The sequence below is a fragment of the Emys orbicularis genome, chromosome 4, assembly GCF_028017835.1.
Source record: "Emys orbicularis isolate rEmyOrb1 chromosome 4, rEmyOrb1.hap1, whole genome shotgun sequence".
In the NCBI taxonomy this organism is placed as follows: domain Eukaryota; kingdom Metazoa; phylum Chordata; order Testudines; family Emydidae; genus Emys; species Emys orbicularis.
In genome coordinates, this window is record NC_088686.1 from 120,508,230 (window position 1) to 120,569,177 (window position 60,948).

Here is a 60,948-nt window from a genome sequence, read left to right on the forward strand (position 1 = left end):
ATACATGAAAGGATGGGGGTTGCTTTGCCAAGTGTGAGGTCAGTCTAACAAGATAAATCAATTAACAGCAGGATACCAAGGGAGGGAAAATAACTTTTGAAGTGGTAAGAGAGTGGCCCATTACAGACAGTTGACAAGAAGGTGTGAGTAACAGTAGGGAGAAATTAGTATTGGGGAAATTAAGTTTAGGTTTTGTAATGACCCAACCACTCCCAGTCTTTATTCAGGCCTAATCTGATGGTGTCCAGTTTGCAAATTAATTCCAGTTCTGCAGCTTCACGTTGGAGTCTGTTTTTGAAGTTTTTTTGTTGAAGAATTGCCACTTTTAGGTCTGTTATTGAGTGACTAGAGAGATTGAAGTGTTCTATTGGTTTTTGAATGTTATGAATTCCTGATGTCAGAGTTGTGTCCATTTATTCTTTTGCATAGAGACTGTCCAGTTTGGCCAATGTACATGGCAGAGGGGCATTGCTGGCACATGATGGCATAGCTCACATTGGTAGATGTGCAGGTGAACGAGCCCCGGATGGTGTGGCTGATGTGGTTAGATCCCTATGATGGTGTCCCGCGAATAGATATGTGGACAGAGTTGGCACCGGGGTTTGCAGCAGGGTTTGGTTCCTGGGTTAGTGTTTTTGTTGTGTGGTGTGTGGTTGCTGGTGAGTATTTGGTTCAGGTTGGGGGGGCTGTCTATAGGCGAGGACTGGTAGATTTTGCAGTCTCTTGTCAATTTTGTAATCTAGATTAGTTGCATACTGAGCCACAAGCTAGACTCCTGTTGTGAAGGGACTGTACACAATACAGACAAGGACCAGACGGGGAGATAAGTGTCTGTAACCCCTTCCCGAAAGGAACCTGTCTGAGATATGTCTCCTCCTGATTACCTGCCATGGCTCCCAAGGCTTTAAGAACATAATTTTAAGTATAGAGACATAATTCCTTAAATACTATCCATGCATACATTTCAAAATGATTGTGATGACCAGCGGGCTACTGGCTGTTGCTGGAGACTGTCTTCTGGAGTCCTAACGTGCATAGAACTGACCCAGGAGAGCCCTGTAAAACCCCCTGCACCTGCTATGCCAGTTGGCATCAAGAGGTCACTGGGTCACAGCAGCCCCACAGCACTTACTAATGTGCTCCCACATTTCCCCACATCAGCTCTGTGCCTCCCCATCAGTCTTGTGCTCCTCTAGCTGCCCAATCTTCCCCAGCTCCCCCTCACTTCTGAGCCCCTCCCCCAGCCCCACATTTGCCCCTCTGCTCCTTATGCAGAGGTTCTTCACCCCCCCCCTCAAGCTTCCCCTGCCCCAAGCGCCGCCCCCGCAGCTCCCATTGGCCGGGAACCACAGCCAATGGGAGCTGCAGGGGCGGTGCCTGCAGACAGGGCAGCATGCAGAGCCACTTGGTTGTGCCTCCGCATAGGAGTCGGAGGGGGGCATGCCACCGCTTCTGGGAGCTGCTTGAGGTAAGTGCCGCCTGGAGCCTGCACCCCTGACCCACTCCCCGGCCCCAACCCCCTGCTCCAGCCCTGATCCTCCTCCTGCCCTCAAAACCCCTCAGTGCCAGCACGGAGCAGCCTCCTAAACCCCAAACCCGTCATTCCCAGCCCCACCCCAGAGTCCTCACCCCCCCTACTCCCCAACCCCCTGCTCCAGCCCAGAGCCCCCTCCCACACCCTGAACCTCTCATTTCTGGCCCCATCCTGGAACTTGCACCCCCAGCTGGAGCCCTCACCCCCTCCCACACCCCAGCCCCCTGCCCCAGCCTGGTGAAAATGAGCGAGTGAGTGAGGGTGGGGAGAGCAAGCAACAGAGGGAGGGGGGATGGAGTGAGCAGGGGCGGGGCCTTGGAGGGGGTGGGGCAGGAGGTGGGGCAAGGTTGTTCGGTTTTGTGCGAGTAGAAAGTTGGCAACCCTAGGGTGGGAGGGAGATGGGGAGAAGCGGAGGCAGGAACCCATCCCCGTTCACAGGAGAGGATAGGGGGAGCCTTCCCCAAGGGGTGGGGCAGTAGGGAAGGCAGCCAATCGGAGGCTGATTTCCCTTTAGACTGATGGGCTGTGCCCCAGATCTGTAAGAGGCTCTGAAACTGTGGGAGTGTTGGCAGGTCTGATGGCAACCGCACCCCGTGTTATTGCAGCCCTGGGTGTCCCTCCCAGCTCTGCCAGTGCCCCCAGCCCCCCTGGCTAGTCCATCCCTGGGCCTCTCCTGTGTAAATATGGCCGGTACCATGGCATTGTACCAGCTGACGAGGTGGTTAGCGTTAATTGGTGCATATGCAGGGACTGTGCCTCAGCTCTGTGCTTCTCCTTAATGCCCACCCACAGACCCTTCGAGATCATTATCCTGATGACCATCTTTGCCAACTGTGTGGCGTTGGCCGTCTACCTGCCCATGCCGAACGATGATACCAACGCTTCCAACTCCAGCCTGGTAAGAGACAGCCTCGTCCTCGTGTTGTACAAACCCGCCCGGCGCCGCCTCGCTCACGGCAAAGCCCCCGAGGCAAACCTTTTTCTTTCACTTGTGTTCCAAACTAACCTTTTAAAAATAGCCGGGGCATCAAGTCGAGGCAGCATGAAGGGGCTGAGCCCCTCGCCCACGAATGTTAGCGCCTGCCTGGCACTGAAATTTCACCCTCCAAGCCACCAGCACGTGAGCTGCATGATCTCCAGTTATGTAGTCGTGAAATTTGCACCTGAGTCTCTGAGTCCATAAGCAGGAAGGGAAGCTGGGACCCACAACACCAAGATACAGGCCTCTGCTCCCTGTTGCGTTGGGATGGGAGTGGCTGGCCCCACAAGTAAGAAGCTGTTTAGGGGGCTGAAATAATTAGGGGGCTGGGGCACATGACTTACGAGGAGAGGCTGAGGGAACTGGGCTTATTTAGTCTGCAGAAGAGAAGAGTGAGGGGGGATTTGATAGCAGCCTTCAACTACCTGAAGAGGGGTTCCAAAGAGGATGGAGCTCGGCTGTTCTTGGTGGTGGCAAATGACAAAACAAGGAACAATGGTCTCACATTGCAGTGGGGGAGGTCTAGGTTGGATATTAGGAAACACTGTTTCACTAGGAGGGTGGTGAAGCACTGGAACGGGTTACCTAGGGAGGTGGTGGAATCTCCATCCTTGGAGATTTTTAAGGCCAGGCTTGACAAAGCCCTGGCTGGGATGATTTAGTTGGGGTTGGTCCTGCTTTGAGCAGCGGGTTGGACTAGATGACCTCCTGAGGTCTCTTCCAACCCAAATCTTCTATGATTCTATGTTAATAAAACATTTCTGTTGACTGTTAACAGCACTAAACCACTCCGTTATCCCCTTTGACCCGAGCAGCTACTCAAATTCTGGGGCCCTGCGGGTTGTCCAGCTGAGAACAGAAATTGACGATGGAATCTGAGATTATCTTCAATCGATGCAGTCTTGTGTGTTTGTCCCTTCCTTGTAAAGTCCTGCGTCCCTGAACACAGGAGGCACCAAAGTGGCCTCACTCATAGCACCCATTCAGCCAGCGCCCCACAAGCCCTCTCTAGGCTTTTTCCAGGGGGTTGGGGTGCAGGGGGTGGTGAGGGCTCTGGGGTGGGGCTGGGAATGAGGGGTTTGGGGTTTGCCGGCTCTTTGCTCAGCATCCCTCTCTTTCTTGTCTCTCATTCTGCTCCTCTCTGTCTCTTCCCCCCCACCCCGACAAACAGCCCCCAGTACAACCCTCTGCCCCCGTGGTGCTAATTTATGGGAGGGGGGGGCTACCCCTTAGGTGGGGGCTTGTGAGTAATTCATTTTAAATGAAGGCTGGTGGTGAAGCTTGTAACCAGTCTGTGTGGGCCAGAGGCTCATGTCAAGTTCCTGGTCACGACTCCTATTCTAGCAACCATCTTGTAAGGCTTTCATCTGAACCATTTCCCATATTCGCTTTAGCTCTAGAGCCTTTTCTAGGGGAAAACACTGCTTGACGGTCTTTTAGATCAGTGGTTCCGCAACTTTTTCCATCCTGCCCCCCCTTACCCATAGTGGAACCTGTCCACATCCCGCCCCTGAGAACTGGAGCTGAGGCCGGGGCCGGAGCTGGGGCTGCAGCCGGGAGCAGAGCCATGGCTGGGGTCGGGAGCGGGGCCATGGCTGGGGCCCGACCTTCAGCTGGGGCTGGGATTGGAGCCAAAGTGGAGCTGGGGGCAGAGCGGGGCGGGGTGGCATTCCCCCCCCCCTGCGCTCTGCCCCCCCCAAATGTTCCTCTGTGCCCCCCTCAGTTTGGCCACTTAAGAACTGCATAGTTGTCCCTCTGTTTCACACCGTGAGCGCTTAGAATTTCATAGTGACGGCGGGCTCCTAATTCAGATCATCTTGCTTCAGAAAGCCCAGGCCCCTACTTTCAGAGCAAAACGAAAATCTCCATTAGCTGTAAGCAGAGTAGGGGCTTGGGCACACAGTTGAGCAGTTGTGATTGCATCCAGTAGAGGGCAGTGGTCTCTCTCTCTCTCTCTCACACACACACACACACACACTTGCTGCACCTGCTGTGTGGATACAAAAGAGCGAAATCCCCGGAGATCTCAATCCAGCCGCTAGAGTCCCATGAACCTTGAAACAAGAAAAGGAATCCACACGCTCCTCTGCCTGCTCAGACCTCCCCGGAGATGATAGAGTGTCAGAGCCAGGGGCATGTGCAGGGGCTGCTATTGTTGCTTTTAAAGTGAATAAATAACTGGTAGCTGACAGTCCTGCAGCCTACCTCGGGGATCTGAGCGGGCAGCTAAGTTATGGCTGGGGGTCCCGTGTAGGTCCCAGAGTTAAGGCCCCGCTGACAGGGTTACAGAGGCCAGCCCTGACGGAGAAAAGCGGCAAGGTTTATGACTGGGAGCTAAGGAGTCCATAAAGGGAAAGGCTCCTTGTCGGAAGTGGCACCTCCACTCGCTCAGCTCCCAGGGAGAGTTATTGCTGCTTTGCAGCCTGTCTCAGGAGCCCTGGGATTCATCAAGCAAGGCCCCGTCCCTTGTTTATGGGAGGAGAGGAGCAGTGGATGAGGGGGCCAGAGCTCTGGGGAAAGCTGAGTGTACAAGCCAGGAACTGGTCCTCAGCTCTTTCCTATGTGTTCCCCTGTACGCATTCCTCGCCGAGATCCCCCGTGATCTGCGTAGGGAGCCGTTCGAACAGGCAGCCTTCCAGCCGGGGTCTCCTAGCATCGAGAGGCTGTCTGGGTTGGAAATACTCCCCCTGGGTTCCTGCCTCCTGGGCACCGTTGGAAAAACGTCCGCCAGGTGCTCTGGACCTAATGCCTTGTGCGTCCGTTCCTGCACTGGGAGCAGGGGATCAAAACCTGCTGTGTTCTCAGGCGCCACCCCGGCCCGCAGTGGAACTTAGAGCAATCTCAGGGCTCTGTGGACTTGCATTCTGCTCCTAGTGCCTCCCTCTGGGCCCAGGGAAGCAGAGAATAGCTGTAGTGCAGTGCTTTCGGGTCACTCCCCGACATGCTCCACATCCCCCCCATGCCGGGCCCTGGGGAGCTGGGAGCAGAGCCTGTATAGTGAGCCAGCTCTGCCCTGGCTGGCGAGGGAGTCCCCGTTCCCATCACCCACGGCCCCTTGGCAATGCCAGACCAGGAGCTGCAGTCCGTGCCCCGGAGAGCTGACAGTTTAAGCTGTTAGGTTTGTTCGCAGGCATCCTGGCAAAAGAGAGTGTTGCGGAGGGACATGAAGGAGAAGAGGGAGCTTTGCGGGTGTTTACAGGGAGCTCCGCCCCAGCGGGAGAGGAAAGCACAAAGGGGCTTGTTAGAAAACGTAACAGGAGGGCGATGGAGGCTGCCGTCATGTAGCGTGACCAGATGTCCCGATTTTATAGGGACAGTCCCGATTTTTGGGGTCTTTTCTTATATATGTAAGCGGGGAAATGGTCCCGCTATTGTGGGGAACTTTCCTGGCTTCTGCACTACCCCGGTGAAGTGGGCTAGCGAAAGGATCTGAGTCCTCGCTCCCACTTCCTTTACCCAGAGGCCTCCCTGCCCTTGAGGACTCCCCTTCCACTCTCCTGTCTGGCAGAGTCCTCGTAAACCCCGACAAGGCTGGGCCCAGGATTCCTGGGGGGGGCTCGATCCCCAACCCTGCTGTGGTCACCCAGGCCAGGGGCTAGGGTGTCCCCACTCCAGGGTACTCTCTCTGCTCTGGGCACCTCCCTGACCCACTGATCATTTCATACAATTTAAAGCAAATACAAGTTGTTTAATTAACAGTTAATTTTAAAAAAGAATAAGGAAAAATGGGAAAGGTTAAAGGAAACACATCACCCTGCTCTGTGGCAGGGAACATCACAAACAGTGTCTCTGGAACGTCAGGGCAGGTCACAGTCTGTTCCTTGTAGGTCCCAGGTCTCCTTCTCAGGCCCGGGCTGTGCTGCAGGGATGCTGCGGGTCGGACATTTGCTCTGGCGGTGGCCACACGCTCTCAGGTTCTAGGTGGCAGGACCCTTTTTCCCAGCGTTGCCCCCGCCCTGACAGGGTTACGATCCCCCTTCAGGGGAGGGATAGCTCAGTGGTTTGAGCATTGGCCTGCTAAAGACAGAGTTGTGAGTTCAATCCTTGAGGGGGCCATTTAGGGATCTGGGGCAAAAATCTGTTTGGGGATTGGTTCTGCTTTGAGCAGGGGGTTGGACTAGATGACCTCCTGAGGTCCCTTCCAACCCTCCTATTCTATGACCCAGAACCCATTGCAAGTCTGGCCTGCAGAGCCTCTTGGCTGAGGTGTCTCCCTGCACTGGGCCTGCTCACCGCACCCAGCTCCACGCTGCTGCAGCGCTGCTGCTGCTCTGCCTTCAGCTCCCTGGGCTGCTTCTCTGGCCTCTCTGGCTCTGGTTGCTACAGCTCTGTCCCCAGGACAGGTCTGCTCTGCAGGCTGCTTCTGTGACTCTGCTCCCAGCTCTGACCTGCTTTCTGGCCCCTCTGGCTTTTGGGCTGCAGCTCTGCTTCCAGCAGCTTAGCTTGGGCCCCTGCTTTCTCCTTAGCTCGGCCCCACTCTGTCTGACTCAGGCAATTCCAGTTCACACGGAGGACGGGACCCCTCCTGACTCTCTGATTAGCCTGCCCGCCCTGTCAATCAGGCTGATCTGGAGCATTGGCCTCTCCCCATTGTTCCTGGGGACTGTCAGTCTCAGGCCTGGTCTACACTAGGCGTTTATGTCGAATTTAGCGCCGTTACATCGAATTAACCCTGCACCCGTCCACACCACGAAGCTATTTAGTTCAACATAGAGCTCTCTTAAATTCGACTTCTGTACTCCTCCCCAACGAGAGGAGTAGCGCTAAATTCGAAATGGCCATATCGAATTAGGCTAGGTGTGGATGGAAATCGACGCTAATAGCTCCGGGAGCTATCCCACAGTGCACCACTCTGTTGACGCTCTGGACAGCAGTCCGAGCTCGGATGCTCTGACCAGCCACACAGGAAAAGCCCCGGGAAAATTTGAATTCCTTTTCCTGTCTGGGCAGTTTGAATCTCATTTCCTGTTTGGACAGCGTGGCGAGCTCAGCAGCACTGGCAACGATGCAGAGCTCTCCAGCAGAGATGGCCGTGCAATCCCAGAATAGAAAGAGGGCCCCAGCATGGACTGATCGGGAAGTCTTGGATCTCATTGCTGTGTGGGGCGATGAGTCCGTGCTTTCCGAGCTGCGCTCCAAAAGAAGGAATGCAAAGATCTACGAGAAGATCTCTAAAGCCATGGCAGAGAGAGGATACAGCCGGGATGCAACGCAGTGCCGCGTGAAAATCAAGGAGCTGAGACAAGGCTACCAAAAAACCAAAGAGGCAAACGGACGCTCCGGATCCCAGCCCCACACATCCCGTTTCTACGAGGCACTGCATTCCATCCTAGGTGCGGCCGCCACCACTACCCCACCACTGACCGTGGACTCTGAGGATGGGATATTGTCCGCGGCCGGTTCCTCGTCGGAAATGTTAGCGGACGGGGAAGATGAGGAAGGAGATGAGGAGGACGAGGCAGTCGACAGCGCTTGCACCGCTGATTTCCCCGACAGCCAGGAGCTCTTCATCACCCTTACCGAGATCCCCTACCAACCGTCCCCATCCGTTACCCCGGACACCGAATCAGGGGAAGGATCAAGCAGTAAGTGCATTAAACATCTAAACATTTATTTTTAACATAACTGGAATATTTATAATATTAACAATGGGTTTTTCATTAAATCATTTAAACAGATAAACTTTTATTTTTAACACAACAGGAATATTTATAATATCAACAATTGGTTGTTCATGATTTCTTTGCCTTAGGCGCTTAACTACTTAGTCCCAACTATTTTAAAAAAATCTAATAATGTCCGGATTTTCATGATTAGGCTGCCCAAGACGCTCCACTCTGTAGTCCCTGCCAGTACAGCTAGACCAAAATACGGTCTATATGTCCGGGAATTGACACGAAATCCTCATGGGAGATCTCCGCATAGCTCTCCTGGAGGTAATGCTCAAGCCTGTGCATCAGGTTCCTTGGCAAGGCGATCTTATTAGGTCCACCATGGTACGACACGTTTCCACGCCATGACTCTATCAAGTACTCTGGGATCATAGCACGGCAGAGCATGGCGGCATACGGCCTTGGTTTCTGCATGCTCTCCCGAAGCATCCGTTCCCTGTCGCTCTCCGAGATCCTCATCAGCGTGATGTCGCTCATGACGCCCTGCTTTGAATTAGGGAGGGGAATGTTAGTATTGGGACTGCTTTACAGCCACGCGGTGGAGGCGGCAGAGGGGCAGCATACAGGGATCTTTCCCTGAGACAGCCGCGAGGTGGTGGGACAGGGGCAGAGCTCATGCTTCCCTGATTGCTGCCAACAGAGACTGGCATTGCTTTCAATGCGAAAGGAGCCCAGTGCTACTATTAAAGTTTTAAGCAGCCACAAGTCTACGGCTTACCATGTTTGCCTGCTACAAAAGTTCAGGTGTCCTGCCCCGCTTCTCAGATCGCAACTGCAAGACCCCAGGCACTGAAGGCGAGGGCCGAAAATTCGACCTTGTCCTGAGTGCGCATGTGAGAGGTGCAGTGCATGGTCTTGTTCACAGAGAAAGACTATGTTCTTTGTTCACAACTTCATTTATCTGTCTCAGGAATTCACTCCCTTTTTCCCATTCCTACAGACACATCTGCGACTGTCTCCCAACCCAGCCTGGCATCACACTCCCAGAGGCTAGCGCAGATTAGGAGGAGGAAGAAGAAGACGCGTGAGGACATGTTCTCAGAACTAATGGACTGCTCAAGAGCCCAGGCAGCCCAGCAGACACAGTGGAGGGAGAACATGTCCCAAATGCACCGAGCAATCACAGAACGGGAGGAGAGGTGGCGTCAGGAAGACCAGCAGGCGACTCAAACGCTGCTTGGACTAATGAGGGAGCAAACGGACACGCTCCGGCGCCTTGTGGATGTTCTGCAAGACCGGAGGCAGGAGGACAGAGCCCCGCTGCAGTCTATCTCTAACCGCCCTCCCCCGCCACAAAGTCCCACACCCCCCTCACCCAAAGTCCAAAGAAGGAGGGGCGGCAAGGGCCGTTAAAACTTTCAGTCAACCCCTGCAGACTGCTCTAGCACTAGAAGGCTCTCGTTCCCCAAAGTTTGAAAAGTCCTTTCCTACCCACCTCACACAAGCCCCCGTCCAAGTTTCACCCCCCCCCCCCCGTTTCATGTGTGGTTCATAATAAAATATTCGTTTCTGTTAATTACTGTTTCCATGATTTTCTTTTAGAGGAGACTCTGTCTGAAGGGGGGGAGGGGGTTGGTAATTGGACAGGACAGTCACCTTTAGCAGGGTACAGAGGCGGGGGCAGGTCCAGCATCAGGACACATACACAGTGCAGTCACCAGTTACCCTGGTCAGTCTGGGAGGTGGTTTTCATGTTCTGGGGGGGCGGGGGGGTTTGATCTGTGACTTTGTGGCGGGGGAGGGCAGTTAGAGATCTTATGCCGCGGTCCTTATCCTGGATCACAGAGCCACGCAGCAGGGGATCTGTAACCCTCCTCCCCCTGCCAGAAAGTCACTTGGCCGACACATACACGCAGTCCCGCCCAGGAGTGCTGGCAGGCTCCGTTGAAACAACCAGTCCACCACTGCGGAGCCTGTCATTCCCGGAGTTTAGAAGCATCATTTGCATCAGAACACTAAACCCGCCCCCCACCACAGTCTGCGTCCCCGGTTTAAAACATTCCCGCGAAAACAGTAATAAAGACAACGGTGTTCATTAACAAAACGGAACAGATTTTATTTTTTGGGAAGGTGGTGAAGGGGGTATGTAACTTGGAAGGATAGTCAACAGTCACTGGGTAAAGAAACGGGGGCAGGTTCAGCTTCTGTGTCCACAAACTTAACAGTCACTGGTTACCCTGCTCAGTCTGGAAACTAGCTTTCAAAGCCTCCCGGATGCACAGCGCGTCCCGCTGGGATCTTCTAATCGCCCGGCTGTCTGGCTGGGCGTAATCAGCAGCCAGGCTATTTGCCTCAACCTCCCACCCCGCCATAAAGGTCTCCCCCTTGCTCTCACACAGATTGTGGAGCACACAGCAAGCTGCTATCACAATGGGGATATTGGTTTCGCTGAGATCACAGCGAGTCAGTAAGCTTCTCCATCTCCCCTTGAGACGGCCAAAAGCACACTCCACCACCATTCTGCACTTGCTCAAACGGTAGTTGAACAGTTCTTTTTCTGAGTCCAGGGCGCCAGTATAGGGCTTCATGAGCCAGGGCATTAGCGGGTATGCAGGGTCCCCGAGGATCACTGTAGGCATCTCCACATCCCCAAGACTTATTTTGTGGTCCGGGAAGTAAATACCTTCCTGCAGCCGTCTAAACAGACCAGAGTTCCTGAACACGCGAGCGTCATGAACCTTGCCCGGCCACCCGACGTTGATGTTTGTAAAACGTCCCCTGTGGTCCACCAGTGCTTGCAGCACCATTGAAAAGTAGCCCTTTCTGTTAATGTACTGGCTGGCCTGGTGGTCCGGTCCCAGGATAGGGATGTGAGTCCCATCTATAGCCCCACCGCAGTTTGGGAATCCCATCGCGGCGAAGCCATCTATGATGACCTCCACGTTTCCCAGGGTCACTACCTTTGAGAGCAGTACCTTGACGATTGCCTTGGCTACTTGCATGACAACAACCCCCACGGTAGACTTGCCCACACCAAAGTGGTTCGCGACTGACCGGTAGCTGTCCGGCGTTGCAAGCTTCCAGAGGGCTATGGCCACTCGCTTCTGGACAGTCAGGGCTGCTCGCATCCGGGTGTCCTTGCGCTTCAGGGCAGGGGACAGCAACTCACAAAGTTCGAGGAAAGTCCCCTTCCGCATGCGAAAGTTTCGCAGCCACTGGGATTCATCCCAGACCTGAAGCACTATGCGGTCCCACCAGTCCGTGCTTGTTTCCAGGGCCCAGAATTGCCGTTCCACAATATCCACAAGACCCATTGCCACCGTGATGTCCTGGGCGCAGGGTCTCGTGGTTTCTGACAGCTCTGTGCTACTCTCCGACCTCAGGCCCTCACGGTGGTGCCGTAGCCTCCTCTCCTGATTTCTCTGCATCTGCCTCTGGTAAAGGTGGATGAGAAGCTGCGAGGCGTTGAGAACGGCCACAACTGCAGCGATGGTCGCAGCGGGATCCATGCTCGCACTGCTGTGGCGTCCGCGCTGTCACTGATCAGAAAAGTGCGCGAACTGATTTCCCGCCGGCGCTTTCAGGGAGGGCGGGAGTGACGGACGGATGACGACAGGTACCCAAAAGCACCCTCGACACATTTTTTTACCCAGAAGGCATTTGGGGCTCGACCCAGAATTCCAATGGGCAGCGGGGACTGCGGGAACTGTGGGATAGCTGCCCACAGTGCACCGCTTCCAATGTCGACGCTTGCCCCGTTAGTGTGGACTCACAAAGTCTCACAAAGTCGAATTACTGTCCTTAGTGTGGACACACACGTTCGACTTTGTAATATCGATTCCACATATTCGATTTAAGTGAAATCGAACTACTCTCGTAGTGTAGACATACCCTAATTCACAAGTAGTGTAAAGCCCCTGTGACCTTAGCTAGTTGGTGTAAATTAGAGCAGCCCATTAGCTGCTCTAAATTATGCCAATCATCTGGGGCTGGTGCATGAGAAGCAGGGAGGTATAACTTGCTCCCTGACAGCACCTCTCCTTTTCTGTGCCAAATGCAACCTAATGCAGGAGAGCATCTGGAGCCAGCCATCAAAGGAGGTTTTTCCAGCATACAGCTGAATTGACAAGAAACTGGCACAGTGACACTGCTACTATTATCTTGTTTTATTATTATTTGTATTACAGTAGCACCTGGAGCTCACAACTGAGATTGGACCCCATTGTGCTAGGCATAGTGCATACAGAGACTAAGAGACAGTCCAAGCTCTGAAGAGCTTATAACCTAAATAGACAAAGGGTGGGAGAGGCACTGAGGGGTAAAGTGACTTGCCCAAGGTCACATAGCAGTCTGTGGCAGACACAGGACAAGAATCCAGGTCTCCTAACACAGTCCAGTGTTATTGTTTTAAGAATCAAGTGTATCCAGTTGTTTCACTCCTTCTAATTTCATATACTGACTCTTAGATTAGCATCATTTAGCTAATCAGCCTTAAAATATTCACCCTGACAAAGTGAGGTATTGAAGCCAATGGACATTGCAGGTGCTCAGGAGGGGGCATATTGTAAGTGTGATTGAAATCATTGAGTATTTCTGGCTAAAAACTGGTGGTACAGTATGGCCCTGATCTTGACACATTTCCTTTGTTGGGGGTTTGCCCGACTAAGGACCTTGCAATTTGACCCTTAATTTAGAATGTGTTACTCTATAAATGAGTTATCATAATTTGTCTTGTCACAAAAGCAATTCAGAAGAAATGAATCTGGAGGTAGGGTGACCAGATGCCTTGGAATTCAGGGCTTTGTCTTATAGGAGCGCCTATTACCCCACTCCCCCTGTCCCGATTTTTCACACTTGCTATCTGCTATCTGTTCCAACTAATGCTGCCATTGTTTATATCATTCTTTTAAAAGAGTAAATAAAGCTGTAGTCTTTGCTCCCAAGATAAGTGTGGTGCTGATTTGAATTTAGATTGGGAAAATGTGGGAGCCTGGTCTGCTGATGGGCATTTTCAGAACCATTTAACTGTGGGATCGTTTTTGCTGAATAATCAGGCTTCTTAAAAGAGGGAATTCTATGCTCATGATATCTTGTATTCATACAGCACCTTCACCCTGAAGGCTTCTGTGTTTATAGTGATCCCTCACCCTCCATTCAAATGCAACAACATTTGGGATGAAAGGTAGTCACTGTTTAATGAGTGCACAGCAACTACATAATGCTTAGGACAGGAAGTGACAATTAACTTAAATTGAACTGAAATGGCAGGAGAATTTAGGCAGGCAGAATGTAATTACTGAGGGTGGAATTTAGCCAAAACTCCGGTGATTGTGAGAAATGCCATGTCCACAAGAAGGTCTCATCTGAAAGACAAAGCATCTGCACAGTGCACTCAATGCTATGCCAGTGCACTGGATCACTCAGAAAAGTGTCATCTGATAACTCCCCAACACCACTTCTGGCAGTTCCTTGTTTTTCTCAGTAGGGGTCTCCCATCCAACTACAAGTTGAACCTCTCTAGTCCAGCACGCTCAGGATCAGAGAATTTCCGAACCACGGGAGGTCAATATTGTAGCAAGCGGGTCTCTTTTTATTTTTATCTCGCCGAGGCAAATAAATGGAACAACACTTGCAACGCCGCCTAGCCAAGGCTTACTGGCTCTCTTCATAGCAAAGTGTTAGTTTGTTACACAATTTTACTGTATTGGCACAAGGAAATAAGTAGATAAAGCATAAAAAACATAAAATAAAATCATGCCAGACCACGGATATTGCCGGACCACAGAGTGCCAGACCTGAGAGGTTCAACCTGTACTGACCTGTCTTGAACCTTGTGAGATCTAATAGAATCACAACACAGGCTGTTATGGCTATAGATTGTATATAGACCATTACAGCCCCAAATAACATGTTTTTCATATACTTTAGTAAAAATAGTCCTTGCTGCTTTTCTTCATTCCAAAGGACATTTGCATTCAGGCAATGGCTTTCTTCTTCGTTTCCTTTCTTCACTCTCTGTTCAGCCCTGTGCAGTCAAGTTAGAATGCAGGATTCGGCAGGACAAGCTAAGCTGAGAGCTTACTCAAGCTTGGACAGCATAAGTAATAGCAGAGGGAACAGAGAAAGTTACAAGCAGAGTAGATTGTTATTAGTATGGACCAACCAAGATCTAGGCCCCGTTGTACCCGTTGTGTCTCCTAACTGTACGAGCGTACAGTCTACATAGACAGGACAGATGTAAGGTAGGAAAGGGGTAGAACAAACTAGCAGAGTGGACAAAGATGGTGTCAAACATCAAATTAGTGTCATGATTCTTTTCTTGAGTAGGTGGGTGCTTCATTGGGAGGGAATAAGCTCAATAGAAAGAAATGGGGAGGGGACATTAAACCAAGTGGGGTGGGGAGGGGAGGAAGGAGTAAGTAGGAAGGGCAGGTGTGGAATGAGGCTCTGGGGCAGAAGAGACTGTGAGATGGGGGTGGGAAAGGGTTGGAGAGAACAGCCAGTCAGCATAGGGGAAAGAACATCCAGACAAAACTGTAGAAAATATTATTAGTGTCCATAGGTCCCTGCTTAAGCTGCTTCTGCACCTGCTCTCACTGGCTTCAAAACACAAACGTCTCTTGTAAAGAAAAAAAGTGGCAAGGACAATTTTTACTACAGTATATGAAAGACATAAGTATGTTGGGATATAATGGCCTACACATAAGTGCTGGAACTAGAGGTGCTGGGGGTAGGGTTGCCAGGTGTCCGGTTTTCGACCGGAACGCCCGGTCAAAAAGGGATCCTGGCGGCTGCAGTCAGCACTGATAACCCAGCTCTGCACCCCAAACCTCCTCCCATGCCCCAACGCCCTGCCCCAGTCCTAAGCCTCCTCCTGCACTCAAACTCCCTCCCAGAGCCCGCTCCTGCACCCCAACCCCCTGCCCCAGCCATGAGCCCCCTCCCACACCCAAACTCCCTCCCAGAGCCCACACCCCGCTCCTGCACTCTGAATCCCTCAGCCCCAGCCTGGATCCTCCTCCTGCACCCCAAACCCCTCATCCCCAGCCCCACACCAGAGCCCACACACCCAGTCGGAGCCCTCACCACCCCGCACCCGAACCCTCCATCCCAGGCCAGAGCCCTTCCCGCAACCTGAACCCCTCATTTCTGGCCCCAGCCCAGAGCCCGTACCCCTTCACACACCCTATCCCCCTGCTCCAGCCCAGTAAAAATGAGTGAGTGAGCGAGTGTGGGGGAGAGCAAGCGACGGAGGGAGGGGGGATGGAGTGAGCGGGGGGCAGAGGCTTGGAGAAGGGGCGGAGGCAGGGCCTCGGGAAGGGGCGGGGTAGGGGGCAGGGCAAGGGTGTTTGGTTTTCTGCAACTGGAAAGTTGGCAACCCTAGCTGGGTGTGCTGCCACAGCCCCTGGCTTGAAGTGGTTTCCATCACATACAGGGTTTACAGTTTGGTTCAATGGCTCTCAGCACCCCACTATTCAAATGGTTCCAGCATCCCGGGCCTACAGCCAGCACCACTTGTGCTTCACTCTCTGGCTGGCTCCTCCCTACATTGGACTTTGTTTAAATATTCACTTCTTACAAGTTTAGTACTGTCAGAGGATGAGTGTTTCACAGGAAAATTAATGTACAAAGCCCAATCATCTCTCACTGAGCACCATCGCATCATTACAGCCTTAGACACTGAATCGACTGATCCTGTCATTTGTGTTGCCCTGAAGGCTGCATTTCAAAAGTTGAAACATATGGATTGCAAAAGCTGACAAGGGCCCAGTCTGCTTCAGCTGTATATTAACACTGCAGTGAGCCTGCTTGAAAAGCTCACTCACAAGGGTGGGAATACCTCCAACTTTCAGATCAACTTCCTACTCCATGACACTCCACAAAAAAGCTCTTCAAAATAATATTTAAACTCACAAAAGCAAGGAAATCTGAATTAAAGCTCAAATTCCAGTCTGACGCCCCTGTAACGGCTATCATGTTTGACTATAGCAGCTATAGTACTGAGCTAGATCTTCATCTGTTGTAAATTGGCATAGATCCACTGAAGTCAATGGAGCTATGCTGATTTATGGCAGCTGAGGATCTGGCTGAAGACATCTTAGTATTTCACTGTAATCTATGACCTCCTTTGTACTATTAATTTTATGCAAATGGAATTAGCTTTATCAAAGCAAAACTGAGAGTGGACAGTTTCGCCTATAAACAACTTATATTGGGGATAAAATGGTAGAATATTACAGCATAAGGCCGTCACTGATAACAAGACAGTTTTGCTGAAGGAAATTCAGAAAAGACCGTATTGTTTACTAATATGCTGAAGGTCTTCTATTTTTCAAATCAACACCAAACGTGCAATATGAAGAGATGCAAATTACAAGTTTCCTAAGAAATTGAGGATAAATTCAAATAGAGGTGAATCTACTGTTGAAGAAAGTTTAGCTGACGATAGTGAAATCTTGACCATACAAAGCTGAACTACCTAATAAATGTATCTGAATGAATATGCCCCCTACGTACTACAAGTCCCTCACTTAACTGAAACCACATTTATCCAAATGAATGCCTATTCTGCATTTCAGACCCAACCACACAAGGTGCTGACCACCCTCAACTTCCGTTGACTTAAAGGCTCAGCATTTTGCAAGATCAGGACCTTCTTGCGGATAATCAAGATTTCATTCTACTGGCTTTAAATATGACACTCTCTAGTTTTTATTATGTTGACTGCACTGAAAACAATTTATCACTGTAAAGGCTCATGCGGTGAAAACTCCATTTGAGATTACACTCCTGTAATACACTCAACATGGGGCTACGTTCGGAAGATGAAGCTAGTGTATAATGTAGCAGCCCATTTATTAGGCAGCTCTTCACACAGAGAGCATATTACACAGGTGCGCCGCAATGTGCTCTGGCTTTCAATTAGTTTCCTGGTGGAGTTTAAAGCAGTGGTTTAGTCTTATAATGCCCTACATGGGTTAGGACGTGGTTACCTGAGAGAGCCTCTCTATTTCAGTGTGATATAGCCACAGCTGCAATCAAAGGAGGCTCTTGAACTAACTGCTTTCTATGTAAATGAAAGAGGATGGTGGCAAGGCAATTTTTGTCAGGGGTCCTCGACTCTGGAACTGACTCTGTGCCCTGTGCTCCAGCAGAACCCAGGTCTGTTGATCTTTAGAAGAGCATGCTGCAGGGTGTACCTATTGTCTGAGTGGAGCGGGTTGAGAATAAAGGTGGTCATATGATGGTGGGGGGAGTTTGCTTAATTGGATTGTTTCCTGTTCTGGCACTTTTGGGGGGAGCAGTAATGGTGTTCCGGTACTTACACCACTATCACTTACCGGACATACCAGAAGCGCATTCCAGCACTTCTTTTATTAGGACTGGAGCACTGCTTGACAGTAATATAAATAATAATAATAGGCATCTTATTCTATTTTGTTTTCATTTATTTTAAAGAGTTGTAAAAGTAGTTGCGAGCCTGATCTCCAGAAGAGCTGAGCACAAAGCAATGGGAGTAGCTCTGAAAACCAGGCTGCTAGCACCGTTTGGGAACAAAATCCAAACACTTAGATAAATGTGTTTGGAAAGAATATACTTTGGCTCAAGAGTGATATGTAAAAACGTACAATCCATCTGATTTGCTTCAGATGCCACCACAACCATCTGCAATTGCATGCAGGAAACTCACACTTCTCAGTTGGATAAGAAACGTATGATCATGAAAAGATTTTAATTCCACATTAAATAATACAATCCTTGGTATGCTCTTTTTGCTATTCACCTTCATCTCAATGCCTGCATGTGAAAAAATCTTGTACGCTGAGGCCCTCTGGGGTTTAAAGCTCAGTAACGCAATGCTGAGACTTTTAGGGGAGAAAAAACATCATGTACAAACTTGTCTGACAAGCAGCCAATAAGAACAACGGGCTGGCACCAAATAAGGTTCACAGATGCTTCTTTTGGCATGCAATTGTGCAATATCTCTTAGGCCTGGTCTACACTATGACTTTAATTCGGATTTAGCAGCGTTAAATCGAATTAACCCTGCACCCGTCCACACAGCGGAGCCATTTATTTCGAAATAAAGGGCTCTTAAAATCGATTTCTGTACTCCACCCCGACGAGCGGAGTAGCGCCAAAATCGATTTTGTCAATTCGAATTAGGGTTAGTGTGGCCGCAATTCGATGGTATTGGCCTCCGGGAGCTGTCCCAGAGTGCACCATTGTGACCGCTCTGGACAGCAATCTGAACTCGCATGCACTGGCCAGGTAGACAGGAAAAGCCCCAGGAAAATTTGAATTTCATTTCCTGTTTGCCCAGCGTGGAGAGCACAGGTGACCACAGATACCACAGATACCTCAGCTCATCAGCACAGGTAACCATGCAGGCTGATAATCGAAAAAGAGCACCAGCATGGACCGCACGGGAGGTACTGGATCTGATCGCTATATGGGGAGAGGATTCAGTGCTAGCAGAACTTCGTTCGAAAAGACGAAATGCCAAAACTTTTGAAAAAATCTCCAAGGGCATGATGGAGAGAGGCCACAATAGGGACTCAGATCAGTGCCGCGTGAAAGTCAAGGAGCTCAGACAAGCCTATCAAAAAACAAAGGAGGCAAACGGTCGCTCCGGGTCAGAGCCGCGGACATGCCGCTTCTACGCCGAGCTGCATGCAATTCTAGGGGGGGCCGCCACCACTACCCCACCTGTGACCGTGGATTCCGGGTCGGGGATAGTCTCATCAGCTACACCTGAGGATTCTGCGGATGGGGAAGAGGAGGAGGAGGAGGAGGACGAGCTTGCAGAGAGCACCCAGCACTCCGTTCTCCCCAACAGCCAGGATCTTTTTCTCAGCCTGACTGAAGTACCCTCCCAAGCCTCCCAAGCCAGTACCCAAGACCATGACCCCATGGAAGGGACCTCAGGTGAGTTTACCTTTTAAAATATAAAACATGGTTTAAAAGCAAGCGTTTTTTAATGATTAATTTGCCCTGAGGACTTGGGATGCATTCGCGGCCAGTACAGCTACTGGAAAAGTCTGTTAACGTGTCTGGGGATGGAGCGGAAATCCTCCAGGGACATCTCCATGAAGCTCTCCTGGAGGTACTCCAAAAGCCTTGCCACAAGGTTTCTGGGCAGTGCAGCCTTATTCCGGCCTCCATGGTAGGACACTTGACCACGCCATGCTTGCAGCAAGTAATCTGGTATCATTGCCTGACAAAGCCTGGCAGCGTATGGTCCCGGTGTTTGCTGGCATTCAAGCAACATCCGTTCTTTATCTTGCTGTGTAATCCTCAGGAGAGTGATATCACTCATGGTAACCTGGTTGAAATACGGGAACTTAATTAAGGGGACAGAGGTGGCCGTTCCTACTGGGCTGTTTGCCTGTGGCTGAAAAGAAATCCTTCCCTGCAGTTAGCCAAGTACGGGGGGGGGGGGAATTGGCCCTGAGCTTTTCGCGTTTGGCTAGCAGGGATCTTCCCTGTTACCAGCCACGCAGTCGGGGGAGGGGTACATTGATCATCCCAGGGAATTCATGGCGGGGGGGGGGGGCAGGGGGGTTAGTTTGGTTTCTGCAGGGATCTTCCCTGATACCTGCCACGCGGTCGGGGGAGGGGTACATTGATCATTCCAGGGAATTCATGGCGGGAGGGGGGGCAGGGGGGTTAGTTTGGTTTCTGCAGGGATCTTCCCTGATACCTGCCACGCGGTGGGGGGAGGGATAAAGCGATCATCCCAGAGAATTGGATGGTGGGGGGGTTAGTTTGTTTTCTGCTGCTGAAGGTTAACAGGAAAACCGCAGCAGTCAACAGGCTTTGCTTGGTATGTGGGAAAGGAGGGCGCAGAAGCCGAAAGACAATGGCTTACCATGGCTGCCTGCAAGCTGAATTCTGTTGCCCGGACCTGCGTCTGTGATCTCTAACACCAAAGCCACAGGCACTCAATATTAAGATGGAAAATGCGACCTTGTACTGAAATCACATGTGCTATGTAATGTGAATAGTGTTTTTCACCATGAAAGAGTATAAGCATTGTTCTGTAAAATGTATCATTTTAAAAACTTCTCTCCTTTCTTTCAACCCTCCCTCCAGCAGCTGCAAATTTTTCAAGCCTCCCTCCTCCGTCCCGAAGGCTATCTCAGATAAGGCGGCGTAGAAAGAGGACGTGAGACGACATGTTCACAGAAATAATGGAATTCACCCGCAATGAAAGAGCTCATTTGAATGAGTGGAAGGACACTGTATCTAAATTTAGGAAAGATGCCAGTGAACGTGAGGTCTTGAGGGACGCTCGAGATGAGAGGTGGCAGGCTGCAACGCTGGGGCTGCTGCGTGAGCAAACGGACATGCTCCGGCGTCTGGTGGAGCTTCAGGAACGGGAGCAGGATGACAGAGTGCCACTGCAGCCGCTGTATAACCTCCCTCCCCCCTCACCATGTTCCATATCCCCCTCACCCAGACGTGTAAGAACGCGGGGGGGGAGGAGGCTCCGTGCACCCTCCCACTCCACCCCAGTGGACAGCCCAACCAAAAGGCTGTCATTATATTGAATTTGTTCAGTGGCCTTTTACTTCCCTCCTACCCTCCTCCCAAACCTCACCCAGATTACCTTCTTCGTTCTCTCCCTATGTTTATAATCACTTAATAAAGAATACATGATTTTTAAACGATAGTGACTTTATTTCCTTTGAAAGAAAGCTGGGGGAAGGGGGAGGGTGGGTTGCTTACAGAGGATGAATGAGTCAATAAAGAGGGCTGGTTTTCATGAAGGGAGAAACAAACAGAAATTTCACACTGTAGCCTGGCCAGTCATGAAACTGGTTTTCAAAGCTTCTCTGATGCACAGCGCTTCCTGGTGTGTTCTTCTAATCGCCCTGGTGTCTGGCTGCGCGTAATCAGCAGCCAGGCGATTTGCCTCAGCCTCCCACCCTGCCATAAAGGTCTCCCCCTTACTTTCAGAGATTGTGGAGCACACAGCAAGCAGAAATAACAATGGGGAGATTTCTTTGGCTGAGGTCAGAGCAAGTTAGTAGCGATCGCCAGCGACCTTTTAAACGGCCAAATGCACATTCAACCACCATTCTGCACTTGCTCAGCCTGTAGTTAAACAGCTCCTGACTCCTGTCCAGGCTGCCTGTGTATGGCTTCATGAGCCATGGCATTAAGGGGTAGGCTGGGTCCCCAAGAATAACTATTGGCATTTCAACATCCCCAACGGTTATTTTCTGGTCCGGGAAGTAAGTCCCTTGCTGCAGCCCTTTAAACAGAGTAGTGTTCCTGAAGACGCGAGCATCATGAACCCTTCCCGGCCAGCCCACGTTGATGTTGGTGAAACGTCCCTTGTGATCCACAAGTGCTTGCAGCACCATTGAAAAGTACCCCTTGCGGTTTATGTACTGGGTACCCTGGTGCTCCGGTGCCAAGATAGGGATGTGGGTTCCATCTATCGCCCCACCACAGTTAGGGAATCCCATTGCAGCAAAGCCATCCACTATGACCTGCACATTTCCCAGAGTCACTACCTTTCGTAGCAGCACCTCAGTGATTGCTTTGGCTACTTGCATCACAGCAGCCCCCACAGTAGATTTGCCCACTCCAAATTGATTCCCGACTGACCGGTAGCTGTCTGGCGTTGCAAGCTTCCACAGGGCTATTGCCACTCGCTTCTCAACTGTGAGGGCTGCTCTCATCCTGGTATTCTGGCGCTTCAGGGCAGGGGAAAGCAAGTCACAAAGTTCCATGAAAGTGCCCTTACGCATGCGAAAGTTCCGCAGCCACTGGGAATCGTCCCACACCTGCAACACTATGCGGTCCCACCAGTCTGTGCTTGTTTCCCGGGCCCAGAATCGGCGTTCCATGCCTATAACCTGCCCCATTAACAGCATGATCTCCAAAGCACCGGGTCCCGCGGTTTGATAGAATTCCATGTCTATATCCTCATCACTCTCGTCGCCGCGCTGCTGTAGCCTGTTCCTCGCCGCCTGGTTTTCCAGGTTCTTGTTCAGCATAAACTGCACGATAAGGCGCGAGGTATTTACAATGTTCATGACTGCTGTCTTGAGCTCAGCGGGCTCCATGCTTGCCGTGGTATGGCGTCTGCACTGTTCACCCAGGAAAAAGGCGCGAAACGGTTGTCTGCCGTTGCTTCCTGGAGAGGGGGGAGGATATACCCAGAACCACCCGCGACAATGTTTTTGGCCCCATCATGCATTGGGATCTCAACCCAGAATTCCAATGGGCGGAGGAGACTGCGGGAACTATGGGATAGCTATGGGATAGCTACCCACAGTGCAACGCTCCAGAAATCGACGCTAGCCCCGGTACATGGACGCACACCGCCGAATTAATGTGCTTAGTGTGGCCGCATACAATCGAATTTATACAATCTGTTTCCCAAATACGAATTATATAAATTCGGATTAATCCCGTAGTGTAGACATACCCTTAGCATACTACTTTCTACTGCTGCTGCCGTAACAAGGACACTGGCGCCATCTGCTTTTGCACTAGTACTCTGGCAGGATTAAACTATAATGAGGTGAAACCACGATTGGAAAGCTTGGCACCTGCAAGTGCCTGATCCAAAGCCCACTGGAGTTAGTTTAGCAGTTCTCAAACTGTGGGTTGGGACCCAAAAGTGGGTCATGACACCATTTTAATGGGGTCGCCAGGGCTGATATTACACTTGTTGGGGTCCAGGGCTGAAGTCCAAGCTCCACCGCCCGGGGCCAAAGCCAAAGTCTGAGGGCTTCAGCCCTGGGTGGTGGGGCTCAGATTACAGGCCCCCTGCCTGGGGCTGAAGCCCTCGGGCTTCTGCTTTGGCCCCCTGCCATGGGCGGAGGGGCTCAGGCTTTGGCTTTGGCCCCCCACGCTGGGTGGTGGGACTCGGGCAGGTTCAGGCTTCAGTCCCCTCTCCTGGGGTCGTGTAGTAATTTTTCTTGTCAGAAGGGGGTTGCAATGCAATGAAGTTTGAGAACCCCTGGGCTAGTTGAAAGGATTGGATTAAGGATCAAGTCCTTAGTTTCTCTCTTCTTACTTTGCCTAGGTTTTAATGTTTACTCTCACTTATTTTACCTTTTTATTTATTTACTACAACAAGGGAAGGAGCAAGACAGAGCTGTAACACTTTGCATGACATACAGACAAGCAACCAGAATCAAACAGTGGCACAGCTTTTAACCTTATGATGCTGGGGATAGTTGTGATTATGATGTCATTGTCAACTTAAGGGACTTATATTCATCTGGGTTTACAGCTGCATCAGTAGTATCATTTTGTTCAAATTCAACTAATAGGATTTAGATGCTAGTCAAATTGCTCATCACTGGATTCTGAGCCCAGATCAGAGGTATAGATTTGGAGGTTTGGTTCCAGCCAGTCTCTAGTAGAGATCTTGTACCAGTATCAATCCATTGGTCCAAGGGAATCATTTATTGAATTGAGAGACTAGTGCCTCAGACCAGAAATTACTTACTTTTGGACACTGTTACTGAAAAGCTTGCATTCCTTGAGCAACTAAGTCAGTGGGAGGTTTGGGTGCAAAGAAACAGCCATCCTAGCCATGGAGGGAAATATTTATGGCTTTGTAGCCTCTCCAGTATATACTGTTTTCAGTCCTTCTCCCACTGACCCCATCCCCATTTTGGGGCACTTTCCCCTTTATTCAAAATCTTAATCTTGAGGGTTCCCCTCCCCTTTATTTTGTGACATTTAAGCAATAGACGCTATTAAGAATAGGTACATATTTCAAGCATAGATACTTTTGTAATTATTTAGTGACATTTCAGTTTCCATTTTAATTTGTGAACTGTTTGTCCTCTCCCTGTTTCACTAGTTTGTGATTTTTGATACCGTAATTCTCATTTCTTGGTACACCTTTGAGCTAACCTACCACGTCACTCCATCTCCTGCCAATTGCCACTCTAATTACTCTTTTTCTGTTTATATTTTAATATGTCATTTTAAATACAGATTTTAGTTGCGTTTTAGTGCCCAAGAAATCAAGGGCTAGAGCCAAGCATAACAGGCAGGCATTGTGCAAACTCTCTGCCCACTTACTTGAATCTTGATTTGCAACACCCATGTTTATTCAAATCTCAGGCTTCTCTTGAGCATAGATCACCAGCTGCGCTAATATCTAAGGTGATTTATGATCTTGAGAACTTACCATTGGACATTAGGATGATTTTGCTGGAATAAACATTCAATTTATTACACTAAGTATGCTGTATGAAATGGGGACAGAATAACTGATACAAAATACTATCTGAAAAAAAGCAAAATATTGAAGTTCCACACAGACATATCTCTCTGAAATCTGATAACTGTAGCTGACCTGTAAATTAAGTCATCAGTCCTGTAAACACTTATACATGTGTTTAACTTGACGTTAATGAGACTAGTCACATAGCATATAAAAAGTGTGATTGGGGCCTATCACTATAATAAATATAGCTGGTTCAAACTTTCATTGAAAACATTTTTTGGGCAAAACATTTGGTGAAAAAGAAGTCCATTTTTTTCAACCAGTTCTAGTTGTAAGTAGCTTCTCACTATAAAACTGTTTTTTGAAATTTCCTTTAACTTTGCCAAAATTAGAACTGGTTGACAAATCGTGGTAACATTTCATGGGGATATTTTTTTTCCCCCAAAACTTGTACTGAGATGCATAATTTTTTTAAACAATTAACTAGCTCTATTTTCTTTGAAAAATGTCCAGTGGCTGTAGCCAAAATGAACCAATCTAACTGAAATTTCTCCTCTTCAGTAAGTTTTTTTTTTTTTTTGGTAATTATATTGTGAAAAGTTTGAGGGTAATTAGGCAATGGATCAGTCAGATCAGAAAGTTTGGAAAAAACAAAATCAGAAGAAAAATCTCCTACCTTTTTTATGCCAGGTCATAACAGGAAATCAGGCTTAGAAACTCTGGAGTTGGTATACTGTGTAGTCCTCCATGAGTTGAATCACTATTTTGAGAAAGTCTGATGAGTTTATTTTGGAATTATTCTTTACATTGTGGTCAAACATATGAGAAGTTCATGGGACTAGACAAAATGTCGGAAGTGACTTCCTTAAATGATGTACTGGAGCTGGCTGAAGATACAGGGTTGTAGTTATCCACAGCAGCAAGTTTCCAGTCCCTTGTGTCACACTACTGCCAGAAAAGAGACTGGGTGATGCCAGGCTACAAGATGATGTGTAAATGTGCTCAAATTTCTGAAATCACTTTTATTTTATGGAAATATTATCCATCCCTCAGGCATTGCCTGGGAATGTTTACATGTCACTCATCAGTGGCCCATGAAATGTCTACACCACACAACCTGATGACACACAGACACATCATTTTAACCACCACTAGTGTAGACAATGTTGGCGGGGATGTCACTCTATTATGATGCACAAGAAAAAGTAGCAACTGGGTACTGAGTGTCACAAAAATGCAGGGCTCTAAGGAATCATAGTACTTGTATCCAAGACTGGCCTTTGTTATCCTGTTAGATCTAGGAAAAGATCAGTTTCCTGCTAGGGTGACCAGATGTCCCGACTTTATAGGGACAGTCCCAATATTCGGGGCTTTGTCTTATATAGGCGGCTATAGCTCCCCACTCCCTGTCCCAATTTTTCACACTTGCTATCTGGTTACCCTAGTTCCTGCACTCATTCCCAGGATTACAGTCAGCAGAATTAAGAGAGTGTATGGGACCAAATGTAATTATCAAATGCAAAAAAGACTAAACTAAGCAAACACAGAAGCCCCAGACTAATAGCCTCACTCCCCTAGGACAAACCAAACACCCTTGCCCCACTCCCTGCCCTGCCCCTTCCCTGAGGCCATGTCCCTGCCCTGCCCCTTCTCCGAGGCCCCGCCCTGCTCAATCCATCCCCCCTCCCTCCGTTACTCACTCTCCCCTACCCTCACTCACTTTCACCAGGCTGGGACAGGGGGTTGGGGTGCGGGCTCTGGGCTGGGGCCGAGTGGTTTGGAGTGTGGGAGGGGCTCCGGCCTGAGCTTGGGGGAGGGGGTTGGGGTGCAGGAGGGGTTTCAGGGTGCGGGCTCTGGGAGGGAGTTTGGGTGCAGGAAGGGGCTTAGGCCTGGGGCATGAGGTTGGGGTGCAGGGTGCTGGCTCCAGGAGAGGGCTCGGGCAGCGGGTTGGGGTGCAGGGTGTGGGCTCTGGGAGGGGGTGGGGCAGGGGGTTAGGGTACAGGAGGGGGTGCAAGGTGCAGGCTCTGGGAGGGGGTTGGGGTGTGGGAGGGGGCTCAGGGCTGGGGCCAGGGGTTGGGGTGCAGGAGGGGGTGCAGGCTCTGGGAGGGAGTTTGGGTGCGTGGGGGCTCAGGGCTGGGGCAGGGGGTTGGGGTGCGCGTCCAGGAGCGGCACGGGGTCAGGGCAGGCAGGGAGCCTGCCTTAGCCCCGCTGTGCCGCCGGACTGTTAGCAGCCGATCTCCCGGTTTGGCTGCAGGAGGATTGGCAACCCTAGACTGAGACTGAGATCGACTGTCAGGTGCTCCACGATCGATCAGTCAATCGCGATCTACCGGCTGGTGACCACTGCACAGGAATCTGCGTCATAACCAAGCCAGGAGACCTATCCAGAAAGGGAGGGCAGGGGCATGACAAATGAGGAAATGAGCCGGGAAGTTCTAGTGAAAGAGACACTGGTTGATTTCTGTAGGAAGAGGACCAGGAGAAAACAGCATAATAAATTCTGAGGGAAGACAGAATGTTGAAGATAAGTGATCCACTGTATCAAAGCCACTGGTGAAGTCAAGGAAGGAGCACAGGCCCTGAAACTTGGCTGAGAAGGTCGTTGTGGACTTTAGTGGAATGAAGGGGCTAGAACCCGGTGTGGAGGGGATCTAGGAGTAAGTCAAAGGAAAGGACGTTGATGCAGCACTTGTAGCCAGACTTCCACTGAGATTAGAAGTAAAGGGGAGGAGAGAGATGTATGAGGTGCGGGGGTGTTTTTTAGGATGCGGGAATAAATACCTGTTTATACATACAGGGAAAGCAGAAAGAGGACAGAGAGAGTTTCAAGGTGAGGGAATTGTGAGGGGAAAGTGGAGGAACTGGAAGTGGAGAATAAATGACTAACCTCAGGTCATCTATTCTCCTCTTCCAATTCCTCCACTTTCCCCTTTGACCCACTCTCCTTCTGTTGTTCACCTTCCTTGCCCCTGCCCTCACAATTCCCTTGCCTTGAAACTCTTTCTGTCCTCTTACTGCTTTCCCTATGTGTACAAACAGAAATTTATTCCCCCATCCTAAAAAACACCCCCTCACCCTGGTGACTGAAAAGAAGGGATGTGGAAAAGGAAGGGATGAGAAGTGGAGGAACGTCCAATCTTGCCAATCTTCCTGCAGTCAACAGGAATCTGGATGGAGAGGGTGAGTGGTGGTGGTGGAGAGTTTAAGGAGGGAGTGAAAACTGGCAGACAAGTGTTGGGGTTTTGAGGTAGGAGAAATAGGACTGTTGGGTGAGAAAAATGACAGAACTGGAGGAGAAGAGGGCAATCTTATACACAAAAAATCTCCTAGGTCTCCATTTTGTTTTGAGAGGCAATCAGGCCAGAGGAATTGGATCTGAGGTGTAAGCCAGGGCTGGGATCTGGTAGGAACAAATGAATTGAGAGTGGAAGAGATGGTAGAGTTAAGGGTATTGATGAGACTCGATATTACCTCTCATTTGTTCTTCTCAGTGGTTTGTGTTGTCTTTTGGGGTTTTGGCAATGATGTGAGGAACATTTAAGTTTGGGTTGAGATGTTTACTCTGTTGGTCTGTAGCTGAGCATTGCTCAGACCTGCTGCTATGTGGGAATGGAATGTGTTATCAGGTTTTCCCTTTTTGGTACACAGAGTGCCTGCTGCTTTAGTTGACACAGCACCAGAAGCTGAGTGCCCTTTTTCATATCTTGATAGCCAAAGAGAACTTGCCTTACAGTCTTCATGAGAGTTCCTAATTTTTGCAGAACTACAAATATGGGATTTTTGTTGGGATTTTGTCCCATTCATGAAGTTTGCAGTTAGAGTTTGGCTACAGATTTTGCTCCTGTATAGAATTCTGAGTAATGTTAGGCTACCAAGTATTTTAGGAGTCCAATTTATGTGTGTACAGGGGAGGAAGGAGAGGGCACACACAGCCCACCACGCTCTTTCCTGAAGTGTATGTTTGCCCTTTTGAAGTTTTGTGATGCAGTACTGCCCACTCCAAGCATTCAAAAAGCATGAATCTGCCCCCCCCAATCATGAGATCATCTTAAAATTATGAGATTTAAAAAAAAATAACAAAAATTGGGTTCTTTTCATTAACCATCTGGCTTTTGAGTCTTTTGGGGTCACGTTTTCTCTGTAACCAGAGGAGGTAAAAATTACTTTTTAAAAAATGAAAACTGAGAATCCGTTACAATCACGATTCCAGGAACTGATGCTTCAAGAAAAACAACAAGTATCACAGAAGTCTCCATGAAACTGCAAGTTAGCAAGACTGGTGATGCCAGGTTGAGAAGGGAGTAGTTTGCAACATGTTCTAGAACTTGTACCTGGAATTTAAAATTTTAATTAGTTAGGGTTACCATATTTCAGCAAGGAAAAAAGAGGACGGGAGGAGCCCCGCCCCCGTCCTGCCCTAGCCCCGCCCCCGTCCTGCCCTAGCCCCGCCCCTTCCACTCCCCGCCCCCCTCAGAACCCCAACCCTCCCCCTGCTCCTTTTCCCCTGACTGCCCCCTCCTGGGACCCCTGCCCCTAACTGCCCCCCAGGACTCCACCCCCTACCTAAGCCTCCCTGCTCCTTGTTCCCTGACTGCCCCCTCCTGAGACCCTCCCCCCATCCTAACTGGCCTCCTAGGACCCTACTCCCTACCTGTACCCTAACTGCCCCAACCCTTATCCACACCCCCACCCCAGACAGACCCCCGGGACTCCCATGCCCCATCCAACCACTCCCCACCCCCTGATAGCCCCCCCCAGAACTCCCGACCCCATCTAAACCCCTCTGCTCCCTGTCCCGACTGCTCCGATCCCTCTCCCCACCCCTGCCCCCTGACAGCCCCCCCAGAACTCCCAACCCCCCCTTCGCTCCTTGTCCCCTGACTGCCCCCTCCTGGGACCCCTGCTCCCAACTGCCCTCCAGAACCCCACCCCCTACCTAAGCCTCCCTGTTCCTTGTCCCCTAACTGCCCCCTCCTGAGACCCTACCCCCACCTGTACCCTGACTGCCCAAAACCTTACACCCCCAGAAAGCCCCCCCCAAACTCCCGACCCCCCGCTCCCTGTCTCTTGACTGCCCCCTCCAGAACCTCCCTGCCCCTTCTCCGACCCCCTGGCCCCCTTACCCTGCCGCTCAGACCAGTGTGCCGGGGAGGAGGAGCGGGGGAGGAGCTCCAGACTGCGGGTGCGAACGGCCGGCTGGTGATCTGCAAACGCAGGGAGGGAGGGAGCGATCTCTGCTGCAGGGGGAAGGAGGGGCTGTCTCTGGCTGTCGGAGCCCCATGTAAGTGGCACCATCCGGCCGGCCGCCCTGTTAGCCGCGCGCGCTCTGCATGGGGGGGAGGAAGTCCGGACATTTACAAATTCCCCCCGGACGCTATTTTTAGCTCTAAAATCCGGACATGTCTGGGGGAATCCGGACGAATGGTAACCCTAAATTAGTTTAGGAATATTTGGGGCTTGTTGTGCAGCTCTGAATCCCACCACTATCCCAGACTGCATCAGAGAGGGTATAGAGGCCTGAGTCTCTCCTCCCTGCATTTTTTGGGGGGGGAATGGTGGGGAGCAGGTACCACTGATTCCCCAATTCCCTGCATCCTGGGCAAGGGAGTGTAGCTCTGATTCCCCTCCCTTGCATCCTAAGGGCAGGGGTTGGGGAGGTGGAAGGATTGTTTAGCTGATTCCCACCTACTTGTACCCTGGTGGCAACCCTGATTCCCCCACCCTCCCCGCTCCTTGGGAGCGGAGCCAGAGCGCTGATCCCGCCCTGGGGACTGTCTAGAGCCCCGGCCTGATCCCGTCCCCGCCCTGCACCTCGGGGGCGGGGCCTAAAGCCCTGATTCCGTCTCCCTGCAGCTGGGAAGAGGTGGAGCCAGAAGAACCCGAGTCACGTGTTGTTGATGACACGTGTCCCAGGTACGGGGGGAAATGTGACGTTGGCCAGGAAGTGACGCATGAAGGTGGTGACGTGTACGAGGTCATATAAGACGTTGACTCGGCGCAGTCGTCGGCTGTGGGGGGGCCGGAAGTGGTCAGGGGGGAGTTGCAGCTGGAGTGAAGCCTCCTCAGCTGGGCGGTCTGGGGCCCGTCTCGCCGCCGGCCCGTCGCCTCCCGGAGCCGCAGAGCGGAGCCAGCCCCGGGCAGACATGGATTTCCGGGAGATCCTGATGGTGGCGTCTGAGCAGCAGGGGCTGAGCGCGGTGTCGGTGAGAGCGGGGGGGGGGGGGGGGCGCTGAGGAGGAAAAGGCCGGGGGAGGCTTTCGTGAGAGCTGGGGGGACCTGAGCTGGTAGGTGGGGCGAGTCGGGCAGGGGGGAGCTGGGAGGGGTGCGGGGGGCGCCGGGCCGGGCCGGGTCACTGCCAGCCAAGAGTCCGTTGTCAATTCCCTGGAACAGCGCGGCGGGCGCCTTTCCAGCCGCGGCTCTCAGCGCTATGGGAGCGGAGTGGGCTTCTCCTCGGCCTGCTCCGTCCAGCGGCCCGAAATGAGCCGCGCATTCCGGTGAAATGTTTGCAGGGAGCTGCAGTTACTGGGCTCCAGGTGGGATCATCCTTTTCGCTTGCGTTTAAAAGACAGTTGACGTTTGTTTCCAGTGTGGGACAAAGAGGCAGAAAGAAAGACCGTCCGGGAGCAGCGCACTTCCTAAGCAGCCCCGTAGATCTTTTCTAGCTTTGATCGCTGTGAAATGAAGGAGGCAGCTGTGGCAGGTGGAAGACTGCAGTGTGCTGGGATTAATTTCTTTTTTTCTATGTAAAACTTTTAAAACAAACTTAACGTCCGCCTTTGTTCGCTTTTACAACAAACGGAATAAAATCAGTTTTATGTGGCATTAATGTAGATTTGTGTATAAAATGAGCCAATTAATTGGTACGTGTGAAATCTGAAAGCAGGTAGGGGCAAGTGGCCTGGTGGTAGTACTGTGTTAGGTGGTTTGGATTTCCTGCTCCTGTCTCTGCTACCCTTGACTGGCAAGGGCTGAAATTACTTCTAACACAGTACAGTGTACCTGTTGGGGGGGGGCAAGGAACTTTTCTCATTTTTCAGCAGTGATCACTCCAGCTAGCTAAGGAAATTTACTGTTCCTAAATACTGTCGTGGTCTCGTCCATTCTTCAGTCAGAGCTTTGAGGTTCTCTTACCCTGGTAACATTTGATATCTTCATTTATCTTGGTGTAGATCTTGGGGTAGGGTGGAGGCATTTGTTTTTGGTATTAGTGATGAATCAGCAATTGCAGGAAAAACAGAACCTTTAACTTTTGTCTTGACAGGTAATTCATTTGCCTGTATGTTGTATTCTATCCCTAACACTTGATCTGTTTCTGTCTTGTAGTAGTTGGATGTCTTGCACCTTTAAAATTACATGTCTACTCAGTTTTCTCCTGCAGTTTTAATGGAATATTTGTATTTGCTTCCTATCCTAAATAGTTGCATGTTGTTACTATGCATTGTTGAAACGGCTCTCATGTTCCATATCAGAGGTTTTATACTAATTCAAGGGCCCAGTCCTGCTCCTGTTGCTTTGAATAAGTGTTTAGCCATAGCTGTTGTCTTCAAAGAAAGCCAGATCAGCAGGATTTACTTGCATGATTAACTTAATTGCAGAGTGAAAAAATGCATTTCAGGTGTACAGGAGTTGAGGCTTCCTTGTCTCCCTGCACTGATATAAGTGAAATTAGTGCAACTTCTGCTTGTAGGCAAGGCCATCTGTGTAGTGTGGAGAGCCTTAGGAAGGGTTGCTGTTCTCAGTGAGGTGTGTGGAGGGAACTCTGCTGTGTGGTCTTTTAGGTGCAGCTGCTAAGGTATAGGAGAGGCTATTTCTTGTGGGCTTCTGAAGATAGACATCTAAGGCACCCCTACCTGCTGTTGACTTCAAATGTAAGGGACAATGTGGTTTAGTGGGGTCTAGCAGAATAATTCCAGATTATAGAATTTACACATGCTATTGTCAGTTCTTTGCAAACCAGCAGGACAGTTAAGAATATTTTTTTAATTTTTTTCTTTTAGAAAAACGTAAGAAATTATGTGACATGAAGTTGTACAACTAAGGACTCTCACTATGCACTATGGAAAGTCAATTAAGTTATGGTTTCATATGCTAGGTAACGCTCCCCCGTCTGTGTATTCTCTGCAAATGTTTGTAATTTTATTTTTATTTAATTAGATACACAGTAATACAAGATGTTGTTTGTGTATGTCTGAGTTTATGAAAGCCATTTGTATGAAAGGTATACAATAAACCATACTTTTGCATCATACGTCATGTTAAATGTACCATACAGAGTAATTAGGAAAACTTCCTGGCATATAAACGCCACAAATTCACAGCTAGATTAGCGTCTTTCTTAACTGACTTATTCCCTGAATTTTACTCAAGGAAGGCTTATTTACTATAAATAAGTTTTTAGTACGTGAGTGTTAATGAAGACAATATGTTCCACTTCATGACAATGGGGAAAAAAACAGGATGCTGTGGATATGCATCTGATTTGTAGAAAAGTATATTTGTATTTTTTAGAACTAGTATGTGGTCTTTAAGTTAGACTGTATTGTAGTGCATGCTCATTAGGGTCATAGATAAAGTGTGCAACTTCACTGTAGCCTTTTCCTGACTTCTGCTGCTTTAACCTTAATGTTCTTGCAACATAGTATTTTGGGTGGAATAGTCATTGGCAATGAGATTTTTAAAACTGGAAAACGAAAGCAGGTTGCTCAGTGTTGTCACGGAGAGAGTGCAGAAAGGCTGGGTATTTGAGAAGGTCAATTTAAGGGCACTGGAAAGCTTGCTCTGCATTCATTGGCTTCAAGACTTGAGGACTCTGGGGTGGAGCTGGGGATGAGGGACTTGGGGTACGAGAGGGGGATCTGGGCTGGGATTGAGGGGTTCGGAGGGCAGGAGGAGGATCAGGGCAGTGGCAGGGGATTGGGGCACGGGGGGGACCTCAGGGGTGCAGGCTCCGCGTGATGCTTACCGCAAGCAGCTCCTGGAAGCATGTTCCCCCTCCTGCTCCGAGGCTTGGCCAGGCAGCTCTGTGCGTTGCCCCATCTGCAGGTGCCACCCCTGCAGCTCCCATTGGCTGGGAACTGCGGCCAATGGGAGCTGCAGGGGCGGTGCCTGCGGACGGGATGGTGCGCAGAGCCACCTGGCCAAGCCTCCACGTACTACGTAGGAGCCGGAGGGGGGTCGAACTGGAGGGGGGGATCTTGCCGGCTGCTTCCTGGGAGCTGCGCGGAGCAGGGCAAATCCCTGACCCCACTCCCCGGCGGGAGCTGAGGGCCAGATTAAATGGTCTGACAGGCTGGATGTGGCCGTAGTTTGCCCACCCCTGATCTAGAGCCTCTGAATCCCAGACTTTTGAACTCCAGGCAACAATTCAGAGAGGAGGGGCTGTAATTGGGTCTAGCATAGAGACAGCTTGGCCCCAATCTGGACCATAAATGGTTATTTTAAGAGGAGCAATTAAGGTGGAGTGGGAATGCTGAGGTTGGGCGAGCAGCCTGCCTTGGAACTGGAACAAAAACACTACTTTCAAGTTCATCAGCCAGAACATTTGATCAGTCATTCAACATCCTTTTCTGGGTGCATAAATGGTGTTGGTTCTACCTATATGTTTGAATTTAAATATGCTTTTAGTAGAAAAGGTTTATAATTGCTTCATCCTATTAAGTCTCTAAGGAGTTGCCCTTTGCTAGAAGCCAAAGTGGTGTTCTCCATCACTTATTTATATAAAAGGTTATCTGTGTGAAAGTTCACTAAATTTGTCATTATCAAAAGAAAAATATTTTTTTCAAAAGCAATTAAGCACTTTTGTCAATAATGTTTAGTTAAAAACAGTGATAGTATAACAAATTACAATTCCTGTTTGCCAACTGATGCTGCTACATGACTGGTGATTAGGTGGTCATCAAAAGCTTCAGTGGCGCAATAAGATTGCCAAAGACAGTCATAGACTGAACTAGGGTGACCAGATGACAAAGATGAAATATCGGGGGGGAGGGGGGCGGAGCCACAAAAAAAAAAGCCGGAGTGGAGCCGCCCTCTCCTCCTTCCTCCCCCCCCCCCGCTAGGTGGCAGTGGCACAGCCCCGTCTCCACTCAACTCTCAGCTCTGACCCCCGATACCCCCCCAGCTTCTCGCTCCCAGGCCCAGCCTGGGCTCCGAGCTGTGCAGCCGAGCCGCGCTCCGGGCCCCTCCTGCAGCTCCCAGGCTCCGTCGCCCCGGCCCCGCAGCAGAGGCTGCTCCGTTCCGCCCCGCCTGGGACACTCGCCCCTGCAGCCCCGGGTAGCCCCTCTCCGGCCATGGGGAACTCGGGGACCCACCTGGGCAGGGGGTGAACCAGGCAGCCGGCCCGGCCCCTCCCGGCAGGAGCGTGTCCACCCCACGCGTGTCTCCGCCCCCCCGGGCCCTGCCCGCTCCGTGCTGCCCCCAGACCCACCACGCTGCCCCGGGGGCTGCAGGGCTGGAGCAGCCTCCGCGCTGCGCTCCCGGCCATGGCCCGTGTGCAAACCTGGGAGGGAGGAGGAATGCCGCATGCTTGGGAAAGAGGCGGGGCCAGGGCGGGGATTTGGGGAGGGATCCAATGGGGGAAGGAGGGGGCGGGGGGAGGCAAGAGCCCATCTGGGCTCCGCCTGTGTGCCGGAGCGGAGGGCAAAATTGCTTGTTTGTCCCGTGTCCCGACCGAACATCAGTCGGGACACGGGACAAACAAGCAAATATCGGGACAGTCCCGATAAAATCGGGACGTCTGGTCACCCTAGACTGAACATCCAGCCAGACTGTCTTAAGGACTTAGCTAGAGATCAATTGGAGTGGTACTTGAGCTGCAAGCAGGCTGTCCCCCTTTGGAATTTGCATGCATGATGATGATGGTGAATGATAGTATTGCATCATGTCCCAGTAAAATCTTATACCTGTTCATCTCCCCATAGAAAACCAAGTTCAGAAATAATAAAAAGTGTTATAAGTAGTGGTTTAATTCAGAGAGTATTCCCAGTACAAGGTAAGAAGGGAAATGTTGGCTTTTTTAAAGAAAACTCCTTGTAAAGTTATCAGTAAATACAACCATGAGTATATACATCTGGGTAATGAGCTTATTAGGCAGATGTTGCCAAAGGTTTCCATAGCAGCTGCAGAAAAGTGATATGCCCCTTGTGGTGCAGCTGCAAGCACACTTTTACCTGTGTATTGTAGATATTATGCTGTACAGTGGTTTCAGTATTATATATTCAGTATTCAGCTCCAGCACAGGTTTCTAGTGTGAGCTTCGGCAGGTCACTTAGGCCCAGATCCTCGAAAGTATTTAGGCGCTTAACTTCCATCGATGCCAATGGAAGTTAGGAACCTGAATACCTTTCAGGATTTGGGCATTAGTACCTTGATCATGTACCATATTAATCAATGAGAGTTTTACCATTGACTTCAATGGGTGCAGGATTAAACTCTTGTCTCCATTTCCCCATTTGTGATAAGTGGAGACTTATCTACTTCACAGGGGTGTTCTTTGGCTTAATGGAGATAAAGTACTTTGAGATATTTGGAAGATACTATAAGTGCAAAATATTGTACATGCAAAATAAAATTACAAACATTTTAACACACACTTTGAGAATAGTTACAACCAAAATCACCTCTTTATCTAGTTCTGTTCTCTGACTGCTGCGAGGAACCTCTCATCAGTAACTGAAATGCTTAGGTGTTCAACCTTTTTTCATTTGCAGACCCCTAAAAAATTTCAAATGTAGATGTGGACCCCTTTGGAAATCTTAGACATAGTCTGTGGAGCCCCCAGGTTGAAAACCATTGTTCTATGGTAATGAAAACCTTTCATGGACCCCTTAGACATAGTCTTCAGACCCCAGATTGAAATCCACTGACAAGGGAGATCTCTTCTACTTCTGGTGAAGGGCCAATCCTTATGATAGAGAATTTATAAAACACAGCAATTAGAAACCTGAAAGAGAATAGGACTTAAATCTCATGTAGGTCACCCAAAACTGAAACAACTTTCCTCCAGACCTGCACTGATTGAAGAGGTTATTTTATGGTAAACCACACTTAGATATGTGGTAAGTGAGTAAATTGAACCATGTGGACTAATGCTGATGGATTTAAATGGCTGCAGTGCAAGTTGAATGCTGAAGAAGTAGCCTCCAGCAGAATTTGCAGACATGGATGTCAGTAACATGGGTTATATTGCATCATTATAAAAGCCCCTTCCCTATAAAATTTCTTTCTATGGCTGAGAAGTAGCACCAATGCACAAACAGCTAACAGAGCTTATAACCCAAAGTGTATACTTGAAAAAGGTTACGAGCAGCTGAAGACTCAAAAGACCTACTGGTGCTCATTGGAATGTGTATTACCTCCTCTCATGGGCAGTGGAAACTTTGGGCATGTTATTTCTGCATATGAAATACGAAGATGGGACATGATGTAGAGTAAAAACATGACACGCCTACCCGCAGTCAGTCCACACTTAGCGCTGGTCTACACTAGGGGCGGGGATCGACTTAAGATATGCAACTTCAGCTACGAGAATAGCGTAGCTGAAGTCAACGTGTTTAGGTTGACTTACCGCAGCGTCTTCACGGCGCTGAGTCAACTGCAGCCACTCCCCCGTCGACTCCGCTTGCACCTCTCGCCACGGTGGAGTACCGGAGTCGACAGACGAGCGCTCGGGGATCGATTTATCGCATCTAGAATAGACACGATAAATCGACCCCTGATAGATCGATGGTTACCTGCTGATCCGGTGAGTAGTGTAGACCTGCCCATACATGGGTTCATATAACTGTGTCTCACCTCATAAACCAGAGCCTAGAAATACCATCCTATTAGACCAGTGGTTCTTAACCTGGGGTGTGAGATGCCCTTTCTGGGTGGTGTGAGACATGCTAGATTTTTTGAGAAGGTAAATCATCGAAAACACAAATTAAGCACAGGCGTGTAAGTACAACTACTTTGTTTCATCAAACCTATGTATTTATTAACATTATACATTTTTTAACGATTACTGTAATATACAAACAAAAAATATATCTAGGTTTAAAGAACTGACCTACTTCAATGATTTTTGATAAGGGGTGCGAGAACATACTTTGATTTTTGATAAGGGGTGCGAGAACGTATTTTGATTTTTGATAAGGGGTGTGAGAACATATTTTGAGAACCAAACGGGTGCAGGCTGCAGTAAAGGTTAAGAACCACTGTATTAGACCAACTTCCATATGATAATGGGCAAGCCATAGGATGTGATATAAAATGCTGGTCTGGACTGAAGATTTTTTTTTTTTTTATTCTGAGCTTGATTTGCTTTCATAACTGAGATCTAGGGTCCGGCAGAGTTTGTGACCAAAATGTATGTAATATATGGAGATATGCCTATCTCATAGAACTGGAAGGGACCCTGAAAGGTCATCGAGTCCAGCTCCCTGCCTTCACTAGCAGGGCCAAGTACTGATTTTTGCCCCAGATCCCTAAGTGGCCGTTTCAAGGATTGAACTCACAACTGTGGGTTTAGCAGGCTAATGTTCAAACCACTGATCTATCCCTCCCCCCATCTGACTTTTCATTTTTTTTTAATTAATCTCTATTGCTATGTAAAAGACATAATCAAGGGAAATGACTATATGGAGGGAACAGTGAAACTTGCTATTGATAAATGTTGTCATGCATAAACAGAAAAATATTTTTCTGTGATCATTTTTGGCTACCGTAATCTTGGGTTTTATGAAAATAACATGTATAAAATGTTCAGACTGATTTTTTTAGTTGACCCTGTAAGCAAAGACATGCAAGACTGTTCAAGGAAATTTTCCAAATGAACATCAACTTTGAGGTTTTTGAATAGTTTACCTCAGTGGTTCTCAGCCATGAGTACGCGTACCCCTGGGGGTACACACAGGTTTTCCAGGGGGTACATCAACTCATCTAGATCAGTGGTTTTCAAACTTTTTTTTTCTGGCGACCCCGTTGAAGAAAATTGTTGATGTCCACGACCAAATGGAGCTGGGGATGAGGAGTTTGGGGTGAGGGAGGGGCTCAGGGCTGAGGCAGAGAGTTGGGGTGCGGGGGTGAGGGCTGCAGGGTGGGGCTGGGAATGAGGGCTTCAGGTTGTGGGAGGGGGTCAGGGCTCTGGGGTGGGGCTGGGGATAAGGGGTTTGAGGTGCAGGAGCGGGCTCCAGGTTTGGGGGGGGCTCAGTGCTGTCGCAGGGGGTTGAGGTGCAGGAGGGGGTCAGGGCTCTGGGCTGGGGGTGCAGGCTCTGGGCTGGGGCCGGGGATGAGGGGTTTGGGGTGCAGGAAGGGGCTCGGCTAGGGCAGGGGATTGGGGCAAGGGCTTACCTCTGGTGGCTCCTGGTCAGCGTCACAGCAGGGGTGCTAAGGCAGGCTTCCTGCCTGTCCTGGCACCGCGGCCCGCACTGTGCTGGTTCCTGGCCAATGGGAGTGTGGAGCCAGTGCTCGGGCGGGGGTAGCATGCCTGGGAGCCAGACCTGCTGCTGGCCGTTTCCAGGGCACAGTGCGGTATTGGAACAGGTAGGGACTAGCCTGCCTTAGCCGGGCAGCACCACGACAGGACTTTTAATGGCCCGGTTGGCAGTGCTGACCAAAGCCGCCGCGAACCAGTCCCTTCCATTCCGCGACCCAGTTCTGGGTCGTGACCCACGGTTTGAAAACCACTGATCTAGATATTTGTCTAGTTTTACAACAGGCTACATAAAAAGCACTAGCGAAGTCAGTACAAACTAAAATTTCATGCAGACAATGACTTGTTTATACCGCTCTGTATACTATACATTGAAATGTAAGTACACCGCTACCTCGGTATAACGCGACCCGATATAACACAAATTCGGATATAACGCGGTAAAGCAGTGCTCCGGGGGGGTGGGGCTGCGCACTCTGGTGGATCAAAGCAAGTTCAATATAACGCAGTTTCACCTATAATGCGGTAAGATTTTTTGGATCCTGAGGACAGCGTTATATCGAGGTAGAGGTGTACAATATTTATATTCCAATTTTTATTTTACAATTATGTGGTAAAAATGAGAAAGAAAGCAGTTTTTCAGTAATAGCATGCTGTGACACTTTTGTATTTTTATGTGTGATTTTGTAAACAAGTAGATTTTAAGTGAGGTGGAATTTGGGAATACGCAAGACAAGTCAGACTCCTGGAAGGGATAAAGTAGTCTGGAAAGGTTGAGAGCCACTGGTTTACCTTATTGGTCTGAATAGTGCTCAAATTGCTTTTTTGTTTTTTTCAGTTTTAAAAATTGTTTTTAGCTATTCCAATTGTATTTTATCCTTCATGTTTTCTATGATTATGGTTGAGAGATTACAACTGTTTTTAAAAATTAATAAACTTGTGCTACTAACACCTTAAATTAATAACTAGGAGTAATTTTTGAAACTTTTCACTCTTCTTCTACCTTGTTTACCTTTTGCATTTCATTCATCTTGTTCAGCCAAAATAGACTGTTTCTGGTTTTCAGAATGCCACTGTTGAGTTGGAGACAGTGCAAGGGAATGGTTAAAATGAAACAAACCATTCATTCTAATTTTTTCAAGTTATGAAACATTTCTATTAATATTGGATTTTGTAATAACTTTAATAAAGCTAAATTTTCAGCTTGAACTACCTGACTCTTTAGTATCAGCACCAGAGGACCTGTCCCTGAATCAAGATCTTATAGTTTGCTTTGTAGAGATAAGGTGCTATGTTAAGAAGGTAATTTAAAACCAAAAAAAGTTTTGGCCATAATCATTAAGCAGCCATATTTATGAGCTGCAACTTTGACACTTCTAGCTCCTGCTAGCCAAGGCATTGTAATATTTTCACCAGAATCACCAATATGGTAGTCTAACATTTATTACTTGTCATCCACCAGGTTAAGCCCAGTAGATCCCAGATCTTTAGCTTTTTAAATAAATCACAGGTTTTTTTCCAGCATAGAGAAAATTCTGCTGGTTTGATGGTCTAGTTGTAGCTCAGAGTGGTATGTAGAGTGCTTAACCGTGGGACTCCAGTGCAGTCACTCATTCCGGGGCAAAGAAGGTCTGAAAACACTTAGTCCTTGAGCATCTCCTCTGCTTTGTTCTGGAACACAATGAGCCAATTTCAGAGGGAGCCACATGCAGCTTGCCTGTGGCTGGTAGGGGTTGGTTGGCTGTGGGCAAAATTCAGCGAGGATGAGGTAAAAATTAGCATCCTCTGAGCATGGAAGAGCCTCGGAGGAGGATGGTGGGGAAGAGAATATCTTCTAACAATAAAGCTCATTAGTGGGATGAATAATTTTTTCAATACTTTAAGGCACACAATGTACAGTTGAGGAAAGGCGCTTCCAACGCCCAGAGGATGAGCCTCGAAAACGTATCTTGTATTTTGTGAGAAAGCAAAGCCAATGTGGTACATTTCAGCAATATTTAGCCATGGAACTGCTATCTGTTGCTACCCTGAGAGATAATCAGTGTTTACAGTTTGAGAAGCACACTGTTCCAGAATAGCTTGACCTGCTCTTTTCTAAAGGCTGTTTTTCCATTCCTTTGACAAACTTTCTGATAACTGTGTGAAACTTGATTGGTGTAGCTGCTGCTTACTTGATAAAAAGTAGAATGTTCATGCGTATCTTGTCGGTCATTCCAGGAAACTGATGTTGGAGTAGCTCACAGTTTAGAGTAATCATTGTGTGGATGGTTCTGGAACAGCTTTGTGCTTCAGACCAACTGTTCATTTTTTAAATAGAGCTAAACTTATAAACCTGTTCTGGTTACTCATTTCACAGTGCTTACAAACAGAGTTTGAAGAAAATACTTTTTGGAACAGAACTAGTGGTTCATAACATGAGAAATACTGTAAATAATTTGAGCAGTGTTTGGTAGCTGCATCTTCAAGATCAAATAGAAATTACATTTAGAAAGCTTCCTTGACTGGGAAAGACTCATTTAAAATATATTACTATATACTCTTGTACAAGTTCACACACAAATGGTGTTGAGAGGGATTGCTTGTAATGCTGCTTATTCACCAGAAAGCAGTGTATTTTGCTGCATTATAATACAGTGCTCAAAAATGCTTCTCTAACACTTAATTTCTTTATAAGCCTTTCTAATGTGATAGATCATTCTGCATTTGGCCCTGCTATATGTAAAGCATTTTTTGCCAAGAGGTCCTCTTGTACAAAACTCTAAAACAAAATTTCTATTTTGTACATTCATTATTTTTTAAAATCATTTGTAGAAATTGAATGATAAATTTTCAAATGTAAATTTACTGTTGGTGAAATGTATTATCAGCTTTAGGAATGAAATCATTCACAGAGCAAGAATATAACCGGTAATAGCAGTGCAGAGTTCTCTAAACTGCTCACCAGTGTGCGTCAACCTTGTTCTGGAAGGATCTCTTCTAAGAATGAGAGGGTAGTTCAGTCTTTGTCCTTTCAGTCTTTGTCCTTTCAGTCTTAGGTCTAACATCTGAAACTGTCAACAAAAAGCTCAGTCTTGATGATGTGTAAATACACCTCTACCCCGATATAACGCGACCTGATATAACACGGGTTAACATATAGCGTGGTAACCCCGGGGCTTCGGCAGCGGGGCTTGGGCGGCGCTTTAAAGGGCCCTGGGCTCCGGCTGCTGCGGGGAGTCCTGGGCCCTTTAAATCACCGCTGGAGCCCTGCTGCTGCTACCCTCGGGGCTCCGGCAGCGGGGCTCGGGCGGTGATTTAAAGGGCCCGGGGCTCCAGCTGCTGCGGGGAGCCCCGGGCCCTATAAATCACCGCTGGAGCCCTGCCGCCGCTATCCCGGGGCTCCGGCAGCGGGGCTTGGGTGGCGATTTAAAGGGCCCGGGGCTCTTTAAATCACCACTGGAGCCCTGTCGCCGCTACCTCGATATAATGGGGTTTCACCTATAACGCAGTACGGATTTTTGGCTCCCCACGACCGCCTTATATTGGGGTAGAGGTGTATCTGTCCCATAAGAGCTGGATTGAAGGTGCCAACATTTCCCATAGACCTCTGAAGAATTGTTATATGGCAGTATTTTCACCCACTACAAACATGGGTTGGATTTGAACCAAAAACCCAGATGTGGAAAACTTCATATCCCAATTCAGATCCCCTGAACTGTTTAGTTCCCCGGACATTTTATTTTGTACCCAATAGGAAAGTTCAACTAACAACAAAACTGCTATTGGTGCCTTTCGAATGAAGGGCCCAACCCTGGAAATCTTTACTGTCTCTAGTTGTCATTACTAAGATGATTAGTCCCACTGATTTCAATTGCAAGTGCAAAGGATTGTTGTTTGTGTGAGTTAACTACTCAAAGGCGTAAGGGATTTGCAAGAAGTCCTCAGATTGTGAAGATACATTTTATGCATAGACACATCTATCAGTAGATACATTCAGGTTGTAGAAAGCTCGTAAACTTGATGCTGAATGTCAAGTTTTGCTACTGAAATGAGATTGTGGTTTTTTTAGTTTTGCTTTAGCAATTTCAGGAATTACTAAAAGGCAACTTTTAAACAGCTGCTACAGGAGCCTTGCAGCTGGTGTTCTAAGAACCAGTTTTGGCTTAGCGCTTAGTAGAAATAATCTTCTGAACCTTGAATCTTAGTAAACATATTTGTTTTAACACATGCTCATATTTTTATATAAAACATTCAAAGCATTTGTGTTGGTATGTTGCAGTCTTCATCAGAAATTAGAGCTAAAAAACTCCAATTGGACATATACTTAAACTGGTTAGCAGTGTAATTTTACACATACTTTTCTTCCTCCTACGTATTTGGGCATAGATTTCTTTTTCCAGATGTTACCCAGTACAATGATTTCTTAAATTAAGTGTCTTGGTGGTGATATTTGTTGAATGAGACTAGCCACCCCAGTGATGGTGTGTTTCAGCATGCTGCCAGCTGTAGGAATACTTATGGCAGGATTTCAGCTCACTTCCCCCAGGCAATTCTTTCAAATGAGGGAAATCTCAAAATTTTACAGAGCGATTTAGTTTCACCTAGCAGTCCAATTAGCTAAAGGCTTTTGTTTATTAGCAGAAAGGAAGATGTACACTTTCTAAAATTACCTTTCTTTTCTTTGGGTTCTCCCAGCTGCTTTTGGATTTAACTAATTTCCCCTATTTCAGTTATCTTATCCATTGTCACCTTTGTTTCCTTCTCTAACCCTTTTTAGTTTGAAATGTGTCTTTTATATAAGGGAAGAAGTTCCAGTAATCCCCTAGTCTCTCCTTTTTACTTCTTCCACTCCTTGGAAGTTCTGTGTGATATTAACCACGTAAGCCTTGAACTGAAATAACATCAGTTTCACACCTTTAATTATGTCAGAGCAAATCTTTGTGTGGACACACATTTTGGATTAAGAGTATCCTATTTGGATGTAATGTAAATTGATTTTTTTACCAAATGAAATTACATCCAAAGAAATTACTCTTAATCTGACATTAGGGTCCACACACAGACTTGCATCAAAAATAACTAATCGTATAAAATAGAGCCAACGTAGTTATATTGATTCCAGTTTGTATGCAGGCACGGCAGACAAGGAAGGCCGGATGAAGCCTGTAAACTCTTTCTATCTGGAAAGGGGGAGTCATCCAAGAATGAGGTGTATTACCTCACTCTCCAGACAAAGGCTTGTGTTGTGTGTGGTACTCCTTTCCCCTACTGGGCCGGAGAGTGTAGAGCTGCATCTGGGTCCATTCTAATGGCTGTTTCTACTAGACCACTGGTGTAGCTATTGCACATGTTGTCAATCTCCCCTCCTTTTCTCCCTTTTTTTTCCTCTTCATCCCTTCTGATTTTCTTCTGTCCTCTCTTTTGGTCCATTTCCTCCTTTCTGGTTCCTTGTCCATTTTATACCCAGAATGGCTCCTTTGCCGCGGTTTTGTACATAGGGCCTGTTCCTGTGCAATGCTGGGCCGCCTCATTTCTTGTTGAAGTCTGTTGCTTAATGAATATTGCCTTTCATTGTTAACATATTTAAAGCCAGATAAATCCCTGTTACTAAGGCTTTGTCTACACTAGCACTTTTGTCAGCAAAACTTTTGTCGGTCAGGGGTCTGAAAAAGCACACCCGTGACTGACATACATTTCACCGACAAAAGCACCAGCGTGACCAGCGCGATGTTGGCAGGCGAGCGACTCCTGCCGACATAGCTACCGCTGTTCATTGGGGGTGGTTTAATTATGCCAGCAGAAGAGAGGCCGCATAAGAGACTTTACAGCGGCGCAGGTGCAGTGGTACAGCTGTCCGTAGTGTAGGCAGCCTAAACTTCTCATTGATTGTGATTTTCCCATTTAGTAAAAACAGCTATATATATTAAAACCTTTGTTTTCTTCTGATCGATTTGCTTTCTCTTTGCAGAAAAGATACAGTTTGGCAGTAGGCCCTCCCAAAAAAGATCCAAAAGTCAAGGGTGTCCATTCTGCAGCAGTGCAAGCTTTTCTGAGACGGAAAGAAGAAGAAAGTAGGGGAAAAGGTATCTGTTAAAGTTGTTCTGAGTATTCCCTACTGGAGAAGAACTTCTTCAGTGACTCTCTTTGGGACATTTTTACTCTACTCCTTACGTGCCTTTGAATATAATTGTTATAGATCCCCACTCTTCGGAATGTCCTTACATAATTGCTGCGGAGTCAGAACCCACTGTAGAGCAATGATCCTCAGAGCTGCGCGCATTCTCCTTTGTGAATCCAAATGTTTGCTCAGCAGCACTTCTGCACTCGCTATCAAAGCAGCCAGAAAGGACTAATAGCATGAACCAGGAGCGGGCACAAGGAATTGTTCTGAACTTTTGTACAGCTTTTAATATTGAAAAAAATGTATTTAACAGTGTCTGAAAGTGACAAAAAGCCATGATTCCTGTCTTTATATCACAACATTGTGCCTTTAAAAATTAGATATGCTAACCTCATCTGGATTAATTTTAAATCTTTTGGCTACAGACTTTATTCAAACCATTGGTGTTTTAAAGTTGTGTGTATGTTCCCTATAGTTGTTGTTGTTCAGACTGAACTGTAGCCATGTTCTTCATAATATTTACTTAATCCCTCTGGAATTCTTCATCTCCAGAAATTTAGATTAGACGTGACTGAAAAATCTTTTCCTGATATTCTTTTACAGAACTAGAGGCAAAAAGGAAGAAGGAGGAACTTCTAGCTAAGCGTATTGAACTGAAACATGACCGAAAAGCAAGAGCTATGGCTTCACGGACAAAGGACAACTTTTATGGCTATAATGGCATTCCTATTGAAGAGAAGCCTAAAAAGAGGCAGACTTGTGAAAATGTCGATCGATGCACAGATGCAGAATATATGACAGAAGATGAGGCAGAGCAATTTGAATACAGTCAGACTGAATCTGAGCATGAACCGGAGGAATATGAAGAGAAACCATCCAAAGCTGCAGTGAAACCAAAGGCACCTCCCAAAAGTGCCCCTACCCCTATGAACTTTGTAGATCTTCTGAGGCTGGCTGAAAAAAAACAGTATGAACCAGTAGAAATAAAAGTAGTGAAAAAGACAGAAGAAAGGCCAAGAACAGCAGAAGAATTGAGAGAGAGAGAATTTTTGGACCGGAAAATCAAAAAAGGGGAAATCCAGAAAGAGAAAAAAAAACCTGAAAAAGAGATTAAGAATGTAACTGCATCAAGTTCTTCAAATAAAGTGTTTTCTCATAAAGACTTTATAAATGCAAAACTTAGCAAAAACTCAGTGGATAAACATTTCTCTTCAAAAGGTAGTTTCCCCTCTCAGTGTGGTGCTGATAAGAAATCCAGTGGGCCTGTGTTTAGCGACAAACATGCAAGGTCATCATCTTCCTCCAAATCCAGTCAAGTGGAAAAAGCAAAAGTTACACAAAATGGATCTTTAAAAAGCTCATCGAGTGGCATCCATAGTAAATCTTCAGTCAATGGAGTAGGAAAATTTGGGTCAAGCGCTCATACACCAAACTCAAAAGCACCTGCTAATGGGGCTCAGAAACTACAATCTGTTAAAGAACTTAGTCTGAAAAAATCTACTTCTGTCCATACAAAACTGGGTAGTGCAACACCCCCTCAGCATGAAATAGTTAAAAATTCCAGCTCTGGGCGGCCGGGGGGCAGTGCGGGGTCGGGCGGGCCCGGGCGGCCGGGGGGCAGTGCGGGGTCGGGCGGGCCCGGGCGGCCGGGGGGCAGTGCGGGGTCGGGCGGGCCCGGGCGGCCGGGCGGCAGTGCGGGGTCGGGCGGGCCCGGGCGGCCGGGCGGCAGTGCGGGGTCGGGCGGGCCCGGGCGGCCGGGCGGCAGTGCGGGGTCGGGCAGACCGCCCAGCAGTGCGGAGACGGGTGGGCCCGGGCGGCCGGGGAGCAGTGTGGGGACAGGTAGGCTGGGGAGCAGTGCGGGAATGGGCGGGCCCGGGAGGCTGCCCAGCAGTGCAGGAACAGGCGGGCCTGGTAGGCCGGGGAGCAGTGCTGGAATGGGTGGGCCCGGGCGGCTGCCCAGCTGTTCGGGGACAGGCGGGCCCAGGAGGCTGCCCAGCAGTGCAGGAACAGGTGGGCCGGGGCGGCCAGGGAGCAGTGCGGGGATGGGCAGGCCGGGGAGCAGTTCGGGGATGGGCGGGCCCGGGCGGCTGTCCAGCAGTGCGGGGACGGGCGGGCCCGGGTGGCCGGGGAGCAGTGCGGGAATGGGCAGGCCGGGAAGCAGTGTGGGGATGGGTGGGCCCGGGCGGCCAGGGAGCAGTGTGGGGATGGGTGGGCCTGGGCGGCCAGGGAGCAGTGCGAGGACAGGACCTGGAAAGTCAGTCAATTCAAGCGTGGAACCTGGGCGACCAGGCAGCGGCTCAGCTGCACCTCCAAAACCTAAGTGCACTGTTGTATCAGAAACAATCTCATCTAAAAATTTAGTCTCCAGACCAAGTAATGTACCAATGAATGGAACGAGACCTCCTCCAGGGCATAGACCAGTGTTTCATCCACAAGGTATGCTGTTTTCAGCAAATAATGTTTTGTGTTACAAATATGTTTCATGCATTACTTGTTCCACATTTCTGAGGTTGAAGTTGATCAGAATTGCCAGCGAGTTGTAGATAGATTTTTCTAAGTGTATCTGATAGCCAGAGTTGCATTCTGAAGAATGCCACTAAATAGCAGTATGACTTTTTCTCTCCCCTTGCCACTCATTGCAATATTTCTTTCCTTTTCACCGAACACTTACACCCAAGAAAATAAGATCCTTGGGTGGGTGAGATCTTTTCCAGGGAAAGAGAGAGAACAAAATTAATAAATAGAAAGGAAGGAGGGAGGAGTCCAACTAACCAAAAAAAATGTAATTAGGTCTTTTCAGGTAACTTTTATAAACACGAGCTGCTTTTTAAGGGTAGGTGGGTGAGTAGCCAAAGGGGAGAGAAATGAAGGATTCCTGAGGCCAGGTGTCATTTAAAATTGTGATTAATTAAATTTTAATAGTGCCTTCTGTTCAAGGATCTCAAAGCACTTCATAAACATTAGGCCCCACAACAAACCTGTGAAGTATGCTTAGTAAGTGTTGTCTGGATTTACTCTACCCTATTGGCATGGGGAAGTGAAGTTTAAGAAAAAAGTCTTTGTAGTTGTAAATAGGATAGCACTTTTACAAACCAGTGTATTTGAAATTCCATGGTTGAGCAAGTATGCAGGCATAAATTTACCTTTCATTCTGGCAGTTCCTCTGGGATGCAGTTGACTGTAATGATGGGAAACTTGGCTTGTACGTGTAGCTTAGAGGAAATATTTCCTCTTGCTGAGACTCTTGGAATGTCCAAATCAGTTTTATTTTTATTTTTTTAAAAACTCAGTCTTGCGGCCCAGAGCTGCAAATTGTACTCCAAATCATAGATATACCTGCACAGAGTCCAGTGAAATCATGTGTTTATCAAGGAGAAAAAAAGGGGAGAGAAGTAATGGGGAGAAGCATAAATAGAAAAATAATAATAATAATTTCAGTAGTGAAGATTATTTTGTGACAGATGGGTTACAGAAGTTGTAAATATTTTTACTCTTTCTCTTTAGGTCTTCCAAGGCCTTCTCTTCCACCTATAAGTTATAAAAGGCAAATAGAAGATGATGAGGAATATGACTCTGAAATGGACGATTTCATTGATGATGAAGGGCAACCCCAGGAAGAAATATCAAAACATATTCGAGAAATATTTGGCTATGATCGGAATAAGTAAGAGAAATTAAGATGTAACAATATTTTCATGTCCTACATTAATTTTGTTTGACCAGCTCTTTTCTTCTGAAACTGTTAAACACTTAAAGTGTTGCACCCAACATAGGGGAATTCTTTATTAGAGCTTCTTCTAACAGGCTAGAACTGATCACAGAACTAAAAATTAATGGTAGCTTAGTTACAAGTGATCATGACTTGATCACATTTAAAATGTGCAAACAGAAGAAAGTCCAAACCAGTAGTATATATATACTTGATGCTTTAACAGAGCCAACTTTACAAAGCTGAAAACAATTATGAGCCAAATCAGCTGGAAGGAAGAATTTAATCAGAAAAAATGTGAATGATAATTGAGGATCATTTAAAAACATCTTACTAAATGCTCCAAAATCCACAATCCACCAACTGAGGTGGAAGGTCATGGTGGTTAAAAAAAACAATCTGATTTAGAGGGGAAGTGAAGGCAACTATAAAAATATATATATAACAAATGGAAGAAAGGAGATGTTGACATTGATGAATATAAATTGAAAGTTAGGAATTGTAGAAAATTGATAATGAAAGCAAAGGGACACAAGGAAAAATCTATAGCAAGCAGAATTAAGGACAATAAGAAGGACTTTTTAAAATATGTTGGAAACAAAAAGAATCCTGACAATGTTATTGGTCTGTTACTAGATGGAAATGGTAGAATTATCAATAATCAGAAAAGACAGAAGGGTTCAATAAATATTCTTGTTCTGTATTTGGGGGGGAAACAGATGATATAGTCTAATCACATGGTGATTACGCGCTTTCCATTCCACAAGTATTTCTGGAGGGTGTTAAGCTACTAAAGAAGCTACTAAAGTTGGACATTTTTAAATCATCAGGTCCAGATAACTACCATCCAAGATTTTTAAAAAAGCTTGCTAAGGAGTTCACTGGACTGTTAATGTTGATTTTCAATAAGTCTTGGAGCACTGGGGAAGTTCCAGAAGATGAGGAGAAAGCTGATAATGTGTCAAGTTTTAAAAAGGGTAAATGGGATGTCCTGGGTAATTATAGGACTGGCAGCCTGATGTGAGTCCCAGGCAAGATAGTGGAGTGGGTGATATGGGTCTCGATTAACAAATACTTAAAGGAGGGTAATGTAATTAATGCAAATCAACATGGCTTTATGGAAGATAGATCCTATCAAACTGACTTGATATCTTTTTTTTTCTAGAGATTACAAGTTTGGTTGATAAAAGTAATAGTGTTGCATAATATATTTAGACTTCTGTAAGGTATTTGACTTGGTACTGCATGACATTTTGATTAAAAAACTAGAATGATCTAAAATTTGGTGGTAATGAAACATAAATTACAAAATTATCAATTCTTTGAGTCGCCATATGTGATAACTGACAATACGTATTTCCAGCCCTGTGGTATTTAATGCTTTATCATAGAATAGAATATTAGGGTTGGAAGGGACCTCAGGAGGTCATCTAGTCCAACCCCCTGCTCAAAGCAGGACCAATCCCCAGACAGTTTTTTACCGCAGTTCCCTAAATGTCCCCTTCAAGGATTGAATTCACAACCCTGGGTTTAGCAGGCCAATGCTCAAACCACTGAGCTATCCCTCCTGCCCTTTGGAATGCTTTCTATGGAAGCCTGTAATATTTCACAGTCTCTTCTAAATATTTATACTATATTCAACATTATAGTATCTTGTTGCCTAAGTGTGAAGCTGTGTAGCTAGCTCTTCAATTTGTGTTAACTGTTCTGTCAGAGAGTCAAACTTCTGATATATTTGTTACATAGAGCAATTAACATATGCACACACTGACCCAGAAATGAAACCTTTTATTTGCCTCATTTCATACTCTGCCTCCTTTCTTAAGGTATATTTTTAAACTTAATGATATTTCAAAAACCTCAGTTTTTCTTGATAAAACAATATTTTCTTTAACAGTGTGGCAACCCTAATAGAGCTGCCATGTAAGCATAACCCACCGTATGAATTAATTAGTGTGAATAGTGTCAAGTGAACATTTTTGACCTGAAGATTTGTGAAGCAGAAGCATTACCCTCTTCTGCTTGCAATTGTTCTTTCACAGCTGTCTTGCCAATCAGTATAGCTGTCATTAAAATATCATGACAGTTCAACCACAAGAGGTGACACCCTCAAACTGTTGAATTGTGTGAAGGAGGAAGCAGTTGCCTACTTTGTTTCTACTTGACTTTCATTTGTCTTTTTTTTTTTTTTTTTTTTTTGGGTGGATGGGAAGGAAGGTGGGTAACTAAACAGTCCAAAGTCCCAGGTGAGGAAAAGAGCAAAACTATTCAAATAAGAGATTAAAAAAACCTGGCATACTGTCAAGAGCTTTTCTTTTACAATGTTGGGCTAGTGGCTCAAAGACTAAATCATATGGATACATTTGTTATTTTCTAATGAAGAATACTAGGAAGGATTTCAGCCTTTTCCATATTTTGCTGTTATGGACACCTGGACCTTCAACAGCAGGTCTGATATAGAATCATAGAATATCAGGGTTGGAAGGGACCTCAGGAGGTCATGTAGTCCAACCCCCTGCTCAAAGCAGGACCAATTCCCAACTAAATCATCCCAGCCATATAGTTAGCACTGCAACAGAAACGAAACAGAATGAGCCATATCAAGTATCAGGTGTGCTGCATAGGACAGGACACGCTTTCTGTAATTCACTATTGAACGTGGGTTAACAAATACTCGGTTAAGTAAGTTAAAGTATGCTTATTATTCAGCGGGTTAAAACTTGAGTTTAATTTTTTGGAGAAATGTAATAGGGTATAAATCAGGATAATCTTTTATTTTAAAAAATCTTGCCTATTCTTAATTCAACCATATGTATTAGTGTTGATTAGCGCTAATTTTTGTTTTTCATTATATTGGATTAAATATAAGTATTTGCTTTCAGATATAAAGATGAAAGTGATTATGCCTTACGTTACATGGAGAGCAGCTGGAAAGAGCAACAAAAAGAGGAAGCCAGGAGGTATGAATTAGATTTAAGTTTTGTTAGTAAGAATTTTCTTCTGCTTACTACTAGAACCTTTGTCATGCAGCTGAGTTAAAATGGACATTTGCCAGGTGAAATTTGGTCCTAAATATAAGCTTTGTGAAAACGGGCTTACATAAAACTTAAGGCCAAATATCTTCCATAAGTGTCTTATAGTTCCAGTCAAAAAATGTTAACAAACCTTGCGGTTTATCATTTAGATATTGTAGAATTTTGCTAATTCTTGAGAGCTGGGGAAAGGAATTGACTAGTAAATGCATATATAAACATCGTCCAGACACAAAAATGCAAAATATAGTAGTAATAAAATAATGAAAAATAAAGCAGATTTTTGAATTTCAGTCATTCATCTCTGGGGCCGCTCTTTAGTGGCAATATATGACACAGGCCAACAGTCTGTAATAGATTTTTATCATCTGCATGGTTTGAAGGTGAATGTGGTGCAGTTATAAAATCTACTCAGTGTTTTACCCCAGCTACTGAGTACTGGGGCTCAAACATAGAGACAGAGTTGCGCAAGATTCCTGTTTCCTTATTGGGCCTTTTCGTTGTTCTTTAAAAGATGTGTTAAGTATTGCATACTTGCAACTTCTCACCAAGGTTGGCCAGTAGGTCTTGATTGCTTCCCCAGGTACAGCTACTCTTCTCACAAAGTTAGTCAGCCTGCAATATGGAGTTACGGGGACCAACTGTCCAATCGATTACTTGAATGCTGCACAGCAGCTGCTCTTCACCAGATTGTGTGATTGGGACCATGAAACAAGGGTTTTTCAGTGTTGATCACCTGGCTCCCTGTTCAACTGAAAAACCTGTTTCTGAAGGTTTAGATGCTCCCCTTAAAAGTCTAAGGAAAGAGTTGTATTAATTGTAAAGCACCTGTGCAAAATATCTTTTTCTCTCTACCCCAAAATGCTTTTAACCAAATATCCTAGGCTTGTTATGCATCCTTCAAGTGGAGAGAGATCTTTCTAAACCAACAAACCTAAAATTCTGGGTACAATGCAGCTTTCATTTTAAAAGAAAAATATCTTATGCCAAACTTCAAATATTTGAATACTTGGTGTATTTATTACTTTAAGTTAAACTCTAAATTTGGGTTAGTTAATTTTTCTACATGAAAAGAAGAGCAGGAGTTGTACACATTAATGTCTCCTGGGCAGCAGTGTGTAAAGGATTTGCTATCTTCTCTTATTTGGCAGTTTGAGACTTGGTGTCCAAGAAGACCTAGAAGAGCTGAGACGTGAAGAGGAGGAATTGAAACGTAAGAGGCAGGCAAAGAAGCTGAGGACACGTTAACTGATTTACAGTGGTTTTATTCTGTTTTTCTACTATCCTGGTCACCCCTTTGCCTCAATATTTCAGCTCCTCTTATAGTATAACTTTAGTTTTTATTTGCTTATTGGTGAGCAAGAAAATATGTAAAGGGAGGAGAGGGCATAGAAAAACATGGCTTTAGTTTGACCCTAAAATATTTATTTTTAATACTTGCCAGGGTTAATTTTTTACAAAAAGAAACTAATGCAGATTTTTGGAATAAAAGCTATTAATGAATGTTTCCATTGACTAAATTAGTTCAAAATGCCAGCAGAAATATTGCCTAACTATGCACTGGCTTGCAAGATTTATGTGGGCCCATACACCAGTAAATCAGACTTGCATTCTTCATTTGACATGTGGGGGGGAAAAAGATGAATGCCATTTATGTTCCTTAGTTATTTTTGAGAGATAAAAGTACTGCTTTGTGTCTTAAATCTCCTGAATTAGGATCCCTCAAAATATTGAAATATCATCTTCTGTTCAAAACAGCTTGGTTGTAAATTTCAGCCATTGCCAGTAATGTTTAAAGCAATAAAATGATATGTTTTTCTGATTTGAGAACCTTGTGTCCTAACAAAAATAGTAATTAAACAAACAGAAGAACCTTTGATTTCTAAAAAATGCTTGTCAATCATTATACCTTGCATTTAGCAGTGTGACCAAGTTTACATTGGCGTTTTTTATGTCTGGAATGTCAATGCCAACCGATTTCAGTAAAACACAAATAAACATTTTTCCTGGAAAATAGGAATTTGCAACGTTTGTATATAACTAGTGCTTTTTAGCTCAAGCAAATGCTTAGGAATTTTTTTCTGCCCTGTAAATCTTAAAATTGATCTTAGTTTCATCTGTTTTTACACATTGAGTGTACAGTACACTTTTTTGTTTTCTCTTGTATTAAAAATCAGGTTTTTTTTAAATATGAAGCAGTTATTTATGCAAGCAGTTCCAAAGTCTGGAAGAGTACATTAGAATGAAGTTGTGTGAAATACAGAATTTTCAGATATTTTTTTATGATCAAGCCAAGATGCATTTGCAATTCCTCTGTGATATCAAATAACTTTGCAGTTGTCATGCTGAATTTAACTAGTGAATACTTCTGATTTAATTTTAGCGAACCAAAAATTTAAATGTAATGTGTATCAAGAGAGTTCCGCCCTCTATTTTGATGCCCATATTGCACCTTTATTTCAAGCTATGCACTACAAAGATAAGTTTCCTCTCAGTAAATAAGCTTGTAAACAGTAGGCACACGGTTCATCTAAATCTGCAGAGATTGCACTCTGGGTTCACAGCCCTAATCTAATGATGCATTACTTTTTATCCCACAAGCTACCATAGTGTGTGGTCTCATCAAAGAACCAGTATCACTACTCTACTCTGCTTCAAGCATTAGCTCTCCATTAGTAGTACTTCTACCATTAGATACTTGAACTGTTGCTAACCTCTAATGCTAGAAGCAATTGGCAAAGTGTTACAAGGTTATTGGGGGTAAGTGGAAGAGACTGGCCAAGGAATAAGGAGGAGGTGGGGGAAGAGAAATTGCATGCAAAATGAGTAGATACACAAGGACGGAGGGAACTTAGCCTATCAGAGAGCATTTCTTGTCATTGCTGCCTCCAGAAACACCAATTCTAGCATCAAAGTGGAAGGGCCAATATTGGCAGCAGGTGACCTGACTCACTGTAAGGAAGAAAGGGACATTGTCCCTATTATAAACTGTTTTGGGCAGTGGTGAAGCAGTCCATCTTTTCAACACACTGCTAAAATGAATGAACCCTTTGGATAGTCGTTACAGGTTTGTGTAGTAGTAATTGACAGAGATACCCAAATTAAGGTAATTACCAGTGCACCTATGTATTTTTTTAAAAACTGTGTATATTGCATAAAATAAAAACTGATCCATCTCTATTGTACTTACAATAGAGATGGATCCGTTTTTGTTATGCAATATATTTGAGATGATGCAAGATACTGTAACCTGATTGGTTGATTATTTACATGCCATTGTATGTTTGCTCTGCTTAATGGGACCAGCTGAATTGATTGCTGTAGTTTCTAGAATTATCCACTCAAGACAATGACTGAATGTTGGGACCATGACCAAGTGGCTATTCATTTTTTTAAACTGAATTGAACCTCTAGATCTTTGTCAGCCCAGATAATTATATTAGCCACGAACAATCATCTGAATTGTTGAAAAAAACTTTGGAAATGAAAAAACATATTCACTGTTTGATCCACTGAAATTTTTAAAAGTGTGTATTAGAAAATGACACTTCTAAAACATTCAGTTTAGAGCTAAATCTGCATTTCAGATAAAAATAGGTGAAATAAAGCCCTGATTATCCTTTTTTTACTTATGTAATTGGCGCAGAGATGCTGTAATTAACCACTATTACAAGGTTAGTTCAACTCTTTTATCTTGAAAGCACTGTGTTGTCGTTTGTCTTGTACAAGATGACTGGAATATTGTCTCCATTGCCAGCCTTCCTCAAACACAGTACACCTTGTGCTGTATTTGTTCCCTCATAAAATAATCATTGTTTAAAATTTTTTTTTTATATATTTCATATAGAAATTTAATTCACTCTTTGCAGTCAAGAAATACTTTCTCATAGCTAGTATGGGTTACTAATGATTTTTCAAACTTTGTACAAGTTACTAGATTTTAATTAACCTGTCTTTGTACATTTACTGGATTCTTACTGCTTGTAAATCAGCTAGGAAAGTACTAAAAATTTATTTTATATCCAAAAATCTGTTTACTCTCTACCAGATAATTAATTTTTATTTTGTTAATGTAGTCAATATCTGATGAGACTTCAAAAGACTTTGAAGTAAAAAACAAACAAAAAAACCCCACTGCCTATTCCTGCTTATAAGGATTACATGTTAAGCTAGTGACGTTCATCATAATTAAACGTTTATTTTGGTTTTTAGATTTTAAATTCAATGTTTGAAGATGTGCCTTTTTTTTTTTTTACTAAATTGGGTCTAAAAAATCTATTCATGAATGTAAGAGTATAAAAAAGTAAAGATTAGTCTGTTTCTGCTATCACGGATGACAGATCTTTAAACTTGATAGTCTGAAATGATTAGTTTTCATAAAACCCTTCCAGGTCAGGCTTCGACTGCACAATTATAGTAGCTATTTCTTTACCTGTATTACTAAAAGAAATTAAGGGCACTTTGTATTAGACTTTTTGAATTTACAATTCAGCTGTGCTTACACATCACAGAACTGTCCTCGGGAGATCAGGGTAGTGCATCACAGGAAGCCTTAGTGTGCAATTCTGTGATGTGTTTTAAACTAGAAATCTTTCAAAGTAGATGAAATCTCTTCACTGGAGTCTGGAATTATTTTTGTGTAAACCTCAAAATTGTGCAGGAAAACTTTTTTTTTTTTTTCATTTTGAAACCTGATTAGTATCTGAAGCATATTTCCCAATACAGCAGGAGACCAAAACAGAGAGAGAAAATATATGGAGAGAGACTGGTGATTAAATTGTGATGAATATACTTGACTTTTATTTATTCCGGTGCGTGTGATGCAATATTGAATTGTTGGTGTAATTGAATGCTTTCTGGTTTAGCCTGATTTTCTTTGGGGGTTTCATTTGTGCACAGTGTCTTTTTACACAATGTGACAAATCAGGTAAAAACGTACATAGCTTAACTGTTTTCTGGGTGCTGTCAAGAAAGTGTATACTTTTGCACATGCAGAATGCAGATAAAAGTTTTGCATATTATGTATATAATAAATTACAGGTATTAAACATTTTATTTATCTTTGTCATTGGTTTGCATTAATTTATATAAGATTTATGCTATTTTTTCCCTCCTAGACTCCTTACAAGATACTAGGTGACCCCCAGTTGTCCTAAAGGGGAAGAAAGTGATCACAAGTGCTCATATAGCCAACCTGAATGTATGGAAATCTAGCAGGGTAACTCAGCCATTCAGGAAAGCAAATTTTGAAACTGCACAGTGACAGGCCATCCCTCCACTCAGCGCTGACTCCATCCTTATGTCCAATGTATTTATAATGAGACTTTTTGCCTAGTTTTGCTGACAAGAATGGGGCCCACAGGGGAAGTGGAGGAACAGTGAGCCATGCACAGTTTCAGGTCTGATTATAACAAAGCTTTTGTCCTGTTATTGACCAGCTTCTGAAATATAAAAGATTTGGAGCCTGTTTCTCCATTGCCTCATCCCTCATGGTGGTTCACTTCTATGAAAATTGGGTGTAAATCAGTACCGTTCTGATTTGGTAGCAATTTACGCTCCTTGCGTGAGGGTAAATAAATACGCAGGGTGCAAGGTAGTGGAAATCAGGCCATCTGCTTCCGTTTTTTGAGAGAACAGAATGGGTTAGTGCTTTTGGGGTACACTTAGAAGCAGAACCTTACTCCAGGGCAGGTCATATTTTGCCATTTTAACATTGAATAGTGTCCTGTTAATACCTCGTTTTGCTTTGAAGCTGTGGGTTTCCAGGTTTTGTTTCCTTTTCTGCAGCTTAACTGCAACTTAATTTATTTAAAATAATTTGTAAGATTTCTTGATCACTAGATTCTTGGATACACTGAGCATATTACATTGTAATTTTGTCTTTGTGCAGGATGTAATTAGTTTCCTGGGGTAACTGGGACTATTTAATGTCAAGCCTTCCCTGCCTGTGACTGGCTTTTTATGGCTTCAGTCAGTCAGCGGCTTTCCCCAGAACAGATCTGGCACTCAGGTTGCCCTTGGAAACTTCATTCACAGCTCTCTGCACTGGTGTCAGCTGAACTGTTTCCATCCTCTCCCAACTGACTTCCCGCCCCCACCATTTCCTCCAGATTGGTCAATTTTTCAGGTCAGCCCATGCATTTCAGGTGCTGTTTGTGCCCAACTCCTCCAAATTTTCCTCTTTTGGTGAAAAGCAGGCCACTAGTGCTTATTTCCCCCTCTGGATGGACTTGTCCTTTGGATTAAGTTTGTTGAAGGCTGCCCTGTTGCTTGCTGTGGTGCGGGTGAATGGTTCAGCAGACTTGGCTCCATGTGCAGTGAGACTGGCAGCCAAGTTCATTTCAAAATGTTCTGCATACTTGCATGTTCACGGCAGATTGATATTGTAGAGCGAATAAGAGCGTTGATTTTTTTTTTTTAATATGTTAAGCACAAGGGCCCACTTCTGAATTTATTTGCACTCATCAAGTTAGGGTTTCAAGCCTTCTAATTCCTCAGATTTGGTGGCAGTGTTATAATTTCTGACATTTGGTGCCACCGTACTTCTGTCCATTTTATATACATCAGACAAAGGATCTTGGGTTCCAGTGGTTTAGAGTCCTGTGTACACTGGGTCTCTTGAATTGCTTGAGTTATGCCTGGTGGGTCTTGCCCATATGCTCAGGGTCTAACTGATCACCATATTTGGGGTTGGGAAGGAATTTTCCCTCAGGTCAGATTGGCAGAGACCCTGTCGGTTTTTCACCTTCCTCTGCAGCATGGGGCACAAGTCACTTGCAGGTTTAAACTAGTGTAAATGGTGAATTTTCTGCACCTTGAAGTCTTTAAACCATGATTTGAGGACTTCAGTAACTCAGTCAGAGGTTAGGGGTCTATTACAGGAGTGGGTGAGGTTCGGATTAGCTGATCATGATGGTCCCTTCTGACCTTAAAGTCTGAGTCTATATGGCTGAGGCCAGGTAATAAAAAGCAGTCCTTTCCAGCACTCCTGTGTTACCATACTTTTTAAATGTGGTATTGGAAGCCTGCCAAGGTCAGAAGCATGTGCTGAATGTTCAGAGTAAGCAGAATAAGAGCTGGCTTGCATTTCAACTGATGTCTCAGCATGCGCTATGCTGCTGTCATCACAACCTGTTGGGGCATGAAATTAGCTAATTGAGGGGTTTGGTAAGTGCAGGAATGTGTGGTTTGTAATTTTTAAAAAAATATGAAAAGGAAACTAGAATAAAGCATCTTTGCAGAAAATGTTTACTTACCAAATTTCTATTTCCTATCTTTATGCACCAGCTGGAATTCCATGATTGTGATGTCAGCAGTGTAGTGTCTGTGGGGGACAACTTAACCTATTTAGTTGGTGCATTTAGCACATTGAGTCTTGACGGGTAGGTTTTATTTTAACATTTTGTGGAAGGGACTGGGTGTGTCATGGGACTGGCACTGGGACACACAGCATCTTGAGATTATTGGTTTAAATACAGTCTTGGTTGGTAGTGAGCAAAAGTAGTTTTTGAATGATGGTTCTGAGGCGGTAAAAATGTTTAGTTATAGTCCAGGTCACACAAACCACAACATCAACTGCCACCTTGCTGAATGCCCAGGACAGAGAGATCAAGGACAGGATGGGCAAAGAGACTGACCTACCCCTTCTTTGGAGAAGCCGGTGCTGCTTCTGCCTGTATTAACCTGATCTTCATTTATCCCCAAGACCTCACTCTCTGAGGCTGTCAATCAAATTTCATGCAATCTTAATATTTGTAAATCCAAATTTAGTAGTAACTTGGAATTTCAGTTCCATTCCTATTAGTTTAATGTGGACATTACATCACATCCTCAGAGGGTTCTCTCTCGAGAGAATGAGCTCATAGAGAATGTTATATCAAGATCACTACTAACACATTTCCCAAATCATGGTCACTTACTATTCAGGACCAGCTCTAGGCACCAGCAAACCAAGCATATGCTTGGGGCGGCACAATTCCAGGGAGGTGGGTTTTTTGTTTTTGTTTTGCTTCGGCAGTTGCGCTCTCGGAGGTTTGTTTTTCTTGCTTGGGGCGGCAAAAAAACTAGAGCCGGCCCTGTTACTATTGGGATCCTTTACCTACAATATAATTCTAAGATTAACATGGCTGGAGGTTTTGGATATGCAGATTTCAGTAGAGGATTGAGATTAATATTGTGAGAACAAAATTAAAATATGGTGAAGATTTCACCTTTTCTTCTTTTTTCACAGTATGTCGTTACACTGAATGAGTTTCAAGACTGATAGTTGCTGAAGATAATGTGTTCTAGAGTTGTAGGCAGTTCCTTCAGCCTGATTTGCTGCTTCCTCCGCATCTGAGAAATTGTAGCTCATGTTCCATCGAATTAGGATGCTTTACACTTTTGTGTGAGGCCTCAAAGAAAGTACCTCTACCAGTACCTGATCCAGTACGTATTCCTTTCACAGAAAACACTTCTGAACTACGAAGAACTAGTTCAGATTCAAACCTGATTTTCAGTTGTCTTGAATCTGTGCAGAGTATCATCAAAAGCAGACAAAGGTTATTTCATCGAGACTTGTAACACCCAGCTTTAACAAATGTTCACTATGAACAGGGCTGTAATGCTTCCAAAAAAAATCTCCCTAACAATTTAATAATCTACTAAATTTTGTCTTACAATGTTCTTATGTACCTTCCAGTCTCACTTTTGTGCATGCAAGGGTGTTCTGCATAGGCTGGGACTTGCATTTGTTGAAAAGGTAGTTGCAATTTAAAAAAAAAAGCCAAAAGGAGTTGAAGGCATGGGATGTCTTCCCAGTAAATACCAGTCATGCATATGTAAAAGAATCCCCAGGTGTCTGAAACATTTTCTAAGTTTTGGAGTCTCCAGCAGTTTGTTCATCAAGGACTCATACCCTCAAAGTGCTGAAATATCTGGCCTCTATTCAGCATAGCATTTAAACACAAGTAGGTCTACTGCAGGGGTGGGCAAACGTTTTGGCCTGAGAGCCACATCGGGGTTCCAAAACTGTATGGAGGGCCGGGTAGGGAAGCATGTGCCTCCCCAAACAGCCCGGCCCCTGCCCCCTCATGGGACCCCCCTACCCCTAACCACCTCCCTGGGACTCCCACGCCTATCCAACCCCCCCCTGTTCCCAATCCCCTGACTTCCCCCTTCCAGAACCTCCGCCCCATCCAACCGCCCCCTGCTCCCTGTCCCGACTTCCCCCCGGGACCTCCCTGCCCTTTATCCAACCGCTCCCCGCCCCCTTACCGTGCCACTCAGAGCAGCAGGACTGCCAGCGCGCCACCCGGCAGGAGCCAGCCAAGCCGCCACGCTGCCCGGCAGGAGCTCGCAGCCCCGCCACCCAGAGCGCT

The 60,948-nt window shown here is 46.4% G+C and overlaps 1 protein-coding gene across 1 annotated transcript; it reads left to right on the forward strand.

Moving 5' to 3' along the window:
* The first annotated feature begins 30,363 nt into the window (after nt 1-30,363).
* On the forward strand, nt 30,364-53,958 carry SPTY2D1 (SPT2 chromatin protein domain containing 1). Its single transcript, XM_065402690.1, has 8 exons — nt 30,364-30,538; nt 44,696-44,810; nt 45,452-46,565; nt 46,629-46,796; nt 46,833-47,284; nt 48,353-48,512; nt 51,440-51,517; nt 52,741-53,958. The coding sequence occupies exons 1-8, from the start codon at nt 30,479-30,481 to the stop codon at nt 52,835-52,837; spliced, it is 2,244 nt and encodes a 747-aa protein (XP_065258762.1). The 5' UTR covers nt 30,364-30,478; the 3' UTR covers nt 52,838-53,958.
* The last annotated feature ends 6,990 nt before the right edge of the window (nt 53,959-60,948 follow it).

Excerpts from the sequence above, each read along its gene's own strand:
- SPTY2D1 (XM_065402690.1), top strand. The coding sequence starts at position 30,479 with ATGGATTTCCGGGAGATCCTGATGGTGGCGTCTGAGCAGCAGGGGCTG. Across the intron at positions 44,811-45,451 it reads AGAAGAAAGTAGGGGAAAAG|AACTAGAGGCAAAAAGGAAG; the intron begins GTATCTGTTAAA and ends ATTCTTTTACAG. Across the intron at positions 46,566-46,628 it reads GGGTCGGGCGGGCCCGGGCG|ACCGCCCAGCAGTGCGGAGA; the intron begins GCCGGGCGGCAG and ends GGGGTCGGGCAG.